This window comes from Anthonomus grandis, chromosome 9, assembly GCF_022605725.1.
Source record: "Anthonomus grandis grandis chromosome 9, icAntGran1.3, whole genome shotgun sequence".
Taxonomy (NCBI): Eukaryota; Metazoa; Arthropoda; class Insecta; order Coleoptera; family Curculionidae; genus Anthonomus; species Anthonomus grandis.
The window spans coordinates 5,812,244-5,873,191 of record NC_065554.1 but is presented as its reverse complement, the minus strand read 5'-3'; the positions used below and the strand labels follow the sequence as shown (position 1 = coordinate 5,873,191).

Genomic DNA, 60,948 nt, shown 5'->3' with positions numbered 1-60,948 from the left:
CGCTGAAGTGCTAAATCAGCGATTCAAAATATTTTAGATCGATACAGCATTATCTGTCACGATAGCTACCCAATATTTATAAAAATGCTCCGTTCGATATACGGCTAACGTACTATCATACCATAACATACCAAAAGGTTATCTCTGGTAAATTAGGTTTAACAGTAGTAAGTTCTTAATGTTAAAGGAGGAAATTATATATCTTTAAACTCACAGTCTTTAATACTGAGTAAACCATAGCAACGCTAAGCTTAATGCACGATAAATTATCAGCAGAAAAAAATTCCAATTTTAGAGGGGCTGAATTATCCATAATAAATATAGTAATAATATCAATTCTAGGTCCAGATATTCTTGCCGGTCTATCTATAACTTCGATGATTTCGAAGCAAATATAATTCTATATTACTTTAAGTCTTGCAAAAATAAAATATTCTTTAACTAATAATATCCATTTATTTATTTACCATTTTGCATAAAATTACCAAGCATATTAATATAAAATAGTATAAAAACCTAATTTTTTAATTAGATTTAGATGTTAGCATAACAAGCCTGGGAAGCTATTCCACACATATTTTGCCCTCTGATCATTTTCATGTATCCAGATATTCCCCAAGTTGTTCCCCAAGAGTTTTTAATTAACCAATAATCAGTTTCATTTTCTGATCCGTAGCCAATGGCCAAAACACCATGTGTTACACTTTTAGAGCAATCCTGATCCTGGAAGATCCCACCGGCATAATTTTTAATAAGATAATGATTTATAGCTACAGCTACAGGACCAACATTTCCAACAGCGTCAAGCAGATCTGTTTCGTTGTTATCAGCTACAGATGTGTAGCCAGAAATATTGAGAACGGAGGATTTGTTCCTGCAAGTATTTACTTCTCCTTCATAAGGGTAATCGTCATAGTATGCAATTCCGTTGTCCTGAACATATTGTAAAGCCGACTCAGGGATCCCACCAGTACAACCAAAACAGTAATATCCGTTTTCAATAGTCGCGCAGTCTAAAAGGTTTTGCTCAGAAAGTTTTACTAGTTTTCCTGTTTTTATTCCATACATTCCTTCTATTGTTCCAGCCTAAAAGAGATTAAAAAAACATATTTTTAGTTTGTTAAATTTCACATAATAATTTATTAACAATTTAATATCTTATGAAATTTAAATGTTAAAAATAAATCAATCTGATAGATTGTTTCAGTATCAAGCTTTCCGAGTCTTTGTATCATTAAAAAATTTCACTAGTTAAACTGATATTATTATTATTTGTAACCTATGTAAAGAAGGCAAATGATAAGTAATAAAATTGAAAGAAGACAGGACATAAGGGCATAATTTTACTAAGTTATTGTAAGTTGTAATATTGTCTTTGAAATTAAAAGGTTGATATATTTAAAGGTAGACATAGATATATTGAATTAGAGTCCTCTTAGTTCTTAAACTATTTTTCAAGAAGAGTAAAAAAAATAAATACGTGGCTAATTCATAGAAAATATAATTGCGAAGACAATATATTATAAAGATCTTGTGATCTTGTGAAAAAATGTTAAGATAAAGTAACCTATAAAAAAGCAAGTTCTTTCTTGTAAAATAATAGGTACGACGCTTGGAAGTTCTAAGAATTCGTACGTTTATTGGAAATGTATGTATTTATGATTATATTATTTTAAAAATACTTGTTATTGTTATTGTATATGTTATTGTTAGCACACATTAGCACACTTTTTGTAGTTATTCCATAAGAATTCAATTTAAGAAATTAAGAAAAACATTAAGAAAAAAATTTACATCTTTCTAATAACTCTCTTAAATAATAAGTAATTCTAATTAGTCTATTGTAAACGATGATTCCAATAAAGGTACAGCTAAAATACAAAGTGATAAAAATGACCTGTTATTAGGCTAACTGCTATGTTTAAAATTTTGTAGTTAAATTATTATTTTATTAATTATTATTATTTTGGTATGTAATAAAAGCAAATATTGTATCTTAATATGTTTCAACTTATGGTCAAACTATTAATATATAAAAATTTCTGACTAAAATTTAGTCATGCAAAGTTTAATGCCTTAAATGGTTTTTAATAAATGTATTAATACAGTTTAAAATTTGAATTTTAATATTAATTTTTTGAGGGTAGATTGATATAAAAATACAAAACACAATAAAATTTCAATAACAGCTTAAGTAATAATTAATGAATAAATATTAAAGAAATATTATATTAAATTTAAATTTCTATGCTTTGTATACTTCTTATATACAAAGGGGTTATTTTATGAATCCAGGGCAAATCTCCAGGAATTGCATCGATTGTGAGAAAACTATATATATGTATATGCAGGAAAAATATAAAAATTTGACATTATACTAAAGTCGATAATGATATTATGTAATTAAAATAGAGGTAACTATTTGTATAAGGATACCTATTCTGAAAATTTGTAAAAGAAAATACAACCAGAGTATAAGGATAGGATAAAGATTTCCATATAGGAAAAACTACCTAACCAAAAGTACCGTTATCTTGACAATATTTTAGCCGAATTCCCTCATAGACTTTATATATTCTATACCTATATATCATTTTGATCTATGAAACCTATTATACATTTATTACCTTTTATCATGTTATATTGCAGAAATATTGCAGCAATAATTCTTTTTATATATTACTTCTGCAATATTGTCACAACATTACAGTAACATTGCATTTAAAATATAACAAATATAATATTACATGTTTATTGCAAAAATAACATAGCAAATGCAATATTGCACATAAATTGCAAAGTTAATAATGCACATACAGTGTGTCCCACTTAAGGGTTAGCCATCCCTCTAAAATGTTTGTTTCTTGACCAATTTTCAAAAACTTATTTTTGTTAGATATATGGTCAAAAATGACATAGAAAGCAGGCCATGGCCTACTATCAAATTCAAATTTGAAGTGAAAATCGAGAAGTATAGTGTTAGGGATATTTATTTTTGAAAAATGGTACTGGATTATTGTTCAGGACCACTTAAAACATAAGTGTACCAAATTTGGTTATGATAGTATATAGGGTGTTGAAATAAATTAGAGTCAAATTTTTAAAAGGCGCAATAACATTCTTAATCAAATACGAATATTTGTTAAATTTTTGGCTAATTGGCATGCGTCTTGAGAAGACAAAGGTGGGAAATATCCTTCAATAAACAACAATCGATCATATTATCATACTATTTTAGGCTTCACAATAATACAACTTCATTTAAAATTTTTTTCTTTTTATTACTTAATAATGTAATGTAGACTAAGCAGCAAAGACTGAAAATACTTACCTTAAAAAATTACCTTAAGAAACACCAAAGATAATAATACTACTAGTATTTTATCTTTGCTAACACTCAAATTTAAAAATTAATGCCACAAAACTAAATATTAGTTCCTTCAATATGTCCTCCATTAATTCTTATAAATTTTTCTATGCGTCTTCTGTTGTTTACTACCACCCTTCTTAACTGTACCCTGCTTATTTCATTACACTCTTTTCTAATGCGCTCACAAAGATCATGTAGAGTTTGCGGTCTTGATTTGTACACTTTGTTCTTAAGGGTTCCCAAAAGAAAAAATGTAAGGGACAAAGGTCGGGGAACGTGCTGGCCACTGAATTAATGAACTGTTTCGTCCTATCCATCGATTCGAATAATTTTCATTTAGCCAATTCCGCACTACCACTGCATTGTGGATAGGCGCACCGTCAAATTGTATGTGTAAGTTTCTTGTTTCGGCTAACGGCAAATCGTCGATTACGTCACTAAAATCACCTTCCAGGAATCGAAGAAAATTAAGTCAATTTAGATTTTCAATAAAGAAATACGGCCCGATTATACGTTCGTTCAAGATACCGCACCATACGTTAATTTTCTGCGAATACTGCCTTTTACATTGTATCACCCAATGGGGATTTACGTTACTCCACATTCTACTATTTTGAGATGACACAATGCCGTTTGTAGTAAATGTTGCCTCATCGGTGTATAAAATATTTTTCAAAAATATAGGGTTAGCTAAATACTCGTCTTGTAACTACAAACAATATTCCATCCTGCGTTCTTCATCCCCGTGTTCCAAAGTGTGAAGGAATATAGGCTTGAAAGGCTTCTTGTTATTTTTCGATGTAAATGAGGACGTACTCCGCCTACTGAACCCGACTGATCAAACCCGTAGTTTATTCTGGGTATTGTTGAATGGTGGATGTTTTTACCAGGATGTCTCCTGTTAAATTCCGCCGCAGCTTCACGAAATGTTGTAGCTCCATTGCCAACTAGCCGCACTACTTCAACTCTTTCGTTTAAATTATAATCACCCATAATTATTCGACAAGCAGTCAAAATGAACCAAATGCATGAAAACTTTGACAAACTGTCAGGAACATTTACTTTCATAGCATACTTGGGTAAAATTCCCACAAAATAATTTTTAACCTCATCATATCTTTGGAATTTAACAAATAAACTCATAAAAAAAACAAACAAATTGAGCCCAAAATAGTATGATAATATGATCGATTGTTGTTTATTGAAGGATATTTCCAACCTTTGTCTTCTCAAGACGCATGCCAATTAGCCAAAAATTTAACAAATATTCATTTCAATTCATATTTTAATATTTCATCTGCAATATTGTGTATATACTGTTAACTTTATTTGCACCTATGTTGCACGTGCAATACTTTTGCAATATTTAATAACCGTCACAAATGCAATATATATCACTGAAATGCGATGTGAAATATTGCAGCCATATTGCTTAAGTAAGATATTTAATAATTGATTAAATAGCTGATAAATTTAACAGGTATCTGCTAAATTTTGCAAACAAATGTTTATTTAGTTGGTTTTAATGAAATATAATACTAATAATCGAAATATATGAATAGTATAATTATTTATTATTATCCAGGTATGTAGATAAACATACATATTTAACAAAAAACGCAATTACTTATATTACAGAATTTATAAACTTTATTCCTATACTAATTGATAATATTCTAATTGGCACTCATACAACTTAATTCATGCTCGCTATGTAAAGAGTGGGAAAAGTTACGTAAGTTTTATTACTGTAAAGTAGTTTTAAAATTTTACATTGTACACTTTCGCAGGACCATAAATGCATTTCTTTACTTTATTTACATACGTCGATACCAAGATCAGAAGATTTAAAACTGCCAAGTTCGTATAAACTATGTAAAACCACAGTCTAACAAAATTGGTTGACAAGTTCAAATCTATATACTTTGGTAAAACTTCCAATTCTTTGCCAATTACAACATTTTTATCTTCTTTACATGCAAAATTCATTACAGCTATAACTAGTACCATCATACATACGAACACAATTGATTTTCTCAAGTATTCTTAAAGATGATGTGTGCTTAACATATATGGACATATATTTATATATATATATATAAATATATAAATATATATATATATATATTTATCAAACACAAATTCCTGTATGTTTTACGCTCTTATAATAAATAACTTCATCTCAATGTATAATATTATATCCTTTAAGTTATTCATTACCTTTTATCAATAATATTATTAATAAGAATGGAATATTAATTTTGTTATATTTTATCGATATTGCAAATTCAATATAAATTTAATATAAATATTGCAGCAATATAAATGAAAGAGATAAGTAATATTACGTGAGTATTACTACAATACAGCACAAATATTAATACAATATTACAGTAACCTACCCCATGAAATATTGCTATAATGTTTCAGCAATGTTGCGGATGCAATGAAAAAGGCATGCATTAAAATATTACTGCAAGGCGCAATATTGCAGATGTTATATTCCCGCAATATTTCTGCAATATAATTTGCCGACAGGGTATTTACAAGTTAGGGTAATTTTTTTAAAGAAAAACCACTACTTTTTAAATTAAACTCGAAAAGAGAGGACATATAATGTAAACCCTAAATGAGTCCCGTTTAATTTTTGGACCATATACATAGATTTGGACTTGCTGTACTTAAAAACCACTTTTATTGAATGACATTCATTTTACAGATGTTGCAAAAAAATCACTTTTGCACAAATGCTTTAATCAATTCTACTACTTTACCCAGTAATATTTTTGCAAAGCCTCTGACCACGTTTAGTGACAAAAAAAAACGACGAAAACAGTTAAAAACTTTTTGTTGTTAATATAGATAAATGTAAATAGTCGTTTATCTATAGTCAATAAATTTAAAGATTATATATCTAATGATGCAATTCCTGTAGGTATTATTATACCCATATTAAAACATTACTGTGGCATCAAAAATTGAGCACCAACAAATTCAACTCATTCTACCTTGGTGAGTAAAGTATTCACTTATACTTTGCACTACTGGATTTATAATGACTTTGATTGAAATAATAAAAAAAAAGAAAAAACATAAAACTTCACCCAACTTACTTAGTAATAAAAAACTGAAAAAAGAAACTCTGAGCCACTTCCTAAACAAGGTGAGATACACTCATAATATCTTAAATAGAAAGGGGAGTTAAGTGATATACCATCTTCAGGCTCTTGAAAAATGCTTTCCAATAATACCATAGAAAGCCACATTTCAAAAAATTCATCTGTTTATGAAGGACAGCCCGGAGTATGTTCGCCAACTAGTAGCTAAATTTAAAGAAACTGGTTCTGCCACGAATAAAAAGAGAAATCAACTGAGACTAGTCGATGAAAAGCATAAATTAAAATTCTGAATCACTTTTGCAATGAATTTAACTTGTCAAGCAGCTATAGCAACTCGGGAATCAATAAGAAAGGTATTTAAATTTCATAAATTTTACAGCTATAAACGCCAAATACAGGAAGAACTTGGTGACGACGACCCTCACAGAAGAATCCCGTTTTCTGAAATAATAACAGATAGAATTACGGAAAACCATGACTAGTTAATAATATTTGTTTTAGTGATGAATTACCTTTTATTGAAACATGTTAATAAGCAAAACTGTCGTTATCGGAATGAGAAGAATCCACATGTATTTAGAGAAGAGCATAGCCAGTACCCCCAGAAAATTAATGTTTGTTGGTATATTGGGAAATGGAATTATAGGACCAATATTTACACTAATTTAAATGGCGACTTGTATGCTGAAACGCTATAAAGGTCTATTGAACCACTAATATTGCGGGAATTAGAAAATCAGAGTGTGTGTCCCACACGGAAATTTATATTTAGAAGATTAAAAAACCTAAAACTATAAAACTTTGTAATTAAAAGTAAATTTTTAAAACCAATAGTTTTGAAGATAATAATTTAAATAAAATTTAGCGTTTTTTATAAATCACCATGTAATTCACGAACTAATAAACATTTTGCAACGCCGTAAAAAGATTTATAATAAGCATCAAAATTACCAATTTTTTTTTAAATTTAAGGGCTCTCGTGTCTCCAGAAGCAGCAGTAGTCACACATAGCAAATAGGACACTCTGTATATGTCAAAATTAAGGCAAACCACAACACCTTATCCTAGGAGACAAACAACCTAGCCTGATACCTGATACTAATTGGATACCCTAATAAACTACCAATAATTTAGAATTTACGAGGACACTGGAGCATGAATTAAGGTCTAAACGAGCAGCTTGAATCTGAAAAAGAAACGGCAGAGAGGTTTCAAGTGGTATTGACTGAGCAACACACCGAACCCTCGAGAATCATTATATAGTTATCGAATTTTCCTTATTTGTTGACATAATTTTTGTAAATTACGAAAATAGTATTAGTATTTAAAATTACCGATTTTTATATCATTTCTTATATCAGAAGTGGGATAGTATTCGCGACTTTATTTGTGACGGGTGTGTCTTTTGCAAGCGGTCATATTCCTGAACTAAAAAAGGAACTTTTTTAATCTTATGTAATTGTACCAGTTATAATAGAGGAATTCGCAAAAATTTTGACCGATTCTATCAAGGACTTAAGAGATGCCACAGTGCGGTAATAAACATCTTTCGAGGTGCCTTGTTTTAAACCCAATCAAAGTAACGACAGTTCTGTCAAATAGTGAAATAAAAGGAAGAAGTTGAGAGAAACTTTTAATTATTCTAGTCATGTGCTATTAGTTAGGGTTCAGCGTACTGTTTGGAGAAACCAAGAAGTGGTTTTCCTCTTGGAAACTATTGAGACTTGTGATGAGTTTAGACATACATTATCCAGTCTTTATCCTGCCAAACGAAATCTTAGTGACAATCTTAATTGGAAAAGGGCTTATAGGATGCTAATTAATTTTGCGTTTATTGTAAAGAAAGGTCATTGTGCTACAGAGTGGTTTTTTAAGCGCCGCGACTCACCATCTTCTTAGTCACAGGTCAGTTATTTTTCAGTTAAGGTAAATCACGATTTTTGTGCTAATTTTCATAATTATTTAAGGTTTTGCAGTAAAAAACTGTTTGGTAGATTCGAAACCTGGCAACCATCCGAAAATACATTACTGTTAAAGACGTGCGGAGCATGGATAATTCTCCGTCTCATGGTGGCGGCATGGAGAATTTTTAATAATTATAAATTTAATTATTTGGTGTATATGTGAGCTATTTGCAAGCGAAATTAAGTTAATAAATATTAAAGTATTCTTACCTTTTTGCAATTAGATTTAAAATAAAAAAAATACAATTTTTAAACTCTACGAGTATATATGTTAAAATCTACGATATAAAACATCGATCAGTTAATCGATGCTGTAATGTACAAACCTTAGATATTAAATTTTATTTAAAATTTAAGGCAGTGTTTTGTAATGTTGTACGAAAATAGAACTTGTATCACCAAAAAAATCACCACTTTTTAATTTATTTCTTACATATATAGGTTTGCGAAAAACATTAAAACCACCCAATCTTATTTTATCAGACTTACATAGAGGATGTTTAGAATCTTAAAAAATATATAAAAAAGCTAACAGCAAAATGGAAAAATTTATTCTTAAAAGACGTGTTTTCCTGTAAATGACAATCAAGCCACATGAATTAATGTCCGATGTTTTTTTTTTTTTTTTTTGGGTGGGTGGAGAAATTCTTTATGAACACTGGTTACGCGGCGCCGCCCCCAGTAGTGTGGGACTCAGTGTCGAGTCTGTTTCGTCCTATACCCACTAAAACTCCACCGCTGGGTGGTGCCTTGTGGCTCCCTACACTGCGGTCTGCTAAGAAGCAGTCCTATTGTGTCCCATATGTTTAGTCCCACAGGTTCAATTCTGTAGCTTCAAGGAAGTCCAGGATTGTGCCCAGTGGTAGATTTCTTATACCCTCTGGTGCGGGTTTCTCTTCCCCCAGGAATGTTGCCCTGGTTTGATTAAATGCTTCACAGAAGCACAGTATGTGAAGAGTTGTTTCGTCCTCCTCATTGCATCCCCTACATAGCGAGGTAACTGATTTCCCTAGCGTATGCAGGTGTTTCCTGCTGGGTGCATGGCCTGTAAGTAGCCCTGCGACCCTTCGCAGTTGTTGTCTGGAGAGGCCCAGTATGTTCTTACCCTTCTTGAAGGGTGGGCTGCCTATAAGTTGTTTGGATTGTGCCATCTTTGGCAGCTGCTCCCAGTAGAATTTGTTCTGGTTTGTTAGCCAGTTGCCGATTTCCCTCTTCCAGGTCTTATCGCTGACATAACATGTTGGTTCAGGGCCTGCCAGGCTGTTGCTGGCTCCCTGGGTTGCAAGTTGGATAGCCCTTCTTGCAGCCTTGTTGTTGCCCATATTCTCTGCTAGGATTATCTCTGGCCTATTTTGCGCTTCGGCGAGGTTCCTGAGATCCTCCCAGCAGCTTTGTACAGTCCTTGACTTAGTCTCGAACTGTTGTAGTGCAAGTGTCGCAGCCTGGTCTCCTGTGAAAATTGCGAAGGTTTTGCCTCTTGGCAGCCCTTCTCTCATCAGTTGGACACAGGTTTGAATTCCTATTATGCTTGCCTGTAAATTTGTTGTTTCGAGGCCCAGGTTTAGCATAAGTTGTCTGCCCTGTTGTTCGTCCTCCACCATGCCCACAGCTACCCCGATCTTGGATCGTTTGGTTGCCATGTGCCATACTGAGTAACCTCTTTGCCTGAGCCTGTTCGCTTCTGCGTCCAGTGGTCCCCTTTTTTCTTTAATGATAAAAGGTTTCTCTAGGTATGTGACCTTGGATCTTGTCAAATAGGGCATTGTGCCCATCTTTCGATAGGATTGTTGCGCCATTTGACAGCAGTCTTTTCGCCCCCGTTATAGCTTCAGCCCGTACCACTAAGTGTAGCGGGCTTAGTCCTATCAGGTTCTCTAGGGCAGCAGTCGGCGTTGTTGACATCGCTCCTGTTATGCCCAGACATGCTATTGGTTGTGTTTTGTTGAGTATCTGTATTACAGTCCTCTTTTCTGCCGCATGCCACCATATAGGTGCTGCGTATGTAATGATGGGTCTAACCATTGTCGTGTACATCCAATGTACCATTTTTGGTGACAGTCCCCATGATCTACCGAACATTCTCTTGCAGTACATAAGAGTTTTCGTGGCTTTATTTGTAGCCTGGATTACATATTTCTTGAAGCTGAGTTTTTTATCCAGGGTTATACCTAGATATTTGACCTCGTCTTCAAGTCGCAGATTTTCTCCATAAAATTTTATGTTTCTAATGGGCTCTAGTTTCCTTCTTTTGGTAAAGGAAACCAGAGTAGTTTTTGTGGGATTTACCCTTAGTTGTTCTTCCTCACACCAGTGCTCGACAGTAGTCAGGGCTCTTTGCATTTTTTCGAATACATAAGCCTGACTACCCCCTCGTGTAAGGATGACTATATCGTCAGCATATCCTATAGCAAGGATAACCTGCCTCTCCAGTCGTATCAGCAAGCTGTCCGATACAAGGTTCCACAGCAGCGGTGACAGTACGCCCCCTTGCGGTGTTCCCCTGCACACTTTGGCCTTAACCGTTGTGCTGTTGAGATTTGCTGCTACTTTCCTATGATTTAGCATTTGGGCGATCTCTTTGTTGTTCAGAGATTGTTCGACCCTCTGGGTTATCTCGTGAATCGCTGATTCACAAGATTTACCTGTTTGGTCGGCATACTGGTGTCGATGTAGAGGGTTGACCCGTAATACATTGTCCCTGATATGCCTTTCTATGAGCTTTTCCTCTGTTTTTAGGAGGAATGATGTAAGGCAGATTGGTCGGAAGGATTTAGGTTTCGCATAGGAGTCGCGTCCCGTCTTTGGTAGAAATACTACTTTTGCTTCCCTCCAACTCTCTGGTATATGCGCCGTGGCTAGACTTGCCCGCATTATTTTACATAGTGCAGGCAGCAGCAGTTCGCTACCCCGCTGTAGCATGACTGGCATTATGCCATCCATTCCGGGAGATTTAAATGGTTTGAAGGAATTTATCGCCCATTTAACCTTCTCGTAGGTTACTACCTTTTTCGCTAGTTCCCAGTGTTCCCTTTTGCCCCTGTTCGGAATGATAGGAGTTGGGTCCTGGGTATGTTCTGGTTGGTGGAGAATTTTCGATCCCGGAAAGTGCGTGTTCAGCATTAAGCCAAGCGTTTCTTCCTCGGTTGTCGTATATTCTCCATCGGGTTTTAGACAAGAGCCTAGGGTTTGTCGTGGCCCTTTGGATATTGCCTTGTGGAGTCTAGCATATGCTGGTGTCTCTGTTAGGTCCCGGCATAGCTTCCTCCACCCTTCTTTCTTTGCTCTTTTTATAGCATCATTGTACCTGGTTAAGTGTTGTCTGTATAGATTCCACTCGCCAGTTCTTTTGGCTCTGTTAAAAAGCTTTCTTACTGTCTTCCTTAGCTCGCCCAATTCTTGGTTCCACCATGAGGTGTTCCCTGCTTGACGTGGTTTGCTTAGTGGACATGAGTTTTTCAAAAGCAATTTTAATAGCCTCAGTGACTGACTCTGTCAGCACTTCGAGCTCTACATTGTCTTTTGCCTCCGTTGGACAGTTTTCCAGTTCGCGTCCTAGTATCTCATTGAAGAGGTCCCAGTCCGTTTTCCTGGCGTTCCTGTACGTCTCCGGATTTGTGTCCATCGATTCTAGATCGAATCTTATGTACCTGTGATCCGACAAACTTGGTTCGTCAGATACATGCCATTTTTAAACGAGGTCGCAGATGCGTCCCTTGCCAATGGTTAGATCAATTACTTCTCTGCGGAGTATGTTGACGAAGGTCGGTTCCTCCCCCACATTAAGTATATTTAGACCGGAGGCAGCACAGTAATTTAATAATGATTTGCCTCGTTTGTTTGTTCCAGTGCTTCCCCAGATAGTGTGGTGAGCATTGGCGTCACAGCCTATTATAAGGTTTTCCAATATTTGATGGTCTATCAACCTCCGAACTGTTGTCCGATGTTAAAAAGAATAATATTATTTATCCGATTACTAAAGAAGATTATTGAATGGCTGTTATTGTGCTAAATTTTGTTCGACTTTTCTCAAAAAAATTGCTAAGAACCAGCGTATGTCAAATTTGTAATGCTAGTAAGTCACACGAAATTGAAAATGTCAAAACAGTGGGCTGCCAGAGGCAGTTGTGCATATAAATCTCCTGATGGACCCGTCATAGTAAGTCACATATTCACCTCATTTTTAAAGATAATAAAATAATTTATGTAGACTAAAATTTATCAATACTTTATAAATAAATGATAATGCTCAAAAACTATTTTTTTGATTTTGTTAAAAAACAAGAAATAAACTTTTGAATTAAACATAAAAAAACAGTCTAGTTTTTTAAAAATAATTTTATGTAATAACTTGTCTGCAACCTATGATATAAACTTTTAATTTTTATCCTGGACTTGTAACTAGTATTTTTTTTTATTAGTCAATACACAAGAAGATTCCTAGTATAGGAAAAAACACGTATAATCCTATATTATATTTCCAAAATTACATTACTAAGTGTCCGACAATCGTCAGTGTCGAATTTCTTGCAAAGGACTGAAAAATTTTTTATTTAATTTTTTAAGCTAGGTAGGATTGCCAATATATATATTACTGCACTCATTTAATTCATTAGATTGACAGAAACATAACTATCCTGGGAGCTACATACATGCAATAGCCATTATGCAGTTATTTCTTATGTATTTAATTTAAGCGATTGTAAATTGAAACTCATTGCGAAGTTCGATATATAATATGTTACTAATTTTTTTTTGGAAGCAATATTTTTTAATAACATTTTTTTTTATTCAATCAATATTTAATGAGTTATTTGCATTTAAACAATCCTATTATTTATAACTTTTTGCTGTCCATTTTGATTAAAAAATATTTATTAAATTCGCATCGCAAAAAACATAAAATAAGACGCGTTTTAGGCATCTCACAGCCATAAGCCTGCAGAGAATATTCATAATATGAGAAACAAAAATGACAATAAAGTAGCGCTCCCTACAAGTTTTATATATTCTGTTAGTATTCATCGTTGCTGTGAGAATCCTAAGTGCCGTAATATATTTGTCGAAGGCATACCCTCTCTATATAAAACTCCCTGTATGTCTATTACTAGATTCATAGAAATAGAAAGTTTGAAAGAAATCATGTGATAGATTTATTGATATATTTGTTTTATTGCTACTTACAACAGTAAAGGTCCAACAAGATCCACACGATCCCTGCTGCTGTACCTCGTTAACAACTCCCTTATCTCTCCAATCAATAGAACTAGGAACTCTTACTCCTGAAGGTATGTGATAGTTTTCGTTTTTGATATGTTCATAGGGTAGAACTCCAACAAGTTGATTAAACTCCTCATCGGTCCAATCTGACATATGATTTACTGCCTGGTACCAAGTAGCTTCACCCTTTTCATATTTGGCGTTATGTTCTTCAATAGATTTAAGGTTGGATTTAAAAATGTCATAGCGACGGACTTCTTCAGCTGGCGTTACATAGGTTTTGCCATGCTTTATCTTCAGTTTAAAGAAAAATGACAACTTTTGCAAACAACCTTACTTTTAAGACTTACTTTAAATTCGTTCCACTGTTGCATATTGGCGTTAACGATGATTACCGAGTAAATCATCATTCCTAATATGGCCCACATTTTATTTGACATAATCGGCTTACAGATAATTTGAAATAAATATTAACATTCACCTAGAATATAATGAATACTATTAATAGTAATATATGGACAAAATAATCCTCATATTCTTCTCTATATTAGATGTATGTTTAAAATTATATTTGGCATCTAAAATTTAAATTTATTCCAAAATCAAGATAAAAATATTTATTTAATAAAAAAATTTGCTTATTAACATCACTACATACAATACAACTATTTTAGAGGCAAACTAAATACTAATTTTTTAATACATAAATAAAGATATATGTATGTACAATAAATATGGCTATATAGTTGCTTACCTTTTGCTTTACCGCTTACTCTTATAACTGCATATGAAAATGTGGCAAAAACAGGCTTTTATATTATACAACATATTTTATCTAGGTTTTTTTCAAAACGATAAAAGCGAATTTAAATCAAGTTTTTTCAATAATTTAAAATTACTAGAGTTTGTTTATTTTCTTAGTTCGATAAGGCATTTACAAAAGACCCTTCAAATTGTACTTGAATGATGACAACAAATGCAGTGATTTGTTTATTTAATTTTAATTTAAGTTTTTATTTTAAATCGTATGTTTGGTTATTAATTTAGTAAAAGCATTAATGTGTCATTTAATTTTGGATGAAAAATCAAAATATTTACATAATTTTTAAGATTCGTTCATTCTTTGTCATATCTTATATACTATACAAAGAGCAATAAATGCACAATTCATTATTATACTATCTTAGGTATAAATTTGTAATTGATTATTCAATTTTTTGAAGGTGTTACTAAGAGTAACTTATATTGCTGGTGCTTAGGTAAGTTAATATAAATGTTTCATTTGATAAAATCATTATGTTTTCAAAAATGTAATTTTTTATATTTATAAATAGTTATCACAGGTAACGTGATGTATATTTTCAAACAGTATAAAGAGCAAAGAATTTTGTTTCAATAATAAATAGAATATAAATAATCTATTGTTGATCCTGAGACAGTTTCTAGTTTAACTGTTGCAAGTAAAGTCTATATACAGAGGTCGGCATAAGTGCCAACAATTTCAAAAGGTCTGTCCTAAAAGGTATGTTTGGTTAACCTTAATGATTCCTTATCTAAGCCAAATTCAATTACTAATTATAAGCTTGTTTTTGCTCTTTAAAATTTTTCTGAAAAAGTGATTCTCACATTCAAATAAAATGTGGATATTATTCTAGTATAAATTTACTTCTTTTCGAAAAAAATTGTACGAAACACGCAATAATCAGAGAAGAAATTACATTTTTTAATTCAATTTCAGCGAATAACAATAACCAGATATGTTGTAGTAATTGAATTTGAAAAGTTGTAGTTATCAAAATTATTATAAGGCTAATTAATCTAATACAATAAAAATATTTTAGTTTAGTTTCGTCTTAGAAAGAAAACGATATTCTAGCAGTCCATCTTATTTGATGGGCTTTAGAAATTCTTAGAATCAAATGTTAAAACTAGTAGAAATAGAGGAGTTGTGTTATGCGATGACTTAAACCTTACTTTCTGGAACATTCTGTTTACAGCAATGAACTTTTGGATATAATAGCACCTAACAGTATTACGTACCGTATTGATGTTCCTACAAGATTCCGCTATAAATTATATTTGTAGTAGACTTTGCCTAGCTAAAGCCGGCCTCACACGACTGGTATACTTGGCCAATATTTGTCACTGGCGAACACTTTCCATGTCGTGTGAGTGGTTTACTTGTACAATTATTGGTGACTGGTGAGAACTGGTCAGAGTCCCGCCGTCTGTCGGTAAAATTATCGCCAGTCAAAAGGATTACCATTATTGGTACACTTGACCAGTCCATGCATTTCTATACTTGTGGTTGCGCTCACACGAGCTGTAGTATGCCTGTGCCTTTCGGCGTCGTCATACTAAATAGTGTGTATTCTAATGTTGTAGGGAGTAGGTGTGTAGGTCTAGAAACTGGATTCTTTTTTGCGTTTGACATTTGAAAATGGAGTGGTCAAACGAAGTATTATTAGAGTTTTTGGATTTATAGGAAAACGAATTCGTTATATGTCACGTAAAACATTCAGAACATAAAACCCGCAATGCAGTTAATGATGCTTGGAAAAGAATCCAAGACAAAATAAGTATTGAATGTTCAATTAAAGAGCTAAAAAAGAAAACAGAATCTTTGATGTCAACATTCCGTCCTTTATTAAATAAAGTTAAAGCTTCATCAGGAACAGGTAGCGGTGCAGATGAAGTTTACAAATCAACTTGGTTTGCTTACGAGAAAATGGCTGGTTTTTTACAGGGAATCTGTAAACCTCGAAATACTCAAAACACAGAGGTAAGCATAAATTTATTATTTGCGTTTTATTATTTAAATGTTATAAATAGTTTAAATTAGTTTTGATAATACATAGCGTGTATATTGAGTAGTTACTTCCTTCCCCTTGAAAATTGGTAGGTATCTGAGTAATTCATTTAAAAAAAAATACGGTTTTAATTTTTTTTATGTCAGGGCTGCATTAAAGGGGTGTAATTGGAGATGAAAGTTTATATACAGTTCTTTATTTATGAAGATATACTTATGAAAATTTGTATTTAAGCAGTTCATTTGAAATAAAAATTACGGTTTAAATTTTTTTTATGTCAGGGGTGCATTAAGGGCGTGTGATGGGGGATAAAATTTTATATAGAAAGTTCTTTATTTATTTTATTTTATTTATTTATTTATTTAATCAACAAACGGAACATCGACAGACCCAGGGTCCAAACAGATGTCCACAAATTTCTACAAGATATACAATATACAGTGTACTAACTAACAATAGTTGCATAAGATATAGTTTTAGTATCCTATAAAATTTCATACAAAGACCTTGCATTACGTTTAAATCCATTAAATGACAAAGTAAACATATCAATATTTGCATATTTCATATTATAGGAATTAACAATTCTATTTAATGGAGCATTTCTACCTACATTAGATAATATGCTCGGTGAATCCAAAATATTATTTAACAACTTAAACAGAAAAAAAAATATCGTTTTGTTCACGACGAGTTTCTAATGAAGAAAAGTTATATTCTTTTCGAAGAAAAGATGTACTAACATCTCGACTGTAGGTTCCTGTAGATTTAAAATTAAGATATCTTAAGAAATTGTTTTGTACTACTTCTAATCTGTGTTTGTAAATAGCATATTGTGGCATATTTTGAAGGTATACTTATGACAATTTGTATTTAAGCAGTTCATTTGAAATAAAAATTACGATTTTATTTTTTTTATGTCAGGGGTACAGTGGTGCATTAAGGGGGTGTAATGGGGGATGAAATTTTATATAGAAAGTTTTTCATTTATGAAGTTATACTGATGGAAATTGGTATTTGAGTTTGCATGTTATGTATTATATTTTGTTATGTTGGGAAGAAGGTGGCAAGAGGGTGAAACTAAAAGATGCTTATTTTTATGAGAATGGAGGGGCGAACTAATAAGAAAGGAGTACTAAATGAACACCCGGTATAGTATGCTTTGAATGATTAATTTAATAATTGAATATTTATATTAGTTATAAATTGGTATTACTTAACAATAATCATCCTGCCAGGGAACCTTTCCGGTAGATTTAAAATAACTACAAAATGATTTCCTTTTTTCCTCTGCTTGACGTCCTGGTTTCCTTGGTATATTATGAAGTGGTAAAAAAGATGAGATGGCTTGCTGATCTTGCCGCCACGTACCAAGTGTAATTTGACCATCTTTCTCTGTATCGAAAATACCAGCTGGTACGTATAATGGAGCAGAATCCTTACTTCTTCTTAAAAAATTGTGAAGCAACACACATGTCATAGCTATTTTTGAAACTTTTTCTGGTTCAAGTAGCATAAGTCGTCTGAAAACTCGAAAGACCGAAGGCACTATTCCGAATACATTCTCAACAACGCGTCGAGCACGTGACAGACGGTAATTAAAGATTCTTTAATCACTTCCTTTTTCATAAAGTCCTTTATATGATTTTAATATATGCGGACCTATAGCAAAGGCATCGTCTGCAACGAAAACATACGGAAAATAGGTTTCTGTGTAATTAGACAGTGGTTCGTCTTCAGGAATCTTTAAAGAATTTTCTTCAAGTTTCTTAAATAAAACGGTATTGCGAAACACACCACCGTCACTTATACGACCCTGACATCCAATATCCACAAATGAGAAACAATAATTATCATCAATCAGTGCCATTAAAACTACACTGAAAGTGCCTTTGTAATTGTAGTATTCTGATCCACTTTTTATTGGATTACTATATGTTTCCCGTCTAGAGCGCCTAGACAGTGGGGAAAATTTCATTTTGCATCAAACTGTTCTGCTATTTGTTTCCATTCTTGTGAAGTTTTTGACATCTGCAACAAACGTAAAAAAATATAATTTTTTTAGGAGTTGGATGTAACAGCAGACGATGAAAATAAAATCTTAGAGGAAGCCTCTCAGGACGTATTTGGGGATGCAAGTACGGAAATCAACATTCCCACAGATACTGGTAGTGCAAATGCAGAGGAAGATCCAAGCAATTATTCCACAAAAAAACAATTCAAGTCACTGGCATATAAAGAAAATCGCAAAAGAAAAGCAGTGGATGTAGTACAAGAGCGTATGGATGAAGCATATAGAATTTTAAAAACTTCTGTAAGTAGCAAAAAGCCAACAATCAGCCAAACGTCGCTGTTTGGGCAGTTGGTCGCTCAGAAGTTAGAAGCGTTGGATGAAGTGGAAAGAGCGATAGCTATGAATGAGATTGATAATTTGCTATTTCGTGCTACTATGAGACATATGGATCAGCGATCTCACAATTTATCTCGTTGTAATAATATAACTCCTGAACAATATCCTTCCTATGGCAATCAACAGCATGCGTACCCTGTTTCGGCAGTAAACTATTCATCACCTGCAAATTCCTATACCTCTCAGCCATCTCCAGGGCAGAACATCTTGCAACCAAGCCCTAATCAGTACGAAAATCAGTATCAAGCTGCATCACCATCAATTACAACCATGGAGCCTGCTAAATCTTAGAATGGACAACCTGGTACTTTCATTCCGGTACCGCAATTTTCACCTTTATAGTTGGGTAGTCAGTTACTTTTTATGTTTAGGTTTTGATATTATTCAGAAAAAAAGTATTGATTTATGTAAAATATACCGGGTAAACCTTTTTATTCGGGGATATAGGAGAATATACATTATGCAAAAATGTGAATAACAACAACACATTTATCATTAAACTTTTAGTATACATATAGAGAAAACTCATGCTATTTAAGCAGTTATAAAATTTTCAATGATGTAATTTCCTATGTCTGTATTTTTACTTAAGATTAAATAAAGATATTTCCAAAATATTATGTAAGTACTTACCTTTATTTGACCTTTAAGAATAATAATTAGAGCATCGCATACTTCAAAAACACACTTGGACACTATTTGTGCTGAGAATTTGAATAAATAAGACAGACTTTTGAAACTATAGCCAGTTGCAAAATATCGAAGTGCGACAGCAAACCTTTCTTAAATCGGAATTGCCTTTCTCATATTGGTATCAGTTTTCTTTATCAGAGGACCGATTTTATTTTACAGATATTGAAAATCAATAGAAGACAATTCTACAGAAATTTTGAAATAGGCCTGAAGGTTTTTGTTTTAGGTCCTGTAGCATGTCTGTGGCACTATATCTGCAACAAAACAAATTAAAACAATATTATTGTTGACTGGCAACGATACACATACAGGGTGTCAATTTGAAAACTTAAAGCCCCCGTATAAAATATAAAAAATTTGAAAAAAAAACACGTCAAATTTATTTTTGAGGGGAAAATTTTTTAGGTTAATTTAACCTAATTTAACCTATCTTAACTTCTTAATATCTATCTGGTGACGCTAATTTGAGAACCTGTCAATTGTCAAAAAAAATGACAACTGACAGGTTGTCCAATTAGCGTCACCAGATAGATAGTGAAAGTTAAGACAGAAATGTGAAATCCATTTTGCTCTATTTTAAACAGATTTTGCTCTATGATCTCTAAAAGATTAAAAATGGGCTAATTTTAACAGCTGTTCTTTTGGGAATGGCAAGACGGATTTGAAGTTTGATGGTATTTTTGGAAAGAAAATTGAAAGACCTTTAATATGATGTATCACTCGACCCTCTTTCTGTTTAAGATTTTAGGGGTGTATCTCACCCTGTCTAAGGTGCTGTAGATAGGGACGAGATAATATGCTTATTTTTCTTCGCCCTTTATCTTACAGAAAGTGTTTTCAACCTTTTTTTTGTTCCTAAGATATTATGGTATTTCAGCCTTTTTTTTATTTAGTTTTTTGTTCCTAAGATATGGCCATTTCAAGTTTTCAAATTATCACCCTGTATATACGTACTCGTATATGCTGACAACATTCAGGCGGTCAAATCAGTTAAATAAAACTTTTTTAATAAAGTAGTGGTACCTTTTACGTAACTACTTACCTTTTTCGACTTCTATTTAAAGATACCATCCACCATCTTCTCTTCTTAATTTGTTTTTTTTTTTAATTTTAAATAACACCCACTCATAACCACAAACGCTGCAGCAGCTACGATATTTTCAGAATAAACTCTATTCATGATGGCCGACACTCATATAACACCTACATCAACTACCACCAACATTTAGCAGCAACATCAACAAACAATGCACACGTCGTGTGAACGCCATGGCTTATGTATTGGTGTGTTGAGCTGAGATACTTGCCAAGTATACCAGTATTGGTGTACTTGTCAAGTACACCAGTCGTGTGAGGCCGGCTTAAGGAAAGGTACAGCACGTGTTTTTCGGCTCGGTTGCGCAGTAAATTTGTTTACGCCACTGCCAAAGCAACGGTATCGATCGCCTCGATTTGCATATAAAGAGTGCCGTTGCGTTAATTCTTATATTTGTGTTCTGTGCCTTTAAATTAAATGAAATTAAATTCAAAAAAGGCGCGCTACTGTCGCTAATCGCGCGTTATTAGGGGACAAAACTTGGCGCAGCTTTGAAACAGATGGTGTACCTTTCCTTAGGTAGACAAGCTCTAACGCTGATCGCTGATATAGTCAAGTATATCTAAGTAGATTTTATTGCCCTATCTGACTATTCTTCTCAGATGGTGAAACTTAAAATTATTAAATAAAATTATTAAGTTTGGTTACAAACGTTTGTTAGTAAAAAAGTGTAGTACTTTTTCTTCTTTATTAAATAGACAGCGATTTTAGTGCATAAAACTGAAAGGGTAGTATAGTGTATTTTAAGTTTATGGTAATATTTTAATTACATATAAAAATAGCGATTTTCTCTTGAAGAAAATTTCGTATAATAAAAATGAAAAAAACCTTGGCTTATCCGAGACATACCTAACCTATCTCGAGTCATAATTGAACATTTTTATATAATAAAATATGTAATTTAGGCATATAATAACTTCTTTAACAATTATTATAAAAAGTATAAGAGGGAATGCAAAAAGGTTGTTCAAAGCGCAAAGAGGATGCAGAATGATTTGCTATATAATAAGTCGACAAATAAAATTAAAACGGTGCTAAATATTATTTCAAAATCTTTGAAAAATAAATCAAGACAAATTTTTTTAGTATCTTGTGAAATTATATAATTATTACTATTACGGTGAATTATGTAATGGCCTTAATAGTTTTTTTGTAAATGCTCCTCAACATCTGTACTTAAACCAATATGCTAATAATCGACTTTTATTTCGACACAATAATAAGGCTTGTTGAAATGTTTTTCTCACCAGTAAATATATTTGATGTTTTAATCACATCTAAAAAAATCACATGCTTTTGGTTTAGATGGTATTTCCACCAATATTATTAAATTTGCATTAGAATTAAATACCGATTCACTCCTTTGCTACATAAGTATGTCTCTTGCGTCGGGCACCTTCCCGAGAATTTTTAAGATAGCGACGACTCATTCCTTTGTTAAAAAATGTGATAGAGAATGTTGTTTGATAAATATCGCTCTACCTCTCTACTAAGTTCGGTCTCAAAGGTTCTTGAGAGAGCTGTTTTTAAGCAAATAATTTTTTTTTGTATTTGTGTGAGGTTTTTACAGACATCAGCATGGTTTTATTAAGGGTTAAGGCACTTTATAAATCTGTAGTTTCAATGTAAAACTGCCTAAGTGAAAAATCATTGTTTTGAGAAATGAGCAAATAAGCTTTTAGACATATTTCACGCGCATGTATAAGTTAATTAAATTATAGTTATATTAATCCTTATTCGTCAATAACTAGTAACATAGATTTATTTATATTATGTTGATATAGGGCTATAATTTACGAAACAGTATATTTATATTTATTTAACAAAATTTGGTCCATACTAAAGTATAGACTTAGACTGTTTTTCTCAACAAATCTATAATAAAATTTCTATATTCATATGAAAAGCTTTATTTCAAGTAATAACAACTTAGTTTTAAAAAAAAATTGAAGATGATTTACATCAAAATGTTCCAAAAGTCATGTTTTAATTTTTGCATTTCATTCCGCATTGCAGGAATTCTTCAGAAGACTTTTTATTTCTGTTATTCTTTTCTATTTTCTGTTACATAGGTTTTTTCATTTTTATCAGTACTTTTATTGCTGTTATTAAAATCCCGCCTTAAAGCTTTAATTCTTTTTCTTGAAATTTCATCTGGCTCATTATGAGAATCCGAAGTTGGTAAAAACTCTGGATCAAATGACATTATTATCACTAGCAAAGGGTTCGTCATCTTCTTTATCGTGAGAAAGTGCATTCACGTTATCAGCTTTCTTATTATCATAAAAATCTGGAATAAAACTCAGTCTAAAATTTCTGTGCTGAACTAGAAACTTGACATACTGCTCGATTCAATGATAGGATCACTGGTGTGGATAATTGCGATCGCAATTAAATTTTCTGTCAGTTCGAAATCGTGTGGCTGTATCGTGACTTCTGTGAGAAATCTCAGTAAAATATGCCTATATCGGCTGGTGACTTTAATATCAACTACACTGATGAAACCTTGTCACGTACTTCTCTTTTAAGTATTTTAAATTCTCACGACTTGAAAATGCACGTTCTTTCTCCCAGACGAATAACTTCTTCATCTACAACTACAATTGACTATTGTACAAATTTTGATGACTTTTTATCTACAGTACTCCCATCTGGTATTTTCGACCATGAAGCGATTCTTGCTAAAATGCCATATAATACTGTATTATCTTCATCTCATTATATGGGAAGAATTTTCAGCAGGAGAAATTTCAATGCTTTTTCTGCTGCTACAGCTTCGGTAAATTGGAATGCACTTGAAACGGCTTCTGACTCACTTACTTTATTTTTTCAAGTTCTGTGTGATAAGATCAATCAGTGCTTTCCTAAAATGAGGCTTAAAACTAAGAAACGAAAACCATGGGTTACAAGAGGCCTTAGAATTTCAGCTAAAAACCTTCGTTTTTTGACTAAATTGTGCAAATATACCACAAATGAAAATATCCTTGTATATCATCAGAAATACCGTAGTCTGTACAGAATGACAATTAAAGCAGCAAAATCTAATTATTATAGGGATCGCTTAAATATGTCATCAAATAGGCAAAGAGAGTGTTGGTCGATTATTAATGATTTTAGACATTGCCATAGAAAAGTATCTGAATTGGAGTTGAGACCTGACATTTTAAACGACTATTATTGTGATATACCTAATATCTTGCTTAAGGGCATTCGTAGTAACATTGATCCCTTACACTATCTTCAACAAGTGTTGGTTGAGCATTCATTTTTCTTTCATCCTGTCGATCTTACCGAAGTAAAAAATGAAATCAAACGCCTATAAAACCATAAATCATCTGGAGCTGATGGGATATCTTCGAGGTTGTTACTCTTTTTGCCTGATTCAGCCTTAAATGCTTTAGTTTCTGCCATAAACAATTCTTTACACATTGGCATTTTTCCATCATGTTTAAAAGAGGCAGTGGTTATCCCTCTTCATAAGGATGGATGATTTGGATCAGCCTTGTAATTTCCGTCCCATTCTATTTTGTCTACCCTCTCTAAGATAGTTGAAAAACTTGCAAAAAGCAGGATTTTGTCCTTTTTACATCATAATGGCATTTTGTCTGCAAATCAGTTTGGATTTAAAGCCGGTAAAGGGACTCATAATGCTGTTTTTAGCTTTTTGGAGAGCGTCTATGTGTCCTTCAATTCTGGAGAGTCATCGGCGGCAGTGTTTTGTGATCTATCCAAAGCATTTGACTGTGTGGATCATGGAATACTGTTATCTAAGCTCGATAAATATAGTTTTAGGGGCGTAGCATTGCGATGGCTTGAGTCCTATCTATCAAATAGTACTCAGAAGGTTACAGTATCTGGGCGTTTGTCTGCTTCTAGATCCCTAAAATGCGGCGTTCCTTAGGGTTCAGTGTTGGGACCACTGTTATTTTTACTGTTTGTGGATGACTTGAGTTCATTAAAACTGCAGGGCAAGGTGGTTCAGTTTGCTGATGATACCACCATACTATGGAGCCATAAAAATTCTGATTATATTAAGACTTGTATCCTTGAAGACCTTCAGATTTTATCAGGGTGCTGTTCTTCCAACAGGCTCGTGTTTAATGTAAGAAAGACGTCTATTATGGGGTTTAAGTGCGATGTTCAGGGCCTGATGTTTGACGAAAATTCCCTCTTGCAGAATAAAGAGTGCTGCAAGTTCCTAGGAATTACCATTGATGGTCGCCTTCGGTTTGAAGATCATATTTTACATTTAGCTGGGAAATTATCTTCTGGATGTTTCGCAGTAAGAATGGCAAAACAAGAGCTGGGAGGGGTGATTGCACGTTCAGTGTACTTCTTACTTATTGAATCTCATATTCGGTATGGCTTGCCTTTTTGGGGTTTAACCAATAAGGGGCTACTTAACATTGTCTTTGTTATTCAAAAAAAAGCAGTTAGATACCTGTTTTCTGCAAAGTTAAGAGATTCTTGCAAACCCCTCTTCATTTCTGAAAAAATCCTAACTCTTTTTTCACTCTTTATCTTAGAAACAGCTGCTCTTATTCACAAAATTCTCAAACTACCCTCTGACACTGGCCATTTGACTTGTCGTGTAAATGATGTCCCCCTACCTATTCCTACGTCTTCCCTTACCAAAAACTCATTAATTTACATAAGTAAAAAAATTTACAATCATGTTCCTCTATGTGTTAGAAATATATCGGATGTTTTGTTAGTTGTTTTATTTAGTTATCTTTAATTCAAGTATGTTCAAAAAGTTTTCTCTTAATTTTGATCATTGTTTTGTCAATTTTATTTTTTCAAAATTGTATTTTTGTTTTGTTTTTTCAGCTTGTAGGATGCTTGTACACAAGATTATTCTTACGTAATATAGCACATTTTCTTTCTATCTTTTTTATTGCTTGAAAAATGAATGAGTGTTACAAAAACAGTCTATTTTACTGTCTTCGAAATACATACAAAAAATTATTTTGATAGGTATTTTTTCTGTGCTTTACACGAATTTTTAAAAAAACTGGTGTTTTTTCAAATGATACTGTAATGGAAAGAATTTTTCTTTCCGTTACAAACGTTGTTTTCCGTTGTTTTTTGAACTTCTATCAGTATACGATAATAAATAACCTCACAGAATGAAAATAAGTAAATCAGGTATGAGCAGTTTATACCATAAGTCTCAGACTAAGTTTCAGTTGTTTTCGCTTTTGTGTTATTTAAAAATAAAAATAAAAGAAACAATTATACCCCAGGGCCATAAAATACGCACTAAACACGTTACCCAATAAGTTTGATTGGGCTAGTATATTATTATAACATAATAAAAAAGTAGTAGTAAGTGAACTTGTCACACAATATGTGAAAGTTTGGAATTGGAAGCACACGTCCAATTATTTGCTTATTGCTTATTAATATTAATCCAATTATTTGCCTAATATGTGTTTGAAGTTCATCAACGGTTCTGTATTTTTTTTATACACCTCATTTTTTATGTAACCCCAAAAATAAAAATCTAGATGGGTTAGGTCTGGTGACCTAGGTGGCCAACGAATCGGGCCACGTGTCGCAATCCATTTATTGTCAAATAGTCTATTAAGTAATATTCTTACATTATTTAGTTAATGGGGAGGTGCTCCATCCTGTTGAAAATAGATTTGTTGCCGCCTCTCTAAGTTAACATTATTCAAATAATCTTCCAGCGCTCCAGATAATATGAGATCAACATATCTCCTTCCAGTCAAAGTGCCATCATAAAACAGAGGTCCTATTACTTGGCTTCCTATTAAGCCGCACCAAACGTTTATACTAAATTGATTTTGAGGATTTCTGGGATCAGTAAGGAAAAGATTTTCTTGGGACCAGTAGTGTACATTTTTACGGTTAAACATACCTTTGTTTGAAAAATTAACTTCGTCGCTCCAAATTATACGGTTTAAAATATTATCATCAGCTTCATATGCATTACGTTACCAGTTGCAAAAAGCAAGTCTTCTTTCGTTATCGCCAGACAACAATGTTTGTACTGGTCGATACTTATATGGCACAAATTTGTGTTTCTTTAAGACCCGCCAAATTGTTACTAAGCTGACACCGTAAGCTCTTGCTAAATCTTTAGTTGAGTTTTCCATATGAGCTTTAAAATATGCCAAAATAGAAATTTCAACATCCTCGCTTACTATAAATTGGTTCCTTCTTCTAGTTCTTTTAAACACGTTTTCGTTCTAAATTTTCTGTAGAGAATTAAAAAGTATCTTCGGTTTGGCAAGTTACACGTCTGGAATCTCTGGCGGCACTCTTCTAGTGCTCTCTCACTATTTTTTCGACATACAAGGTAACATTCTAACATATCACATTTTTCAATATGCGTAAAAGGCATTTTACTAATTTAGATTTTACAAAAATCACAAACTTTGCTAACATGTAACTGTCAGTATTTCTTTATTTAATAAAATCTCTATGGCTACTGTCATTTTATTATTCAAACAATGATATATTTATTTTGCTCTCAAAAAGTTCAAGGCCAACTTGCCTAAATTTGAAAAAATTATTAATATCGCTATAACTTTGTTATTTTTAGGTTTAGGCTACTAGTATAAATAAACTTTTTTATTCACAAAATTATTATCTTTTGATTTATGTAAAAATATACAGGGAATTCCATTTAACAAAAGTACATTTTTCACATTTTCTCGAAAACGCGATGTTCAATTTTTTTTCTGTTTTCACCATTTTAATCAACAGAAAAAACCCTACTAGTTTGCTAATTTAACCGACCCTGTATCTTAAATATTAACAAAGATACCAATTGTGCCGACTTAATCGGAGGCACCCTGTATTGTGCTAGCGGAATATTTTCTAGCAGTTCAGGAATAACTTCCTCAAGGATTTCTAGGTATCTACGTGCTGTAAGACCTCCTTCAAAAATCCGATAAACTATTTTGCTGCCCAAAATAAAACAAGACACCCCAACTCCAAAACGTCCCTGTTGTGCCCTTTCGAACAATAAATGCTGATTTTCTGTTTTCCAATTCCTGGTATTGTGACGATTAAAAATGCCCGTACTTGAAAAAAAACATTCGTCTGACCAAATAACAGGTCTGCCGAACAAATCATTAGCTTCGATTTGTTGTAGATACCACCGGCAAAACAGTGCTCGACGCTCAGCATCGCCAGGATGCAACTGTTGCACAATACTAAATTTATACGGATGATACTTGTATTTTTTTAGGATCCTTTGAGCATTAGTTTTTGACACACCAATATCTTTCTCAATTTTTCTGCATAAGGGCGAAGGTGTTGCTTCAATATATCCCAAAACATCTATTTCTTTTCTTTCCCTATTCTCCTTGTTATAGGTTTTCGGACGCTGGCGAACAGAGGTTACGTGTTTAACTAAATTTGCTTTTAAGCGAGCAAATATCTCGATAAAGGGTTGTCGCCTCTCTGGATATCTAACAAACACAAACTTATAATCGTAATTTAAATTTTAGTACCCATTATCGCTTACTTACCTTTCAAAATATAACGCCGAAGCTTCTTCAGAATTTTCGTTACTACCAACATATCATATTTTTTTTAATTTTGATACGCTGTCATTTTTCAAAGAATTTATTAAATAAAGAAAAAAACAAATACTTACAATACAAATATTTGACTAAAAAACCGTAAAATATAAATATTTGACATTTAGTTGACTTTTGTTTTGTTATCAACAAGAGTCATGGCCTACTAATAAATGTATGTCCTTAATTTTAGAAAATTGTTATTTATTTGTATGTTTCTTAAAAAAAAGTGCATACCATTATATATTTTTAAAAAGGTAAAAAGAAGACAAATTTATTAGTGCATATATATACAGGGTGTTCCATTAAAAAAAACATAAATCTGGCTTGAATTGAATTGAATTGACGAAACAGTGGGCTGCCAAGGCAGTTGTGCATATAGGTCTCCTGATGGACCCATCATGCCCCACCGGGGGTTACCAGAGCCCAACGGCCTTAGAGAAACCAATAAGGCTCTCTGGTCTGAAGGACTTAAAGTCGCTCGGTACACTGAAAGTGTTACCCAAGTATTTGAACCTGGCGCGCGTGAGTGCTGGGCACTTCTCGACTACATGGTCAACGGTTTCATCCTCCTCACAGCACCATCGGCATTCCGGGTTGTCCGCAATACCGATAGTATGGAGATGGCTTCTTAAGTGCCAGTGACCAGTTAAAAGACCTGTCACTAGCCGAATTTCGCGTCTTTTTAGGCGTAGTAGATTTTTGGTGAGACAGGCAGAGGGCCCACCTATGTGCGCTTTGGCCTGTCTCATACCAGGGGACTCAGTCCATCTTCGGTGGGTCCACTTGTCCAGCAGACTCTTCATTGACGCGACCGCAACGCATTTGGCGATACCAACTATGGGTTCCGGCGCCATCGGCACATTCGCGGATCCCAGTCTGGCGAGAGAGTCCGCTTCCTCATTACCTGCATGGCCTGCGTGGCCAGGTATCCAGACGAGCTGGACCCTGCATCCAACCTGTACCAGTTTTTTCAGGACTTTTATGCACTCTAGTACAAGCTTGGAGCTTACCTTTGCGGCCGTGATAGCCTTAATGGCAGCTCTGCTGTCCGAGCATATTGATACAACTGTATTGCGGTGTCCGCTGCTTAGGATTTTCTGTCCGCATTTTAATACAGCGAATACTTCGGCCTGGAAGACAGTGGCGTGCTCCCCCAGCGAGTATGCCCTACTGGTATGTGGGATCCCACCAATAAGCCCTGATCCAGCTCTGGCTTATAACTCAAAAACAGTAAATAGTTAAAAAAATTATCTACGCCACTACATTCTACGGAAAAAATCTGTAAAACTCTTTTTTTTTACATATTTGATAAGTTAAAGAATAACCAAAATACAAGGGTGGTCTGAAAATGTCGAATTTTTAAGAATGGCCTATATCTTAAAAACTAAGAGGGCTTTGGAATTTTTGTTAACGGCGTGTTAGTAGCATACTGTCGCGAAAACCGCATCACGCTTACGTTAAAAATAACGGAGATACCCCGCAAAAGTACCCAAAATGGGACACCCTGTACTTGTTTTTTTTGCCTGAGAAGACTCCTCAAGTAATTGCTGGAATGAATTCTGATTTATATGCATTTAATAATATTGCTTGGCATCAAGTTATTGACGATAAATTCTAAAAAATCTCTCGTACTCATTTTTGGTAAAAAAATTACATAGAATTTGTAGCAACTACATTTTTTAATGTTATTACCATTAACAATTTACCCTTGCAAATTAAAGAAAGTGCAAGGAACTTATAATAGATAACGAGTTCATATTTTTCAAGCCTATTAGCAAGTGCCTTTAGAGAGTCTATATGAATTTAAAGTATTGTCTTCTCTGAGTTTAATTTTTTTGATGTTGTATATGGATCTTGCATGTCTATGCAGAAGGCTAGTCGTATACAAAAACTAAAAAACTTCCCTGTACGTTTAATATTTATCATTAGGAAGTATGATATATCATATAAATTATGCATTTATAGAGTCTGGCTGGCTTAATATGACTCCACGCAGATAAATTCACATTATGTCTTTTATTGTCATAAGATTATCCATGAATAATCTGCATCTTACCTTTAAAACAAAATCCGTTTGCGGACAGACGCTTACGATATGAATTTTAGATTTAAGGGCAAACTTACTATTTGAGCCCATGATTCAATCAATCATATGCTTTTTTGTCAAAAAATTACAAAATTTTGTAGACAAAGCTAATAAAAAAAAACATACAAAAACAAAACAAAACACACAAAATAAAAAAATAAAAATAAATATACAAACAAAATAGATACATGCAAAACTGTACAAAAACAATGTACCTGGTCAATATACATCATGATGTATAAAATGTCAATAAAAATAAACACAAGAGTCAATAACAGTAAATTAATTAAATACAGAATGAAAGTGCAATTCATTTACTAAAAAAAAAAACAAATATATTCTCTATTTTAAGATATAAAAAGAGCCAGTGTGTGTGTGATACCTAAAAAGTTATCCTAGAAAAAATCCTCCACTGCGTACAAGACTTTTTCCAGAAGTACGCTTTCAAAGTATTATGAAATCGAGGAAAAGAAGTAATTGATTTAATTTCCAAACGCAAATGATTATATATCTTTTTGGCTCTGTATAGAATAGAGCTTTTTACTAATTCGGACCAAGGGGTTTGCAGATAAAGATCATGCACTGCGTTGCGAAGTGAATAATTGTGAGATGGCCTACTTGGCATTTCTGACTTATGTTTGTGTACTAAGCAAATAGATTCCAATATCAATAGAGAGGGAAGAGTAAGTATCTTATATTTTTTGAAGATTTCTTGACAGTGAGCTCTCCTATTAAGTCCAAGCAGATACCAAACTGCTCTCTTTTGGAGTTTAAAGATGCGCTCAAATTGAGTCACACCGCATGTGCCCCACAATGGAAGAGCGTAACGTAGATGTGACTCAAAAAGGGCATAATAAACTGTTCTTGATGTTTGAAAACTTAATTCCCTGGAAACTGATCTTAAGGCAAAACATGCTGAACTTAATTTTTTATATAAGGCATCAATATGCAAGTCCCATTTTAGGAAGTAGTCAACATTAAGTCCCAAGAACTTCACAGATTCAACCACGTCCAAACTGGTGTTGTTAAGTACAAAGGGCTGAATAGTAGTTTTATATGATAAGACTTTAGTTTTTGAGACATTTAGGCACAGAAGATTAGAATCGCGCCACGATTTAATGGTAATTAAGTCATTAGAAATAGTAGCATGTAGTGCCCTAGCATCCGGATTGCTCCATGTAAAGCTAGTATCGTCAGCAAAAAGACAGATTTTGCCACTGATGTTAAGATTGGCCATGTCATTTATAAAGATCAGAAACAAAATAGAGCCCAGGACTGAGGTACCCCACATTCTATTGGTTTGTAAGAGGACTTCGTCGTATCAACCTTTACAAGCTGATTTCTGTAACTGAGACACGATTTAAACCACTCAAGGGGCGTTCCTCTGAACCCATAGTGATTCAATTCGTCAATTAAGATGTTATGGCTTATACAATCAAAAGCCTTGGAGAAATCACAAAAAATTGTTGCTGTTGAATGATTATTATTTATACTGGTGTAAAGACTATTAAAGAGAGAAAACATAGCATCATTTGTGCACTTGTTACTCAAGAATCCAAATTGGTGAGGAGTAAGAATTTTATATTTAAACAGAAACGATAAGAGCCTTTTTTTTAACCAATCGTTTAACGATCTTTGATAAAGTGGGAAGGAGTGCGATTGGGCGATAGTTTGAAGCTTGTTGTTTATCTCCTCCCTTATGCAAAGGAATAATTATTGCAGTCTTAAGGCAGGTAGGAAAGACTCCATTTTGGAATGACTTGTGAATTAAGTTTGTTAGATGAATTAAGGTGCAATTTGGCAGATTGGAAAATATTTTGAGAGTGAGCCCATCTGTACCAGATAATGATTTCTTTTTTATTTCATTTATTGTAGTTTGAAGCTCTGTTGATACAATGGGGGTAAAAAAGAAGCTGTGTAAATTTTCATTTGGGAGATATGAACGAGGATCATGAGAAGGTGTTATGGTAGCCATTAGATTTTTAGCTACATTAACAAAGTAGTGATTGAGGTCCTCAGGTAAAGTAGGGATAGTGCTAGATGAAGAAGTCTTATCTCTTAATTCATTTACAATAGATCATATTTCTGTGGCAGCATTACTTGATTCGATCATCTTTTTATTATAATAAATATCTTTTGCAGCTTTTATAGTCTTATGGTACATTTTTCTATAAAGCTTGACATAGTTATGAAAAAATACGTAAATCTGTAAATTTTTTCAGGTGTGATAATGAGCGCATGTTTTTTGCAGAAACACGTAAGCCTTTAGTGGTCCATGGCTTATGATGTTTAATACTGCCTTGTCTACGAACGTTTTCCTACTTAATTGTGATTAATTATCATTTTCTGTATGCAAAATGCTGTATGCGTTTTGTATTCAAAATACCATTTAGGAATCATATTTCTCCCTATTTAAATAACAGTTTTATTTTGAATATGAAAAATCGTAGAAAATGCCATATGTACACCTTTATTTATAATATTTTAAAAACTAGAGAGCAAAAAATTATTTACTATATTATTTACTATATTTAGTATATAATTTTCCCTTCATATGTATAATACTAGATTTATAAATTTATTTAGAGACCTACAGCATAGAAACACAAATTTTCGGAAATCTTTTGTTTTGTAACTTCTCAACTTTGGAATAGGCAATTGCCTGAGCATGTTAAACAATTTTCAATGGGAGTATTTAAAAAATATTTTCAAAATTATCTCCTTGAAAAACAGCAATTAAATGCTTAATTTAATTTTAAATAATTTGATATAAATACAATTAATGTATTAAAAACCATGAAAATGACTGTCTACATTTTTTTGTAGAGATTTGGTATCCGCTCGCCTCTATCTAAAATTTCTTTACAAGTAGCGCTTGTTTACATGCCACATTTTTCTTTGCGCCCCTTGCGCATCTACCTTCCTCCCTCTAGAGTGTCTTTTACTGTCGAAAAAAAAAACAAAAAATGTATTATCATAAATTTATATTAAGAAAAGTACTTATATTAGCCTGGTTAATAGTTATTATTATTCTTTCTTTTTTATTTATCATTCTTTTTTTAAAAAGGGCCTTGCTACACAATTTTGCACCTGTGTTAATGGTTTCACAATCGAGGCATGGTCCTATTTATCATAAAGGTTTATTTATTGTAAATTGATAATTATGTTTCTAATTTTAATGATAAATAATTTTATTTTAAATTTGAATTTAAATTTAAATGAACTCTTGGTGCCACCATTGAAATATCGCAAACTGGATTTCGAAGATGTATGTAGGATCTTAATATGGTTTAACATATTTGTTTCATTTTTTACGTACAATGTAGGGAGTCATTTTAATATTTATTTTTAACCTTATGTTGTCAGATTTTATTTTTATAATTTTTTTGTATGCTAATTTTTGGTATTTGAGTGCAGCTTTAGTTTAGTTTTAATTAATATATCGATTTTGTTTATAAACATTTATTAATATATGGGCAATATTTAGCTCAAAAAATATAACATTTTACTATAGGTTACTCTACAAATTAGGATAACATGGCTGGGAAGCTAATCCACACATATTTGACCCCATAACTATCTTCATGTAACCCTTAATTCCCCAATCAGTTCCATAAGAGTTTTTGAAAATCCAATACTTTTGTCCATTTTCCTCTCCATATCCTACTGCCAAGACGCCATGATTAACGCCCTTTTCACACTTTTCATCTTGAAAAATTCCACCAGAGTAATGCATTGCAAGGCTACCATTAAGGGATACTGAAACCGGACCAACAGTTGCTACAGCGTCTTGCAGACTAGATTCGTCATTGGGAACGGTATTTGTGTAGCTAGAAATTTGAAGAATTTTGTTTTTTTGTCTGCATTCCTTTTGTTCGCCTTCATATGGATATTCCGAAAAATAATCGATTCCATTGTCTACAACGTATTGTAATGCTTCTGAGGGTATTCCACCACTACAGCCATTGCAGTTATATCCATTATCAGGAGTGGCACAATCTATAAGATTTTGTTCGGATAATTGAAGAAGATTACCGGTTTTTTGGGCGTAGAGTCCTTCGAGGGTTCCAGCCTGTAAACATCAATAGTATTTTAATTATCTGAGTAAATTAACATAAAAATTAACATAAAACTTACAACACTAAAACTCCAGCAAGATCCACATTTGTATCCTTGATTTTGTACCTCTGTAACGATTCCGCTGTCCCTCCAGTCAATACTTTTAGGAAGTTGTTTTCCTGAGAGGATATGTACCTTTCCATCAGCAGTATTTGTTAAAGGTTTAGTCCTTAGGGTGTTTTCAAATTCCTCAAAAGTCCAATCTGACATGTGATTTGGCGCTTGAAACCAAGTTACTTCACCTCTTTCATATTTAGCATTGTGGTCTTCAATGGATTTAAGGTTGGATTTGAAGATTTCATAGCGGCGCTTCTCTTCAGCTTCAGTAGAGTATGACTTACCATGTTTTATCTAATTAGAGATTATAAGCATTAAAAATATAAGGTAGAAATTACCGAAAAATACTTGCCTTAAATTGATCCCATAACTCCTGGTTTGCATATACCACGACAGCAAAGCAGGCAACGAAAGCAAGATGTATCGACATCATTCTAAAAACAATTTAATTTCTTATTTAATTCATAAAATTAGCAACTAAAATAATTTTAACGCAATATTGTTAACTTAGTAGCATTTTAACAATAAATTTTATATCTGTTAACTATAAGAAAATCACCTTATTATCGACTGTTCTAACGGATATGTTTAAAGGTTTAGAAAATCAGAAATTTATATTAAGAAAAGTACTTATATTAGCCTGGTTAATAGTTATTATTATTCTTTCTTTTTTATTTATCATTCTTTTTTTAAAAAGGGCCTTGCTACACAATTTTGCACCTGTGTTAATGGTTTCACAATCGAGGCATGGTCCTATTTATCATAAAGGTTTATTTATTGTAAATTGATAATTATGTTTCTAATTTTAATGATAAATAATTTTATTTTAAATTTGAATTTAAATTTAAATGAACTCTTGGTGCCACCATTGAAATATCGCAAACTGGATTTCGAAGATGTATGTAGGATCTTAATATGGTTTAACATATTTGTTTCATTTTTTACGTACAATGTAGGGAGTCATTTTAATATTTATTTTTAACCTTATGTTGTCAGATTTTATTTTTATAATTTTTTTGTATGCTAATTTTTGGTATTTGAGTGCAGCTTTAGTTTAGTTTTAATTAATATATCGATTTTGTTTATAAACATTTATTAATATATGGGCAATATTTAGCTCAAAAAATATAACATTTTACTATAGGTTACTCTACAAATTAGGATAACATGGCTGGGAAGCTAATCCACACATATTTGACCCCATAACTATCTTCATGTAACCCTTAATTCCCCAATCAGTTCCATAAGAGTTTTTGAAAATCCAATACTTTTGTCCATTTTCCTCTCCATATCCTACTGCCAAGACGCCATGATTAACGCCCTTTTCACACTTTTCATCTTGAAAAATTCCACCAGAGTAATGCATTGCAAGGCTACCATTAAGGGATACTGAAACCGGACCAACAGTTGCTACAGCGTCTTGCAGACTAGATTCGTCATTGGGAACGGTATTTGTGTAGCTAGAAATTTGAAGAATTTTGTTTTTTTGTCTGCATTCCTTTTGTTCGCCTTCATATGGATATTCCGAAAAATAATCGATTCCATTGTCTACAACGTATTGTAATGCTTCTGAGGGTATTCCACCACTACAGCCATTGCAGTTATATCCATTATCAGGAGTGGCACAATCTATAAGATTTTGTTCGGATAATTGAAGAAGATTACCGGTTTTTTGGGCGTAGAGTCCTTCGAGGGTTCCAGCCTGTAAACATCAATAGTATTTTAATTATCTGAGTAAATTAACATAAAAATTAACATAAAACTTACAACACTAAAACTCCAGCAAGATCCACATTTGTATCCTTGATTTTGTACCTCTGTAACGATTCCGCTGTCCCTCCAGTCAATACTTTTAGGAAGTTGTTTTCCTGAGAGGATATGTACCTTTCCATCAGCAGTATTTGTTAAAGGTTTAGTCCTTAGGGTGTTTTCAAATTCCTCAAAAGTCCAATCTGACATGTGATTTGGCGCTTGAAACCAAGTTACTTCACCTCTTTCATATTTAGCATTGTGGTCTTCAATGGATTTAAGGTTGGATTTGAAGATTTCATAGCGGCGCTTCTCTTCAGCTTCAGTAGAGTATGACTTACCATGTTTTATCTAATTAGAGATTATAAGCATTAAAAATATAAGGTAGAAATTACCGAAAAATACTTGCCTTAAATTGATCCCATAACTCCTGGTTTGCATATACCACGACAGCAAAGCAGGCAACGAAAGCAAGATGTATCGACATCATTCTAAAAACAATTTAATTTCTTATTTAATTCATAAAATTAGCAACTAAAATAATTTTAACGCAATATTGTTAACTTAGTAGCATTTTAACAATAAATTTTATATCTGTTAACTATAAGAAAATCACCTTATTATCGACTGTTCTAACGGATATGTTTAAAGGTTTAGAAAATCAGAAATTTATATTAAGAAAATAATCTTATCTAAAGTTTTAATATTTAAAAATGATGAGACCTGAGTCTAATGAATAAAAAGTTTTAATCACTTTCACCTATATGTCATTGGTTTTAAACAAATATACTTACATACTTTTTTTTTGCTTATTTGTTTTTCTAGGATAAGAGGTCTACAGAAAAGTCACCTTCATTTAAACTTGAAATTTGTCAGCACTTCAGTTGGAGAAATTATAATATGTTGTTCTGAATTTGTATTAAAATTTTGGAATAAAATCTTAAATACAATTACTATAATAATAAAATAAGAATCGCTTAGCAATGATACTACATATTTAAGGAAAAATAATTGGCGAGGAAGAACCATTAAGCTCGACGAAGAGTGGTGTTAAGTTTATAATGGTCGCCTTGTGCTAGTTCCTCATCACTCAATTGATATATCTAATATAGGCGTCCATTATTTCTGAAATCTGGTAGTTTCCATTTTTTCCTTGTGATATTGGTTTTTTTTTATTATTTGAATTTAAGTCAATTAGTATTATCGCGGCAATCCCAAAGGAGGCATTTTTGGAGAATTTAATTACGAAGTATAGATACCGTGATAGTTACCGTGTTTTGCCAACTCATCAATCTAGTTTTATATTAAGATAATGGATTTTGACTTGCAAACTCTTTTGTTCTTGTTAAACTATTCCATGGGATTAGATAGATTTATTATTTAAGAAAGAATTATAATATTTAGACATCTGAACTTTGCATAAGTATTACCTAAAAGTTATTTGACGGGGCGAACTAAATCAGTAAGGATAAATGGAAGTTTATCACCTTCTTTGTCTTACATACGCTTTTAACAACACACTTTTCTTTTAATATCTTATAGCTTTCTTATTACTTACTTTCATATTAATAAAGAAAATTGACCTAATAATTGTAATACAAATTAAATTGGTAAATATTGAAAGGCCTTGTGATCTGAAAACCCGTACCACTCACAATCTGTAGAAGTGAATAATTTATTAGTAACAATAATGTGTCGTCATATAATAATAATAATAATATTAATAATAATAATAATAATAATAATAATAATAATAATAATAATAATAATAATAATAATAATAATAATAATAATAATAATAATAAGAAGAAGAAGAAGAAGAAGAACTACCAAGAAGGCGCATGAAATGGACTACGTCTATTAATGAAACCATAATGCGAATCTTCTACAGAATCACCAACAATGAAAGGGAGATGGTCGGATATCAGCAACTTTACGCCAAATTCTGCGAGAGATATCCAGAACTAAATGTGACCGAACAGCGCGTTGCAGACCAGTACCGTGTAATTCTAAGGAACAACCTTATCCCAGAAACTCGATTAGCAACCATTAGACGAGAAGTGGAACTTGAACTGAATAATAACCCTGCTTCACCAGAAATACCAAACGCGGAAGCACAAGCTGAACACCAGCTACTTGAACCAATTGAACAACTAATGCTCACTGAAATCCGTGACAATAATATGCAAAATGTTGAAGAGGTTCTTGAAAAACTGCAGGCAGAATTCAGAAGGGCATTGATGGAGTTCGATGGAACAAAGCCGCTGCTTAGACCCCCAATACCAAAAGTGAACTCTTCACGTAGCTTGGCAACAGCTCTGGAAACGTTGAACAACAATATTTTACCAGAACACCTACAGGAAACTGGCAGTTTAGAACAGTTGCACCTGCTGATCTACTGTGCAGCAACATTTGTCACCAGAACTCTGGGTGTCAAGCCTAATGCTAAGCGTGGTAAAAACAACAGGTATCAAGCGAACCACCACCATTGGCAAGAAGGTTGCAGATCAGGATAGACTTCATTCGGAAAGATATAGGGCAGCTCATCGCATTTATCGGAGGAGTGCGAACATCTAAGACACGAAAGAACGTAATAGCAATCATGAGTCGTTACCAGCATCATGGCCAATATAACCCAGAAAATCGAACACCTGAAGAATGTTTGGATACACTGAAACAAAAATTATCGGTATATGCAGGACGGTTTAAAAGATATAAATCCAGCAATAGCAGAAAGCAGGACAACGCGCTTTTCCTACGCTCGGAGAAATCTTTTTATAGAAAACTTAAGTTTTCAACCAGTCCTTGCGAAAATAACTATCCAACCAGCGATGAATTTTAAACATTCTGGAGTAGTCAATTAACAACGACGACACCATGTAATAACCAGCCAAGTTGGATAGATGAAGAGCGACAAAAGTCTCAACTTTTCGAGCAAATGCATTATCAGCCATTTACCGTTGAAGAGGTCTCCACTATAATTAGAGGCCTTCACAACTTGAAAGCCCCTGGTCCAGACCACGTACATAATTATTGGATCAAAAAGCTGTGGTCAACCCACAAACAACTGACCACACTAATAAATGATCTGCTGATGGAACCGAACAAACTTCCAACGTTCCTCACTCAGGGATCAACTTTTCTGCTATCAAAAGATCCACAGAATACACAAGATCCAGCGAAATATCGGCCAATAACATGTTTACCAACACTGTATAAGCTGGTAACCGCGTGTCTTACAGAGCGCATACACCAACATTGCGAGGACAACAACATTATTGCTGTTCAACAGAAGGGATGTGCTAGGGGAGACATGGGCTATAAGGAGCAATTGACCATCGACTCCGTAATTTGCAACCAGGCCTATAGTAATAAGAGAAATCTCTACACCGCCTATGTCGATTACAAGAAGGCCTTTGATTCTATCCCACATGAATGGCTTATTAATGTCCTTAGGATATATAAAATAGATGAACGCATTGTGACTCTACTGGAGAGCACAATGGCGATATGGAGAACAACTATGCATCTACAACTTTCTACTGGAGAGAGTATTAAGACAAACACAATACCGATCCGTAAGGGTATATTCCAGGGCGACTCTCTGAGTCCACTTTGGTTCTGTCTAGCCATGAATCCTCTATCATCTCGACTCAATTCCACCTCTTACGGCTTTGCTATTAAGAAGAATAGTAGGGAAATCGCAAGAGCAAATCATTTGCTCTATATGGACGATCTAAAGCTAATGGGTGCCACCAGTAATTAACTGGATCAGATGCTTAATATGGTGGAGGAATTCTCTGCTGATATCGGAATGAGGTTTGGGCTGGATAAGTGTCGTATTAACAACATTGTACGAAGAAAGATGCAGCCGGGATCCTTCGAGATGCAGGATGGCCAAACTATAGATGCCATGGAAGAGGGTGATACATACAAATACCTGGAAATGGTGCAGGCAGCGCGAATAGACCACCGAACAATGAAAGGTAAACTCACTGCTGAGTTTACAACAAGAGCAAAGCACATAGTGAAAACGAGCCTCAACAGTAAGAATCTATTTAAGGCGTTGAATACGTATGCCTGTACAGCACTAATATATTCCTTTGGAATTGTGGGATGGAGCAAGACGGACTCGAAGTGCCACAGAAAGAACTACGCTACCAAGACATCAGGGAGGTAGAAGATTGGCAGATATTGGCAAACAGTTAGACCGACAAATTTCAGTTCTGAGAAATTTCTTTCATGAAAAGGCTAGATCGTCCGCTCTGCACCGTGCTATATGCGAGGTCGATGACTCTACACCTCTAAAACTGAAGAATCGCGAAATCGAAAGTCACCACGTCACTGATGAAGAAAAGCATCGTTCATTGGCACAAAAACCACTGCACGGGAGACACGTCAACGAGGTTACGTCGAACTACTGGCTAACTTCGGGACAACTGTTTCCCGAAACGGAAGGTTTCCTCTTGGCCATACAAGACCAAGTTATTCCAACTAGAAACTACTTGAAGTGCATTATTTCGGATCCCTCAGTACAGAGCGAATGTCAATATGGATGCCAAGTGACAGAATCCATCCAACACATAACGGGAGGATGTCAAACGTTTGCCCAAACTGAGTATAAGGCACGTCATGACTGCGTGGGAAAAATACGGCACCAAGAACTTGCAGTTAAACTGAACCTCTTGAGGACGGACAAAGTTCCATATTACAATTATACTCCAGAGCTAGTTCTTGAAAATAACGAGTATAAATTGTACTCGGACCAAACTGTTCTCACCAACCAAAGAACTGTCAATAATAGACCAGATCTTATCCTGGTGGATAAGCGACTAAGGAGAACCACGCTGATTGACGTTGCTATACCTAATAACAATAACCTCCAAGGAAAATACAACGAAAAGATCATCAAATATCGAGATCTTGAAGGGCAAATTAGACGGCAATGGGAGATGGAGCATGTTCAAACAATTCCGATAATAATCTCGTCAACTGGACTTATACCAAAAACCCTTGTAGAGAACCTCAAACAACTGGGACTAAGTGAGCACCACTACAAAAACATGCAAAAAGCGGTGCTACTGGGGACAGCACGGGTCGTCAGAAAGTTCATGGTTACAGAAGACCGAACATTATCCAGGGCCCGACAACCGACAATAATAATAATAATAATAATAATAATAATAATAATAATAATAATAATAATAATAATAATAATAATAATAATAATAATAATAATAATAATAATAATGAGGTCCAGAGGGGTAGTAAAGCGACTTTTATAGCCTCTTCTACCCAATTCCTAATAGCACCTCCAAGCTGGTGGGCCCTGGAAACTTTCCCGGAGCCTGAGCCCGGGTAACCCAACCCGGTGGATGGCAAAGGGTGAGGCTGACACGATAGGGAGAACACCGTGTTTCAGGCTAACCCCCTGCTACACGTGAAATATGGTTCCAAGAACACAGAACACGGCGCGGGAACCCTACGCTCGACCAACCCATTGACGACCCCGCTACGAACAATCGACCTACCTCACTTCGTGACATCACATCACTCTCGTGAGCACCAAAGAACATGTCGCTCAACCTGATAACCGTGTTTTGTTGACAGATCAGCCACTAACCACCAAAGCAGGAAAACCCTGGCAGCGTATGCAGTAGACTGACCAACTGAACACAGATCTCATGCGCTGCTACTAAAAAGTCACCGAAGGAGATTTCTGTAGGAATAAGAGGCCTCCCATCCTATTGAGCCTCGAGAAGATCATAATATTCAAGCAGCAATACCAGCAGGAGGCGCGCAACCAGATCCAGATACTCCACCATCACCGGATCGAATAGTACACAACCAAGACTCCGGTGATAATACTCAGTTGGAGAAGGTAAGGAGTTATTTCATTGGGGCTTTGATAGAATTTTCAGGTATGGACCCTACAAAGCGACCAGTTATTCCTAAGCAAAAATGCAGCAGGCAATTTGCTATCATGGTAAACTTATTAAATACGACAATCCTTCCACAATATCTGGAAGAACATTACACCTTTAATGAGCTGCATACTGCTCTGTATGCAGCAGCTGTAACCGCTATCAGAATGACTAAATCGGACGTCCGAAACCACTCGGATACAAACAACACAACAGAACATGTCCGACCTTGGGAAAGGCGACTAAACAACAAAATAACCAAACTTAGAAAAGATATTGGCCAACTGACCGCCTACATTCAAGGACAAAGAAACAGTAAGTTAACCAAGCAAGTGTTGTGCGGCAAAACAAAATCAATCATAATATAGCAGAAGTTTTAGACACTCTGAAACAAAAACTAAGCGTTGCTGCACAACGACTTTGTAGATATAAAGAATCTAACCGTAGAAAAACATCCAATAGGCTGTTTCAGAACAACGAGAAACAGTTTTATCGGAGGCTTAGAAATGTCACCAATAACAACAGCGGTAAACCACCATCTAAACGACAAGTCAGGGAGTTTTGGGAGTCAATCTGGTCCGTACCTACAACTCATAATATCGAAGCACCCTGGATACAAAAAGAGATTGACAGAATGAAAGAACTAGGACCAATGGACGAGCCGATAATATCTCCTGAGCTGTTGAGGCAGATAGTGGAGAAAGCAGCTGGTAACGACTGATTTCATAACTTTTGGTACAAACGGTTTAAATGCACTCATACATATTTAGCTCGTCATTTCAACAGATTTTTGCAGGAACCAACCACAATACCAACTTACATTGCGCAAGGACTAACATATTTGCTGCCAAAAGGTAACGATAGCTAAAATCCTGCAAAATATAGGCCCATCACCCACCTGCCTACAATTTATAAACTGCTTAGAGCATGCATTGCAAAAATAATTTATAAGCACTACGAAGACCACGGAATTATCGCTCTAGAACAAAAGGGCTGCATTAAGAGGTCTCAAGGATGTAAAGAACAGTTACTTATAGATACTGTTATTATGGAACAAGCAATACAGAAGCAGAGAAACTTATACACCGCCTTTATAGATTACCGTAAGGCTTTCGATACCGTTCTACACACTTGGCTGCTTAAGATTTATAAAGTCGCTCCACCGCTTATCAATTTATTAAACCATATGATGGGTTTCTGGACCACACAGTTAAATCTTAACTGCAGAAATAAAACTTTAGCGATTGAGCGTATTAAAATACAACAAGGCCTTTTCCAGGGAGATTCCCTGAGTCCCATCTGGTTTTGTCTGTCACTAAATCCCCTCTTCCATATGCTTAATCAAAGTCAACATGGATTTAACGTTAAAAATAACAGGGAAAACCTATATAATATTACACATCTAATGTACATGGATGATATCAAAGTAAAACAACTATCAAACGTAAACACAACACCAACAACTTTGAATTACAAGATGGTAGTCTCATTCGGGCTATGGAAGAAGGGGAAACTAAGTACTTGGGCGTACATCAGTCAGCCCATACAGAGCACAAGAAAATGAACCAGAACCTCCAAAAATGAATATATCAATCGTTTTTCCAAAAGCAAATTTTAAAAACTACACTGAATGGTAATTGCGTTTTATTTGCATAAGATTGGACATGAGAATTCTTGGTAGCCTGGAATATTTCAAAAGTATAGACAAGGAAAAGCAAGGGATCGAAAATTGATCCCTGTGGAACCCCCGAGACAACATCCCCTGGTACAAAAAAGCATTATTTATCCTAACTTTTTCCTGCCTATTTGACAAATAACTTTTAAAAAAGCTGCAAGAGCAGAGATTGAAATCCAGATATTGCAACTTAGCACACAGCAGATCATGGTTAAGGACATCAAATGCCTTGGAGTGGTTAAGGGACACTGATATAACACTAATATTTTTATCCCGAGATCGGATGTTATCAATTAGATTTAGTAAGTCCGTTGAAGTTCTGTGTCCCGCTCTAAAGCCAGATTGATGCAATGGGAGAAGTTTATTGTCCTTAAGGTACTTTAATACCTGAGAATGAACAGCCCTCTTAACGACCTTTGATACAATAAGTAATAAACTAATTGGTCTAAGATCTTCAACACGAGATAGATTCCGAACTTTGGGTACTGGACATTATTGAAGTCTTCCAGAGTGCCAGGAAATACCTATATTCCAAGCAGAGATTTATGATGTGAGCTAGATGGTTAATAACCAAAGACTCATCTTTAGCATCTGCAATGAAATATTATCACCTCCTGCAGCATCTGATGTTATCAAAATGCAACTTGTTGCAATTTACCGGCTACCCTTTACATACTCTGGATTTTTTTGCAATTATTGATCCAGATTCTCAAAGAAATTGCTAACATTACTATTATTTATGGTTTGTAGGGGATATTAGTATTAATCTTTTTAAAGATTCAATCATGAATAATAAAATTCTTATAAAAACCATAAAATTATCCTCATAAAATTCTACATAAACTGCATCTAATTTTTTTTTCAAAATCCTGATTTAACCTCAAAAATGTGTGAAATGTATTTTATCTACATTTAAATAATGCAACTCCTTAAAAAATTATGAAATGATAATGAAATACTGGAAACATTTACTATTCTATGAATAGGTTCAAAGTGTGTTCTCGGCCGTTTTGAAGAGTTTCAGGTGAAATACTTCTACACTCCTGTACATTTTTTTGGTATAATTGTTGAATTGAATCTGGTTGAGTTTTAAATACAACGGAAGTGTATATATATACATAAGAAAAAATCCAGCGGTGTAAGATCTGACGACCTAGGTGGCTATTGCATGGGTCCCTTCCTACCAATTCACTGCTCTGGGTAATGATTATCCAACTATTTTCTTACTGGCCGTACATAATGCGGAGGCGCTCCGTCCTGTTAGAAGTTCAGCAAATGTTCATCTAGAGCAAGATTTCCATTGGCGTCCCTTATATTTTCCACCTCATGAACTATAAGAGGTTCTATAGTTGTGTCTAACATTTCTGCATAAATTTAAACATTTACAGTTTCATTGATTAAGAGGGCACCGATAATGCTATTGCCCAATTTACTTGCTCAAACATTTAATTTTCGAGGATACTGCGTATGTTTCTCTCGAATAATATGAGGATTAAAGTCGCTCGCAATAACGACAGGTTTGTTTGTTGACTTTGCCATTTACGTGAAAGGTGCATTCATCACTAAAACATATATTATTTATTAATGTGGGCTGATTAATAATCTTGTTCGTCATAATTTTGCAAAACTCAATACGTCAGGCTGGGTCATCATCCACTAAATATTCTTGAATAATTAGGAGTTTGTATGGATGAAATTTTTGAGGATTCAATACTTTCCTGACTGATTCACGCGATAGTTTAGTTTAATCTGCAGTTTTACGAAGGGACGTAGTAGGAGTTCTAGCAGCTTCACCAAGAACCTTAATCTGAGCGGCCTCATTGAGCAGTCATGGCTCATTCCTTTTCTTATTGCCAATAGATCCTGTTTCTTCAAATTTAGCTACCAACTGACAGATGTATTTGTGTCTACCATTTCTTGCATGATGTTTTTCGTTGAATAAAGCTGCCGCTCTTGCAAAGCAACGATTTTGAGCTCCAGAAATAAAAATCATTTCAACGCGTTAAGGTATTAAATATTTTACTTAATAGACTTGTCGACCTTATTCTATACTATCTATGAATATTTTTTTAATACAGGGCGTTTGGAAGATAAGTAGCCAAACGGAAATGATAAATAGGTGAGGTTACTGGCTATTTAAAACGCATAGTATTTTTTGGTTTTTCCTCAAATTTAAGGAGTAATATATTTTTTCCTTTTTTTATTAGATTTTCTCCGTTTTTTTACTTTAGCCTTCAATTTTTTTTTAATTTTTGGCCAAAATGGCGCACAATTAATTTTATTTTAAAGACTAATGTTGTCTCATTCAGATTTAGGTAATAACTGAAAAAAATATTTAAAGAGAAACTAATGGTGAAGTAACAAACTTCCTCAAATCAATAGAAAAAAAATGTTACGTTAACTTTACAATGGAAAAAAGTTGGAGGGTTTTAAAATGTGTTAAAAAACTTCTCTAGTTAATAGTCTTTCTAACGATATGCCACATTTAACAAAAATAAGTAGGTAACTTACGAAAAACAAATAGGTTTTTCTTTAAGGACGCGTGAACCAATTTCTTGAAAGCAACCTTATTGAGCAGGTATAAACTTATGCCTCTTTCTAACACAGCTAAACCTGTTCATTCAGTTTTGCTATCTCCTGCTACATATGGACGTGGATAACCGCGATTTCTTGAAAAACATACTGTGGACAGTATGTTCCATGAATCCATGTTTCCTAGTTTTCAAGGGAAAGAATTACCAACTTTCATAATTTGCATTATTGAGCCCCAAAAGAAGAAAACCCAAAAATGAAGAAAGTCGTGTCCTTTCAAATGAAATTCTCAGTAAAGGATTGGGCAGGCCTAATCGGTAATACCCTTATTGGTCCACATTATTTACCAGATAATTTGATAAGGGATAATTATCTAGATTTTTTATTAAATGATCTGCGCGAACTCTTGAACGGGGTTCTAAATTTTCTCAATGAAGAACAAATGACGTTCCAACACGATGGGTGCACAGTAGGGTGGAGCGAATTTTCAATTTCTGGAATTTTAATTATCCTGTATGCTTAATAGGTGCCTATTGTAGTCGTTAGTAAGCCAAAAAAAACTGAACGTCAGAAAACAACTTCTTCGGCTGCCGAAAGTGCCTTAAAATTTCGGAAAATATTATGTTTTTTATTTTTTAGCGAATTTTTTATTTCTTAAAATTTAACCACCCTGTATGTTTAAAAGGTGCCTATTGTACTCTCAAGTGAGCCAAAAAAAACTAAACGTCCAAAAACAATATCTTCGGCTGCCAAAACCTCCTCAAAATTTCGATAATTAAAGATAGAATCCCATCTATCTTTAATTATCAGAGGGAGCCATTGGTAAGACCCTTGAATCGTGTGAAAATTTACCAGTCGTACAGTTTGAAAAAAATTGAAACAATTTTACCATTAGTTGATTTAGAAACCGTAAGTACCGATGCAAAGTATTTATATGAGATGTCAAGGAATCTCTACTGGAGTTTTAAAAGACGATTGGGCTCTAAAAGCGCCAGGGAAAATGTCACACTCTAGATGGCTTACCACAGCCTATAGAGTCCTAAGGTTATATGTTGCTACAAATGAGCCCTCTCAAAACCTTAAAATATTAACAGAGTTTACAGTAAAAATGTATGCTGTATGCTGGTTTCAAATTAAATGCCATTGGTCTTGTAAGGATGGTGCTAGGCACTTGTTTAGCATTATAAATAAATCTCGTTACCTCCCTGAAGAAATAAAAAAAGGTATTGATCCCATAATTGAGAGAAATGGATTTTTTGCGCACCCAGAAAATATTTTATTAGCCATGTTAGGAGATGATAGAAAACATATTCGAGAGTTAGCTTTAAGAAGGATTTTAAAATGCAGATCAACCGCAAAAACCGAGGATGTTAGAATATTTCGCGACTTAATTGACTGGCAAAATGTTGTTATAAGCGAGCCCCCATTAACAATGGAAATTTAGAACGAAGAACTAACTAACATGATTTCTTTGGTTCCTGATGAAATAGGGTTATTAAAATTCCCTTGTCATTTACAGGCAGTTGAACGAGCAACTTAGTTAGGAGCGATTGAAGTACAAATAGAGGTGGAGGGGTAATATTTTATCTTAGGGATTGTATTAATTTTGAAGTTGTTGATAGTATAAGTAAAAATCATGCAGAACAGTTATAGATAAAATACAAAATTAAACATAATGTGTATATTTGTGGAGTTTGTATTTGAGGCCTCCTGGTAATAATCATAATAATTTTCTTGATGAGTTTGAGGAAAATGTTTCTATGTTGTTAACAAAATGTGATAATTTTATATGTATCGGGGATTTTAATGCAAATATAGCAAGCCTATCCAACGATGTAAAGGGTTTCTCATCCATTTTACATTCCTTAAGCCTAAAGCAAATGGTCGAACAGCCTACCTACCATGGACCCTAGAGACAGACTCTGTTGGATTTGGTTATATGTTCAGGAGATAATTTAAACTGTTCGTTAAATGTTGATCAAAACTCTAACTTTTCCGATAATTTTTTTGTAAAATGTGAATTAGATGCTGATTATAAAAAGTTTAAGCCATATTTTTATACGTACAGAGATTTTAAAAATTTTAGTAAGCCAGAGTTTCTTGATAAACTACATACTATTCCGTTTGATACAATTTATTATTTACCGGATATTAACTCGAAAGTACACGCATTACCACGATTTTAATTGAAATTTTTTATGCTTATGCCCCAAAAAGGACGGCTCGTATTACAAAAAAGAAAAGCCCATGGATTACCCATAATATAAAATTTTTAATGTCACTTCAAGATAAATGTTTAACCAAATGTAAAAAAAATAAAACTGCCGAAAATTGGGAGGCTTGTAGGCAACTGAGGAATTACGTTTTTGATACAAATAAACGGGAACAAAAGGCTTTCTTTAAGAGTCAGATTAGACGAAATGGTTCTAAAGAAAACTGGAAACTTATAAGGGATCTTAATGTTTATGATAAATCTAAAAAGGTAGTTCCTATCGATCGTTGGTCAGTAAATGACATTAATAATTATTTTGTTAATATACCACAAATTAACCCAGACCCTCAGCTATTAAATTATTATCAGAACAATATTTTATCGAACTCGTGTGTTTTCAGTTTTAGGATGGCCACTACCGAAGAAGTGAAAGATGCTTTATTTCAAATAAATTCCAAGGCCACCGGATGTGATGACATTGGTATTGACATGTTGTTGCTTTGTTGTCTCAGAATTATTCCTGTAATTGTGCACTTAGTAAACTATGCGATAGAGACATCTTGCTTTCCAGATGATTGAAAGTGCTCGCTTGTTATTCCCCTGCCTAAGATAAATAAACCTATGGAATTAAAAGATTTACGCCCTGTAAGTATCCTTCCTACTCTATCAAAAATTTTAGAACGGGTCCTTAACGATTAAATCCGTGATTATCTCCAACAAAATAGCATATTGCCCACAATACAGTCCGGATTTAGACCAGGATACAGTTGTTCAACAGCGCTTTTGAAAGTTACGGACGATTTAGTTCCTGGTATCGAGAACAATAATTTAACTGTCTTAATTCTGTTAGACTATTCAGAGGCGTTTGATAAAATAAATCACGATCTTCTACTAGCAATCTTAAAATATTTAGGTTTCACTGATTTCTCGATTAAACTTATTAAAAGTTATCTACAGGGTAGAAGCCAAAAAGTGAAGGTCAATTGCAAAGTCTCAGATTCTGAATAGTTGCTATTTGGGGTTCCACAAGGATCCATTTTAGAGCCCTTGCTTTTTATATTATATACTTCTCAGATGGTAAAGCATTTGCAATATTCTACCGTGCATTTATACGCTGATGACACACAGGTATATAAGTCCTTTGGACCAGATCAAATTGTAGAAGCGGTTAATCAATTGAATCAAGATCTAGAGACACTCCTTACAGTTTCTAATAAACATTGTTTGGAACTAAATCCCTTGAAGTCCCAGGTTATGCTTTTTGGTAGAGCTCGGTTAAAAAATTTACATTTGTATGAGATTCAACTAACTTTAAATAATAATAGACTTATTTTTACGGACTGCACTAAGAACTTAGGTTGAACGGTGGATTCGAGTTTAAGGTTTAGTGAACATGTAAGTATGTGCATAAGGAAGGCTTTTTTAAACTTATAACTGATTTTTAAAAACAGACATTAACTTACAGTTCCCTTGAAAAAACTGCTTTGCGATTCTTTGGTACTATCCCATTTCAATTTTGCAGATGTAATTTATGCACCATGTTTGTTAGCAAGAGATATATACCGAATCCAACTGATTCAAAATCACTGTGTGAGGTTAATTGGAGGTTTACGTAGTGGGGAGCAAGGGGTATCGACTAAATGGAGGGAGTTACGATGGCTTAGAATGGATGAGAGACGTATTTTCCACTCAGTCGTCTTATTTCAGAAGGTAATTCCGAGAAAATGTCCTGATTATTTATATCGAAAAATAAAGTTTCGCTCTGAAATACATAGCTTAGATCTTCGTAATATAAGTGTCATTACAATTCCATTTCACACGACAACTACTTTTAAAAGATCTTTTAGTTATAACATAGCGAATCTTTATACACGCATTAAGGGACATATTAATCTGTTTGTATAATTAGAGCGGCTATTGTATTGATGGTAGGGGTATCATTAGATGGTACAGGAACCTACTGACTGAGTTAATGGTTGCCAGTAATTTTGATGGATGCAATATAACAGTGGAGACTCTGTAGAATAATATATTATGTGGCTAAATATATATTATAATATGTGATATGTATATATTATAATGTATTTACTGTACATTAGTTAATAATTAATTAATATTTAGGATTCCTATGTATTGTTCAGTAGAGTAGCTACTAGCTAGACTGCACCACATTTAGGTAATCTATGACAAATTTATTATTACTATTTTGTTATCTATGTATTTGAGGGGAATAAAAGTCATTATTATTATTATTATTATTATTATTATTATTATTATTATTATTATTATTATTATTATTATTTACCTGTGGTAAAAGAAAGTCATTTTAAAGACCACAAAGTAGACGCCATTGTGCATGAAGGATATGACCGGTTAACCTGAAATGACCAATCAGGACGACACAAAAACGTCTTTCACTGACGTCAAAGTAACGTTTCTAAAATGACGTCTAAAAATGCAAATGCGACCTAAAAATGACGCCCCTTAGCGTCATTTGACATCATCTTGGTACCTGGGATTCAAAGCTTATCTCAGGTAATGTAATCTGCAACTCTTTGTCCAAAGAAGATCACAATGTCAAGGAAAGTAATAAAATGCAATTGGTTATAAAACTTTTAATGTTTAAATTAAATTATGTGTTGTTACTGTCAAAAACTCAAACATTTAATCGGCACAATAATCAAGGATAAAAAATCCCAAAACAATTTATATTAGAGATTCAGGTAAAAAAGTAATGCTCGTGACCGAAAATATTTCTTGTAATATAAAATATTAAATAAATATAAAATCAAAATTAGGGTTCGAGTAAAATGATTATGTATTTGTCATTAGTTAAAGTCATTTAATTTATTCCTTTTCTATAATTTATTTCAGACATTTTCTACATTCAACTTTGTGGAATGAAAAAATGATTATTCAAAAAATTCATATTTTTATATGATTTTTCTTATTATTTCATACCTATACAGTGACCGCCTAAAGTTCCGCATAAATTCGATAAAAATTAGAGACATGTTTTTTTGAGAAAACGCCCGGACCCGTCGATTTTTATTTAAGTTGCGTATTATTTCACATAAATTTTTGTATACAGGGTGGAACAAAAAAAAAGACATGACGATATCGGTCATTTTTTTTAATGGAATGCTATATTTTTTGTTGCATTTATGAAATATATCCGAAATTCCAAGCAAGTTTCGTATAACCTATTTTTTATTCTCAACACGTGCTTCGCTTACGATGTTAGCATTTTCAGGAGAAAATTAAAACTGACCTAAAATTACTTACAATTTGCCTTATAGATTAAAGGCGTAACTTATATAGCAAAAAATCTAATGAAGCATGACTGAGCAAAGTTAAATACTAATATATACACTTGACTAAAGGGTTTCCCAATAAGTAAATAAAACATCAAAAAAATTCACAATTTTTATTTTATTTCAGAGTTGCATCGATTGCATTTAGGTTTTAAACAAAATACAATATGAGTCAGTCCTATGCGATTACGAATGCAGGAGCGAATTCGATGAACTAAATTTTCGGTCACTTTAGGGAATAAATCTGCATTATTGTCACGAATGTAGCGCTCTATGTTCGTTTTCAAGTCCTCTGTTGCTTGCGGTTTGTTCTTATAAACCAATGACTTAACATAACCTCTTAATAATAATAATTGTTTATTTTTATAAAACATTTATGTTTGTTTTTTAAAAAACTATTACGCATGTTTCGCCCTGAGGCATCATCTGAAGATATATGGAAAGAAAGAAGAACTTTGTTTTTACTTTACTAGAATTAAATTTATGACTTTTGAAATTAACTGTTGATTGTTTTTGACTGAAAAATATTTACAAAGTAATTTTTATATCTTAAATTGCTCTACCAAGAACATTGAAATGTTTTAAGTTGAAGATTCTATTGTGGAGATAATTGGTCTCATTTTATTGCCAGGTTTATGGATTTTTGGTTAACACTATAATTTTGGAGTTGTTGGGTTCGAAAGTTGTAACTTAAAATGATCTGAAGACAAAACAATGGTTTTGTAATTATTTACTACTGTCTTAATCTTCCAAATCATTTTTGATAAAGGGTTTTTAGAAATCGTATTATATGGACTATTTCCAATAAGATCATTCCCTTTTTTAAAATACTCATCTAGCAACCTTGTTTCTAATGTCAGCTCTTAAATAGAAATAAGTTTTCTCTTTTAATCATTTAATAATATTCAAAGATTTGTTAGGATTTTTTGGGATTTCGTTGCAGATCTTTTCTTTAGCAAATCGTTTTAAAGACTCTGACAAGTCTTGAATTGATGAATCAACACTTACTATTATCTCCTTCTGTTTTTTTTTTGCAGTTTGAAGCTGGTGCAAAATTAGGTTCCTTATTAAAAACATCCAGTTCTTTCTCATTAAAAGATCGAGAGGACTGATTTTCAACTATATTAAATGGTTTTTGTTTTTGTGGTTTATCCTTAAAATTTCGTTTAACCTTAATATGATAATAGATCTTTATAGCATTGCGTATGATCCCAATCAAACAAAGACACAGCCATCATTTTTCAATAATTAAATGTGCATTTTGTAAATTAATAGCCTGAAATTACTGTTGGGTCATATATGTCCCATCCAACTTTTAAAAAATACTGATGGTACATTATGCAAAGATTTTTATATAGCCCGATGTCCCATCCGCATTCAGCAATGCTTGTCAACAAAATATTCAAGCAGCGCAGTCAATTCTTTTAGAATTTAGAATTCTAGCTATTGTTTTTGCTTTAAATTTAGCAAACGTCGTGTTATACAGCTTAAAATAAATACGGATATTTTTTCGAATATGTCTAGGTAAGTTTTTAAACTTATTTGTTAAAGTTAAGTGTTTATATTTTACATGTAAATTAGGAAATTCTTGTGGGACACATATGTCCCACCGACTTTTACTTTGGTTTATTATCGTCCCATCAGCATTTTTTATATAAAACTCTTTTTTAGGAAACGTTTAACACAAAGAGAACTAGAGGCTTTAGCAGAAGCAGGTTTATCATTAGATGAAGAGGAAGACCCCTTTAAGAGTAGTGGATCCGAATACGAGCAGGAAGAAACGGATTCCAGTGATGATTCAGATTTTCTTGAGGTTAGTAAAAAACGCAAGAATAAAAAAATTGCGATAATGAAAATTGATTCTAATGAACCATCAACGTCATCTTTCAATCCAGATGGTGCCTATGAATCCCCTGATTCATCTAACAGTTCGGACGAAAATATCGAACTTGATATTCCGGCCTCTTCTCCTGCTGACAGTTCAATTGTGATCTGGAAAGAAATTGATAATTTTTCACCCCGGTATAAGGTCCCAGAAAAGGCCAACTGTATAATAATAGCTAAGGTCAATCGTAGAAGTACAGAGCTGGATATTTTTCTCGAACTATTGACACTTTCCTTATTTATTTATATTGCCCAGTGTATCAATGAGCGCCTAAAAATTCTTGAAGAGGTTCGAAATAAGAAACAAATTCTAGCTGATTCACACGAAATAATAATTATAACAGCGTGTTTTTTTATAATGGCTTATAATAAATTGCCCCAAATGCAGCATTATTGGGCTTCCCATAGGTCTTTGGGCAACCAGGCTATAAAAGAAGCTATCTCTAGAAATAGATTTAGACTTCTGGCTAGTAAACTATATTTTAACCATCCACAAAAGCCAAATAACGTCAGTAAAACTTATTATATTGAAGATATTGTTGCGTGCCTCAAATCGACGTTCCCAAAAGCAAGAACCAAAAGCAAATTTCAATCCATAGATGAGTCTATGACAAAGTTTAAAGGTCGTTCATCATTAAAACAATACTTACCATTAAAACCAATCAAAAGAGGCATAAAAATTTGGGAACGCTGCGACTCTAATACGGGTTATGTTTATGATTTTAATATTTATTCTGGAAGAGAACCAGCCCCTTGATGGCACCCTAGGTGAACGAGTAGTAAAAAAATTGATAGAAACTTTAAGAGATAACTTTAAGTTACTTATTTGTTATGACCGTTTTTTTACTTCTGCAAATTTAATGAACACTTTACCTTTCCCTCAAGTTGGAACTTGCATAGCCACTCGAAAGAATATGCCGAAATTTGAGCAATTTGATAAAAAGGCAGTGAAAAGAGGAGATATACATGATCGGGGGAGATTTGCTCTGTGGCGTCTTCCCCAAACACAAGGGGGACACAATTGTATAATTGTGTCTATGAAGATGCGGTGCACTGTATAATTCTTCCCTTGAAGAACCAATTGTAATCTAATAAACGAAACACATTTATTTTCTAAATATGTTCATCTATTAATAGTCACAGGAACTTGGTATAACAGTAATTGGGTAGACTTAAATTACCACTTTTCAGCTGTCTCTATGCAGTCTCTATAAACTGTCTCTAACCACTTGTACTAACTCGACTTTATTTACACTTGCTACTTTCACTGATTTTATTACACTCACTAATTTCATTCCTTAAAAAATTAACAACAGTTTACTTATGTCTATAATTCTTGGTTAACAGTTACCATACGTTAACTTCACACCAACTAACGACGACCGGGAACGTTTTTATGTAATTAGTAAAATATTTAAAGAGTTTAGAGAGTGTGATGAACCTGTACTAGGTTACCACTATTATTGACAATACTTGTAGTACAAAATAAAGAGTTAGAGAGAGAGAGATCCGTTTTGGGCATTAGGGGTTAAACAGAGGACAATGAGCAACTTCTCATTTTCAACTTTTCGCCGTACGCGAAACGGGAACTCTACGAACATTTCAGGGCAACGACCACTACTCGACTGATTCCCTTCCCCAGTTTATTGGGCTTTGCGCTTGCGGTGTCAGCGTCAGCGGTTACCGAGAACAGTGGACCCGAGCTACCAAGAACTGCTGGCACTCGATAATTCTAGGTTTTTAGATGCAATATAATTATAACCTAACATCGAGCAGAACGAGAAAAATAAATAAACTGTTGGGAGATTTATTTCCCAACAATGCAGTGTCTTTGCAATAATTATGGTACAATAGCATTCAATTGGATGAATACTAAAGAAGTAATGGTCCTGAGTAACTGTCATACTGATCATGTAGTTGAGGTTGAAAGGACTGGTAAAGATGGTAAAAAACTGACACTAAGTTGTCCCGAAACAATACACACATATAATTTCTTTATGGGGGGCGTAGACCTATCCGATCAACTTACAGGCCTTTATGACATTGACAAGTCAATAAAATGGTGGAAAAAAGTTTATTACAAGCTATTGTTTACCACAGCAGTTAATGCTTGGATAATCTTCAAGGAACTTCGTAACAGAGATACTCCGTTTCTGACATACTTGGTAAATCTGGCAGAATAACTGATAGGAATTGGAAAATGCTGCTTTAATTCACAAGAAATCATTTGGTAGGATAACACTATCCTCTAAAAATATGATTAATGTTGGAGACCGTCTACCTATCCTTTCAAAAACCAGAAGAAGATACCGTCGTTGTGTCCAGCAAAAAGTAGAAAAAAGACGGTCATGTTATGCTCTGCCTGTGACGTACCACTATGTAAAGAATGTTTCTCATCTCATCACTTCTAATGTTGTATTCCTTTGAAAAAAATAAATCATATGATTTTATTGATCTTGGTTTATTTTACTATTGGGACATATAAAACAATAATTTTTTATAGGACAAGTATGTCTCAATCTACGCAAAAGGGTTAATAATTTAAATTTAAGCTTGTAATGATAAAACTCTTCTGAGCTAGATACTATAGTATTAAAAGTAAGCATTGGAAAACGAAGAAGGTTGATTAAATTCATAATAGCGTGTTACAAGAACATTGCAAGTATCTCTATTTAGCACTTTAGTCGTTTAATAAAATAATAAATCATTAAGTTTCAGATAACTAAAAGCGGCAAATTACAAGTTTTCAAGCTTAAATATATTAGAGTTATCTAAATTACCCTAAAATTGTCAGCACTTAACCATTTTATCCTAAATTTCTAGTATCCGTTAACATTATTGTAAAAGCAGCGTGGGTTTGTTAGAGGATGTTCAGTATATTTCGGTTCTTTTTCTTTTTCGGTTACCGACTATATTTTTCATTTTTATTAAAAACGGAAAATGAACGCATGCCATTTATTTAATGAGGATTTCTTTCATGAGGTTTACTATACATTTTTAATTTCTTGACCTTTATAGCTTGTATTTGAATTTCTTTATGGTCTTGATTGGAGCAATATTTGATGAACCTTAAAAAACCAGTTGGAGTTAATGAAATCTTAGTTTTTTATTTTAATACTTGTACTTTGCAATTTATTTATAAAAAACCTTGAATCTCTGCCGAAATCCGACTCGTTTCTCTTTTTACTAATAACCTGAAACTATAGAGACAGATCTTGCCTACGCATTACATTGTTCTGCAAAGTGACTTTTTACGTGAAAACATTATTTTCTTTTCACCACAATAATTCAATTATTAGAATACCATAAGCAGTTAGCCATAATACATATCATCATTTCCTTTGTGGGTCATTAGGTATATAAAAAATGGACCCACTGCACTACTAAGTTAAGTTACGTGGTAACTATATAAGAGTAATTCAATATTTCTTATAATCCTCATGAAAATGTTGTAAATAATAACAAATTATGAAAATGTTTAAAGGTTTCCTTTTCAGCTTCTAAAAAAATTCAATAATATTTTATTTACTATTCATAGGAACTAATTTCATACAGCAATTACCTTAAAGGTCTATTTATGTGTAGTAAAAAGCAGGCCATTATACTTCTAAACATAGTATATAATACATTTGTTTTTCTATAACCCATAAAAAGGTGCATAATAATTAAACCATGCTGCTCTCGAGATAAGGCGAGTGAATGAATGAAGCACGAGCACTATGAATTTTCTCTGGGAAAACTGGCAAGATTAAAGGGGAAGATTAACTATACGGTTAAGATCAGTGGCGGATGATGACAATCTTAAAATATCTACATAATATTAAAAAAAATGTATAGGTATAAATGTACGATATCTTAGAAATTAATAAAAAAACAACAAAAATACTACCACACAACGTTTCTCATAATTATTATAATTTCTCCATATATTGATCCAAAATAGTTAGCTTAGTATAAAAATAAAGATAACTGCGCCACTGGTCTTTTTAATAATACTGGTAAGAGTAAGAAAATGGCTTTAAAGGACGCAATTATAAAAATAATTAGCCACTTCTATTTTAGTGTTAAATTTTATAAGAGTCTTAGGTAGTGATAAAAGTTAATGAAGATTCTTGTTTTAGTTCAGTATGTATTTTCTTAATGTTGGGCGTTAACATTTTTTTAATGTAGCAATTAAAATTGACTTTTGTTAAGCTAATTATTTAAATTGCAAATATTATTTAGAATTATTTTACAATAAGGTACTTAAAAATATATAAATATGAAACGAAATATTTTTTTACGAGTTTTGAGTACCTGAAAGGCACACTCAGGCACGAAAAATGGAGTACTTTGCATTTTATAAAAAATTTAAGAATTTAGAATAAATGTTTTTTGTTGAATTATTCTAATAACTTACACACAAATATAACAACATATTTCAAGTAATTTCTAGCAACAATCGTCTGTTTATTTGAACAAAAAAGAACCAAGTGTAATAAAAAGTATATAAAAATAATAAATATATATTTTTCTAAAACACTCAAAACTGTATTTGGCTAAGGGTCTTTATAGTTTAAAAAAAATTTGACAAATGTTTATTTATTTGGGAAGTCATTTAAATTTTCAATTTCGTGTTTGTGACCCAATATCTTCAATATTGCGGAGGGTGGTTGGGTGGGGTCAGAGACTTTAAAAAAAAATCGCTTAATTTAGAGATTGCGTACACACACTGGAAAGTTTCCCTACTAGAAAATGATTTAAAATTTATTAAACAAACTGTTAAAAATACTTTACCGAACAATATATTTTTGTCTTTTGAGCAATCGTAATTTTCGTACTATAATTGTCATTTTAAAGAACAGAAACAAAAGCAAAAAAAGAAATTACAAAGTCTTATTTTGGAGCAGATTGGAATTGACAGTATAACAACAAACAAAAAATGGTTTATAAATTTAACAAATTACACCTTTCCAAAAAATTTAGAAGTAACTTTAGCTTTGGGCAATAAATTTAATCTACCTTATGATAATCATAACTTTCCTCTTGAGCAGATTATAATCGATATAGAGTATGCCATTGGCCTTTCATATAATGATGAGTTAAAAATATAAAAAAAAAACCAATCTGTTAACATAATTACAAATTTTATAAACTCATCTATTCTGCATAAATTAAATAAATCTGAAAAAACTCTCCTAAAATACAGTAACGAACCGAAAGAATTCTTAAAAAAACATAATAATATCTTAATAACTAGGGCTGATAAAGGCAATGTCACCGTCGCGTTAGATAAGGAAGAATACCTACAAAAATCAAACCTTCTTCTTTCAAATACAGATACCTATCAAATTTTAAACAAAGGCCCCACTACGTCTATTCAGAAAAAACTTAATAAACTATTAGAAAACTTGTGTAAATCAAACTTCTTTTCAAAAGATCAAATAAAAAAACTAAAATGCAATAACGAAGAACTCCTCTAAGACCAATTGTAAGTTTTGTAGGTTCTCCAATATATAATCTCAGTAAATATTTAGCAAATTTACTTAACTTTTGAAAAAGATCAATTCTACACAAAAGACTCCTTTGAAGTAGTCACGCAATTGCAAAATTTTAAAATTCCAAATAACTTTATTAGAATATCATTAGATGTAATATCTTTATTTACCAACATATCAACTAATTTAATTAAAAATATAGTCCAAAATAAATGGCACCTTATCAGAGACCACTGTGACATCCCTTTAGAAGAATTTTTAAGTCTTTTATAGTTTGTATTTGAAAATAGTTATTTCACTTTCAATAATATATATTACAAACAAATCTATGGTCTTGGAATGGGTAACTGTCTATCACCTATATGTTCTGATCTGATTATGTCAGAATTACAGAAATATTGTATGGGGAAAATAAAATTTAGGTTACCATTTTTTAAAAGATTCGTTGACGACATTGCCACGTGTATTCCAAAAACTGAAATATAAAACATAAAAAGTACATTTAACAGTTTCCACTCAAAATTACAATTCACTATAGAGTGTGAAACAAATAACAAACTTCCATTTCTAGACATTCTATTAATCAGAACAGAAGATAATACAATCATCACTGATTGGTATCACAAACCCACTTTCTCTGAGAGATTTCTTAACTACCAATCAAATCACTCATTTAAACAAAAATTAAACATAATTAGCAACCTAAAATCCCACGCAATAGCCTTATCTCACTCCAGTTTTCATAAAAAAAATGTTAACAAAATTAAAGATATTTTACTAAAAAACAATTTTCCCCATAAACTATTAAACAAAATCCTAAACAACAACCCTACACCTATTAAAGTCAAATAAAACCAAAACCATAAATTTGCAAAAATTCCTTATGTCAAAGGTTTGTCTGAAAGGCGATCAGGAGTTGTTTCTGATGATGAAGTCAGAATAGCGTTCAAAAATGAAAATACCATCAACAAATACTTCTCAAAACTCAAAGATAAAACACCAAATGAGTTACAAAGTGGCGTGGTTTATAAAATACCCTGTTCTGATTGTCAAGGTCTGTATGTGGGTCAAACGGAAGGTACTTAAAAATCAGAATTAGCGAACACGAAAGAAGCGTAAAACCAACGAACTATGCAGCATCTAGGAAGACTGCTCTAGCAGATAACTCCTTCAATCAACAACACCAATTTGATTTTAACAGCACTCGTATCATTGGCAGAGAATCAAATTATAAAAAAAGAATTTTACTAGAAATGGTTAATATAAAAAAGTATAAAGAAAGCATTAATAAAAAACAAGACACCGATGATCTAAATGCAAGTTACTATAATTTAATTAATTTACTACCAAAAAGATAAAACTAAAACATAAAATTTATTTTTGTCAAAGAGTGTATGTCCCAAATTTAGATCACACAGTGTATTAACAAATTAAGTTTCTGGTTTTGAACGTATAGATACATACATCTTCCTTATCTATTAATCCTTAACTTATCAACATAACATTGAATCATAAAAATTAAATAAATAAACGCTCGGAAGAATAAAAACATTTGTTTCTTGGCTTATTGTTGATTCTAGTTTGCCCAAAATAACACCTACAATTTAACCCATGTTAAAAATAATTCTACGCTCCTATTATAAATGTGTTTTAATTATAACTTAAGAAACCTAGACTTAGG

At 33.2% G+C, this 60,948-nt stretch overlaps 3 protein-coding genes across 3 annotated transcripts; all 3 read right to left on the bottom strand.

The window, feature by feature from the left end:
- Positions 1–433: 433 nt before the first annotated feature.
- Positions 434–14,486, bottom strand: LOC126740655 (procathepsin L-like). Its single transcript, XM_050446773.1, has 4 exons — positions 14,425–14,486; positions 14,021–14,151; positions 13,635–13,964; positions 434–1,086 (listed from the first exon to the last, which is right to left on the bottom strand). The coding sequence occupies exons 2-4, from the start codon at positions 14,108–14,110 to the stop codon at positions 535–537; spliced, it is 972 nt and encodes a 323-aa protein (XP_050302730.1). The 5' UTR covers positions 14,111–14,151; positions 14,425–14,486; the 3' UTR covers positions 434–534.
- A 19,284-nt stretch (positions 14,487–33,770) lies between these two features.
- LOC126740657 (procathepsin L-like) lies at positions 33,771–35,091 on the bottom strand. Its single transcript, XM_050446775.1, has 4 exons — positions 35,060–35,091; positions 34,853–34,934; positions 34,462–34,794; positions 33,771–34,396 (listed from the first exon to the last, which is right to left on the bottom strand). The coding sequence occupies exons 2-4, from the start codon at positions 34,931–34,933 to the stop codon at positions 33,845–33,847; spliced, it is 966 nt and encodes a 321-aa protein (XP_050302732.1). The 5' UTR covers position 34,934; positions 35,060–35,091; the 3' UTR covers positions 33,771–33,844.
- Positions 35,092–35,576: 485 nt separating this feature from the next.
- On the bottom strand, positions 35,577–36,902 carry LOC126740656 (procathepsin L-like). The gene is made up of 4 exons (XM_050446774.1): positions 36,866–36,902; positions 36,659–36,740; positions 36,268–36,600; positions 35,577–36,202 (listed from the first exon to the last, which is right to left on the bottom strand). Exons 2-4 carry the CDS (start codon positions 36,737–36,739, stop codon positions 35,651–35,653), a joined length of 966 nt encoding a protein of 321 aa, XP_050302731.1. The 5' UTR covers position 36,740; positions 36,866–36,902; the 3' UTR covers positions 35,577–35,650.
- Between the last annotated feature and the right edge of the window lie 24,046 nt (positions 36,903–60,948).

Excerpts from the sequence above, each read along its gene's own strand:
- LOC126740655 (XM_050446773.1), bottom strand. The coding sequence starts at position 14,110 with ATGTCAAATAAAATGTGGGCCATATTAGGAATGATGATTTACTCGGTA. Across the intron at positions 13,965-14,020 it reads AACAGTGGAACGAATTTAAA|ATAAAGCATGGCAAAACCTA; the intron begins GTAAGTCTTAAA and ends TTTAAACTGAAG. Across the intron at positions 1,087-13,634 it reads CTTGTTGGACCTTTACTGTT|GCTGGAACAATAGAAGGAAT; the intron begins GTAAGTAGCAAT and ends AATCTCTTTTAG.
- LOC126740657 (XM_050446775.1), bottom strand. The coding sequence starts at position 34,933 with ATGATGTCGATACATCTTGCTTTCGTTGCCTGCTTTGCTGTCGTGGTA. Across the intron at positions 34,795-34,852 it reads AGTTATGGGATCAATTTAAG|ATAAAACATGGTAAGTCATA; the intron begins GCAAGTATTTTT and ends ATCTCTAATTAG. Across the intron at positions 34,397-34,461 it reads CTTGCTGGAGTTTTAGTGTT|GCTGGAACCCTCGAAGGACT; the intron begins GTAAGTTTTATG and ends TGATGTTTACAG.
- LOC126740656 (XM_050446774.1), bottom strand. The coding sequence starts at position 36,739 with ATGATGTCGATACATCTTGCTTTCGTTGCCTGCTTTGCTGTCGTGGTA. Across the intron at positions 36,601-36,658 it reads AGTTATGGGATCAATTTAAG|ATAAAACATGGTAAGTCATA; the intron begins GCAAGTATTTTT and ends ATCTCTAATTAG. Across the intron at positions 36,203-36,267 it reads CTTGCTGGAGTTTTAGTGTT|GCTGGAACCCTCGAAGGACT; the intron begins GTAAGTTTTATG and ends TGATGTTTACAG.